Here is a 72,089-nt window from a genome sequence, read left to right as displayed (position 1 = left end):
GGCAATGCTATTACTCATAATCCTTTTCACACTGTGCCTACTATCCTGTTTTAAGAAAGTTACAACTCAATTCAGGCTGGAAAGATTTATAATTTTAGGCCAAGCTAAAGTTCAGAGTATAATCTCAAGCAAACAAATAAAACTACAAACATAATGGCCATATTACTATAACAATGTGAAAGTGTGGACATGCTATATCTACCTATAGCCTGACACCTTCATCCTGTGAGGGTACATATCTCCTCCCTGTCCACTACCATCTACCTGCCCTCTCCCCAGATTACACCCCCTGCCTCTCCCTCCACCTCACTCACATACACCCTCCTGATTATGTTTCCTACTCTCCATTCCCCCAACTTACACCCTCCTCTCATATATCTCTCCACTCCATCCCTCCATCTCATCCTCAGTCTCCACCTCACTCACATCCACTCTCAGAATCTTCCTACACCCTCCTCTCTCATGCACCTCTCCACTCCATCCCTCCATCTCATCCTCAGTCTCCACCTCACTCACATCCTCTCTCAGAATCTTCCTACACCCTCCTCTCTCATGCACCTCTCCACTCCATCCCTCCATCTCATCCTCAGTCTCCACCTCACTCACATCCACTCTCAGAATCTTCCTACACCCTCCTCTCTCATGCACCTCTCCACTCCATCCCTCCATCTCATCCTCAGTCTCCCCCTGCCACTTTCCCCACCTCCACCTCACTCTCACAAACCCCTACTTAGTCTCTCTCTCCATCCCCCCCACTTACACCTCCCTCTCATACCTCTATTCCATCCTTCCACCTCACTCTCATACTCCACCCCCAACTTACACCCTCCTCTCCTATATACCTCCACTCATCCCTCCATCTCATCCTCAGTCTCCCCCTCCCTCTTACCCCACATCCACCTTACTCACATACACTCCTAGTTAGTTTCCCTCTCCATCCCATTTCAATTTACAACATCCTCTACTCAATCCCTCAGTTTCCCTCTCCTCCCCCCTCCACCTCACACATTAGGGCCGATTCACACTACATGGTTCGTCTCCGTACGGCTTTCGTATGTTAATTATTTTATCGAAATCAATGGGTCTGTTCAAACTATATTTTCCGTTTATTGTTCATCTTTCGTGCGGCTTTCACACGTACGGATCGCCTACGTTTGGAAGAAATCTCTAACGAACGAAACGTATACGTATGGAAACGCTCCGTACCTCCACCAATCAGTGTGAACATCAATACGTATCAGTCACGGTGTGTTTACAGACAACAGAGGACAACTTTAGCCTGTCACTGCTTTTGGCCGTGAACAGTACTATAAGTAGTCATGAGTGACGAGAAGTTATTAGAACTGGTCAGAGGCTACGAGGAACTATATGACATGGGCAACAGAAAATACAACGATAACCATATGAAAGAAAAAATATGGAAATTAATAGGAGAGGGATTGGAAAAATTGGGTAAGATATTTAAATATTTCACTATTTTATTTTAACTGTGACAAATAGCATTTTATCCTTCATCCTATTCATTATCATTCATAGGGTATCTCTTAACACCCTATCCATTACCATTCACAGGTTCTCCCAACATCCTGTTCATAACCATTGGTAGGTTCTCTCTCAACCCTCTATACGCCCATGGAAGAAAACCAGTGGCACTTCAAGAATCATTTAAATTCCATGGAAGAGAACTAGTGGGACTTCAAGAATCTTTTAAATTTCTTTTACATGGAATGCACCTTGTGCAGCATTTCCTCCCTGTCTAGTTATGTCTACTAAAGAGCTTGCATTGTTCATGACATTCATGGTTGTAACATCAGTGGCATTGTCACCTAAGTAGTTGTGCAAAATTGAAAGTTGCAGCAAGCTGCTTTACACTAATTTCCGAGGCTTCTTGTCGGAGCCACAGCTGCACGCAGACTGACGAGATCATGGACATATAGTGTGAAGTGACATAGCAAATGAACCGTAACCCTACGAAGACGAACCGTATAGTGTGAATTGGCCGTTAGTCTCTCACTCCAGCCCTCCATCTCATCCTTGGTCTCCCCCCCTACCTCACTCACATACACTCCTAGTTAATTCTCTCCCACTGCACTCCATCCCTCAGCCTCCCATATCTAATTCATGAAGCATAGACAACCAAATGACATATGATTTCTTACTAAACTCGTGGAATGTTTCCATAACTTACCTACCAATAACAGATCTTTGAAAAAAAAAAAAAAAAAGTAATATGGCCACATATTTGTAAAAGCAATGAAGTAATATTTCTCGCCTTTTAAGACTTTGTTCCCTTAAAAAACCTTGGAATAGCACTTCTAAAAAATTACAAGGTTACTTATGAATTGGCTTCTACAGTTTATATAACCCTTGTTAATTTCTTGGTCATAAACAGACACACATCTTAACCAAGACTGGCTGAAGTTTAAATCTATTGCTCATGTTCTGGTGCAAGTAGGCAACTAATAAAGTACTGTATGTATAAAATCAGTACTGCTGCTCCTGGCCTACCAAGCCATTCAGACCCAGGCAACAGGTCTTTTAGTCCAACATGACAGATGAACACTACAGCAGGTAATTTTAAGGCAATGTTGTTCCCACAACAATTTAAATCATTATTTTATGCAGGGAAGAGGGAACCAAATGCTAGAAAACCTGAACGACTGTTCCCTCAAACAAAAAACTAAGGTAAGTGCCAAATTCAAGATCATTCATCTTGAGATGCTTGGACACAGCATTAAAAAGACTGGAGGGTCATAGGCAGTAGGAAGGGTGAAAAGCAGTTCCAGAGTTGACCTATTGCGTACATGAAGGTTAACTCCTGCATTTGATAGCTGGACAGAAAAGGGATGAGAGTTTGCTGCTAGACAGGTGCTACGCACCCGCCAGGGTGGTGGAAGGATGCAAGCAGACGTTTCGGAGGGGCAGTGACCATTGACACAGCAGTACAAATGAGATAAACATGCAACAGTTGTAGTCAGATGGAATAAAAATTGGCAACCTGCATCACTATGTGCCATTGATGCAATATGTCGAGAGGTTTCAAATAATTTTTGGCCTGCACCAGGAGCATGCATTTATTTATTTTTTAGCTGCAGTTCTTTGGTTGTGTGTTTAGTATTTTTAAACTTGAAGCAATATCTCACTCATTGGCAAAGCAACTGACGTTAGATTTAAAAAGCACAATTAATTTTACTACCTCTCAAATATCGGAAAGTATAAGACTGTCTTGTCAAAATCCAGCTGTTTTTCATTAGTCTTAAAAGGCGATAAACTCTACTCCACTACACAAAATATTGAAACATTTATAATAAAGAAGCATATACATTACAGATGCATTTATTGGAATAAAGAAAATATGGTCAGCACATATAAATATATAAGTAATGGATGTGGGATCATGAAGGGCCGCAATATATTAAAATCTACACGAGTGACGTTCTGCTGAAAAATCATATGGTCTGACTGACTGGCCAAGAGATGCTCCCACATCCACAAATACTGTACAGTGCATATACAGATGTCCTCGTTTAGCCACAGGTATGGCCTAAACTAACAGTATTCCCACCATACAACTGGTAATGGCAAAGTCTCCACCTTGACTAAGCTTTACCGAAACACTTATCAACATAAATATGGAGAGGGGTGGGAGAGGGGTTGCATTGTTTGATGGTCCTTAACTATGAGGTATGACAGTCTCCTTGGTTACTTCGTTTATTTTCCTATCGCTTACAAAGGCTTCAACATGCCTGCATAAGTTAGCCTTGGTCACCTAATGGCATCTCTCCATACTACTTGATCTCTGGCAGTCTCCCTGTCCAGTCCCTTATCCCTGAGGTCTCACTCTGACTTCATCCCAGGTCTTTTTTTTGGTCTGCCTCTCACAACTCGACCCTAAACAATCACAGCTCTCACCCTCCATCCTCTCCACATGTCCATACCATCTCAACCTACCCCTCCTCATCACTATATCAATACATTCAAGTCCCATTCTTCTTCTCAACTCTTCAACTGCAGTCCTAACACCCTTCCCAAGGCCTGTCATTCAAGGATGCACTACAAACAAATCTAATCATTGTCATTACTGTATGTTTAAGCGTATGAACATCCTCATCCTTCACTGCCCAGGTCTCACCACCATACAGCATTACACTCCTAACACGTGCCACATACAAAGATCCCTTAGCACTGAGGGAGAGCCCTCTCAATGTCAGGAGGCAACAGCTTCCTGAACTTCCTCCAGCCACTCCTTATCCTAGCCACACAGCTAACACCAGCTCCACCTCCAGCACACAGCATGTCCTCAAAATAAAAATAAAAAATGTCCTCTACACACTCAACAGCAAGACTAATCCTTTCATGCCTGAAATCTCCATATGCTCCCTCCCACACACTGCACACACCATGTCAGCATTTTTCACAGTCTACCTCTAACACCACATACACAGCCTCTCACCAACACTGAACAAGTTGTAATTCCTTCCCACACCCTAGTGGTAATCCACATATGGCCACACTCCCTCAGCTTTGACAGTACCACCACCAGCCCTAGATACCATCACCCTTGGTTACTAGTCGTATCAACCCTCCAATCACACAACACACTGCCATCAAGTGAGACAAAAGGGAACAGGGATCTGTCAGGTTTGATAACATGCTATAACAAATTTAACAGACAATGGAGAAAGTTGCCTTCATGAGGTGGCAGTCTCCTTGGTTATGGCTACTAGTCATATCAATGTGCTATACACTTTACAGGTACAGGAGGCTTGCTTTCATGTGTCTCCTTGGTTACTAGTCCTGCAGGTGGTAGGTGACTGATCATCCACTCACTTGATATACAGTGCAACCTCTTAAATTCGAAGTTCTTGTGTCCTTTTGATACTTTTGAAAAATTTGAACTTTTAATAAAGCATTTCTGTGGCTGTCTTAATTCTCATGGTTTAGACATGCTTTTGACACAAGCTTTGTTGTCTGGGCTAACTAGCTGGCTTCAGGCATCCTATTTTCCATTGTTAACACTACCATTTATCTCATCTCTTAACTCAAGGATCAGTACAATAATCGCTACAAACCATTAAGTGTTTCTTTCAAGTTTCCTTTCCTCATCTTGTGTATGTCCCCTTGTTCTAAAACACTTTGCAGTTCTATTCATATTTAACATCAATCAGTAAGTTGCAAGGGACAGTAATTATGCATTCATTTATTTACGTAAAAACTACAGTACTGAACATGAATATTTACATCTTTCAGCAACCACCATCCACTCCTTGATGTAGCACTGCCCACTATCTCCATTACTTTTGTTTCTGTCCTCCTCTCCCTATTTCTCACATCTTTCCTGTCAATCTTTATTACTCCTTCCTTTTCAGGTGGCTTTACATTGAGTAAATGCCTAATGGTTTCCTGTAAGCCAGGAAACCATTTACAATGCTGGGTGGTAACCATATAACCAACCCATACGTGATGCTACACTTAACATATTGTGCACTGATTACACAGTTTATTTTATGATATTTTATGATATGTACAATTACTGCCAGTCTGCATTACTATAATCTTGCAGAAATACTGCAATCTCAGTGATGAAATACTTAAGTGTGTGTGTGTGTGTGTGTGTGTGAAAAAAAAGGGATGATGGTGGTGGCGGTTTATATCTGCTCAAAAATTGATTGCACAGTGGTTTAACTGTGATGCAAATGATCTATTAGAATTACACTAAGCCTGCTGCCTACCAACAATCATGCTTCAGTCAAAAGTGAATAAAATCAGTTGACGTCTGACAAGTGCTGTTGCATGGTGGTGTGTGATAAAGGAATATTTACCATAATTCCACTCCAAAACTTAAAAACCTTATCACACTGCTTTGTAATGTCATACACTGTCAGGTTTAACACCACTGCTATCTTTGACAACACCTGCAATGAGTTATTTACTCTAGTTTCAGTTGGTACAGCACTGAACTGTCAAATTTGTCATACATGGTAGTTTTCATCACCAATCATTTCACAACACACACACTAAGTACTTGTGGCTACATTCTTATACTGCATCATTTTGGTTCCCAGCACTGCACTAATTGGTAAAGCCAGGACACCTGTTTGAAGCCATAATTATGGTCAAATTTGGATATGATCAAACTGACTCAAATAAGAAAGAGCTTACGCAAGAGGAGGAAAGGAAATTATTATTATGGGTGACCACACACTTTATGGTGAGGTCATCAGTACCAGATGGGTGTACCTAGGAATTTTTTTTTTTTTAATTGTCTCTGGTTATTTCTAAGTTTGGGAAATAAAAATGACATTTTTCATAAATTATGGCAATTCAACTTTAGAGGTTCGGAAACTTTTGAGGTTGCACTGTAGTACTAACTATTCTTCCCTCAACTTTATCATTCTGTTTGTCCTCACTCCCTACTTCTCCCTTTCCTTCCTGTCACTTTTTCTCTTCTTTCCACTTCATGTGGTTTTACACCAGGTGACAGGCCTAATGTTTCCTGCAGCCCAGGAAACCATTTACAATGTTGGGTGGTAACCATATCACCAAATAATGGGGTGATGTGGGGCCTGCTATGGTGCTCACGTTAACTGGATTATGCAAATGTAGCATCCATCCAGGAACCAAACCTCCACACTATTCAACGCACCTTGCCGTTGCAGGCCTCTGTCTGCCACAGGGGAACACTGGTTCACTAAATGAGGTGCCAAGGCTGTTGCTTGCCTGTGGGTGATGGGTCTGCTTGGCCAGGCAGACTGGGGTTGATCAACAACGTACTTCAATTCACAATGCCATCAAGCAAAACATGCCCCAATTCCCTCCCTTATCCTCCAAGGATGGTGGAGTACACGAGTCTCCTTGGTTACTAGTCTAATACCTCCCTATCATCCCATAAAGGAAATGGTGGACAACAGGATAAGGGCCAATGCAGCCAGCAGACCAACATGTTCCTGTTCAGATAAGCCTGGGCACAAAATACATCACTTCAGCACTACCATATAAACCAGCCAGGGAACACAATGACAATTACTGGGATTTAACGTACATGAAAACAGTACTTCTTCATGACTAGCATAAACGAGGACTTTCTGTACACACAACTACAGTTCTTTCACTTAAACTTGGCCAAGACATATCCTTTGACAGCTGACATAACTTAGTTCAGTAGCAAAGACACAATCACTGGCTCTACAACCTTTCCACAGCACTGCATGACTAAGATCACTAATTTTGATCTAATACAGTATAGCTAAACACGATTCAAAGATGGTAATTTTAGGTCGTTGAAACCTTTCCACAGCACTTCTTCGTGACTAGCAAGGTATTTTAAGGCCAAGTTAAAGTAAAATGATTGAGATGCATTTTAACACATTACCAATAGCATATTCCACTACCCAGCTGGCTTCTTTACCCAGTTGGCTTCATCTTGCCATCTTGATATCTTCATAGATCTTGTTGGACGCCATCTGTTTCCTGCAAATACAACAACACATTAGCTGTGCTTTTATCTACACCAACACCCACTAACCTACTCTACACCTGCACCCACTGACCTAATCACACACACACACACACACACACACCTAACCTTCAAACACCAGCCAACTGGATTACCTAAACTCAAGATCACAAGTTTAAATTCTGTACCTAAACAACAAGAGCCTATCTGCCCAGCCTGCAGTCAATATTTAAGTTTCTCTTTCAAACGCAGAATGTGAAACTTGTATTAAAATGCCTACTTATGGCCAAAACTGACAACTGTTTAATAATCAGCTGATGCAACAGCTGACCTATCAAATCAAATCAAAATTTCAAGCTGAGCAACTTTGTATTTCATAAGCCACTACAATGCTTCCTTAAAGTCAACCTGAAATGCACCCAATAGTCAGCTTAGGCAATGGCTGACATGATAAACCAACAAAAGTTCAGGCTGAGCAGCTTTGTATTTCATAAAATCACTCAAAGCTCTCCAAGAGCAGATATTTACACTTTCCTTGGAGAGAAAAAAAAGTACCACTTCTAGACCTGTTAGCTTTGCCACAGGTGAACAGACCTATTAATATTCCAAAGCACATCTGGCTGGACCACCTTAACCCACTACACCACCAGGCACCTACAGTAAACACAGCAGCACAGCCACCTGACACAAAGCATCAGCCATCACCACCTTAACCCACTACACCACCAGGCACCTACAGTTAACACAGCAGCACAACCACCTGACACATTCAAAGCATCAGACACCACCACCTTAACCCACTGAACGACTTAGACGATGGCCAGATTTAGAAAAATGGCAGAAACTGTAACCACTGCTAATACACCTAAAGGTAATTCACCATACTCCCTGAGTGCTTTATCCATCTATATCTATCTATCTATATCTACTGAAGTAATTCTGGAGACTATTTCAAAGTCGGCATTACATGAAGCTACTACAGTTCAAAAAAATCTTCCCAAACAAGAAATGAACAAAGTAAGGGAACCATTCAGTGCAAGATGCCTGGCCACTGCATTTAAGAGCATGTCACAGTAGGAAGCACCAATGAACCAGCACCAGGGAACCAGCACCAAGTCACACTGGCTACATGACACCAAGACTGGCATGGGAGCAGCTTTGGCCATGAAGACGCTTGGTGATGAAACAGTTTGGTGTTAATGCACAAGGAGGAAGGCAGGATAGGGAGGAAGGGAGGGTAGGGAGGATGGGGAGGAAGGGAGGATGGGGAGGAAGGGAGGATGGGGAGGAAGGGAGGATGGGGAGGAAGGGAGGATGGGGAGAAAGGGAGGATGGGGCAGTGTTAATGGCAGGGCCTGAAACTATCCATGGCATAATACCAAATGTCTAGCCTGATAGTAGGGGGGAAATGTAGGGTCAAAAGAATTATGGAACTATCAAGAAAAGATGGACCAGTAGAGAGGACAGGAAGGGGAGAGAAAGGAGATACAGTCATTGGTAAAAGGAAAAGAAGTCACAGGCAGGAGGAGAAAGACGCAGGCAGGAGGAGAAAGACGCAGGCAGGAGGAGAAAGACGCAGGCAGGAGGAGAAAGACGCAGGCAGGAGGAGAAAGATGCAGGCAGGAGGAGAAAGATGCAGGCAGGAGGAGAAAGACACAGGCAGGAGGAGAAAGACACAGGCAGGAGGAGAAAGACACAGGCAGGAGGAGAAAGACACAGGCAGGAGGAGAAAGACACAGGCAGGAGGAGAAAGACACAGGCAGGAGGAGAAAGACACAGGCAGGAGGAGAAAGCCACAGGCAGGAGGAGAAAGCCACAGGCAGGAGGAGAAAGCCACAGGCAGGAGGAGAAAGCCACAGGCAGGAGGAGAAAGACACAGGCAGGAGGAGAAAGACACAGGCAGGAGGAGAAAGCCACAGGCAGGAGAAGAAAGCCACAGGCAGGAGAAGAAAGCCACAGGCAGGAGAAGAAAGCCACAGGCAGGAGGAGAAAGACGCAGGCAGGAGGAGAAAGACGCAGGCAGGAGGAGAAAGACGCAGGCAGGAGGAGAAAGACGCAGGCAGGAGGAGAAAGACGCAGGCAGGAGGAGAAAGACGCAGGCAGGAGGAGAAAGACGCAGGCATTTTGTAAAAAAAAAAAAAAAAAAAAAAAAAAAAAAAGTCAGATTAATTCAAACTTACACAGTACTTCCATTTCCCTGACTCCCCCAACATCTCTTCCTTAGTGATATATTTTTGGTTTTATTCTTGCTACTACTAGGCAATTTTTACAACTCAGAGGCTGGTACTCTTGAAGCACCTTCCCCAACACCTCTTTCTTACTGATTTATTGTTTTATTCTTGCCACCACCAGGTATTTTAAAACTCAGGGAGGACTTACAGCTCTGATGGGGTTAATAAGGCTACATCTTCAGTTAAAAAAATACAGGATTAATAGATTCCGGAAATATTGCTATCGTATCGTTTATATAGACCCTGGAAATATTGCTATCATATCGTTTATATAGACTCTGGAAATACAGCTATCGTATCATTTATATAGACTCTGGAAATATTGCTATCGTATCGTTTATATAGACCCTGGAAATATTGCTATCATATCGTTTATATAGACTCTGGAAATACAGCTATCGTATCATTTATTTAGACTCTGGAAATATTGCTATCGTATCGTTTATAGACTCTGGAAATACAGCTATCGTATCGTTTATACAGACTCTGGAAATACAGCTATCGTATCGTTTATACAGACTCTGGAAATACAGCTATCGTATCGTTTCTATAGACTCTGGAAATACATCTATCGTATCGTTTATATAGACTCTGGAAATACAGCTATCGTATCGTTTATATAGACTCTGGAAATACTGCTATCGTATCGTTTATATAGACTCTGGAAATACAGCTATCGTATCGTTTATATAGACTCTGGAAATACAGCTATCGTATCGCTTATATAGACTCTGGAAATACAGCTATCGTATCGTTTATACAGACTCTGGAAATACAGCTATCGTATCATTTATATACACTCTGGAAATACAGCTATCGTATCGTTTATATAGACTATGGAAATACAGCTATCGTATCGTTTATATACTCTGGAAATACAGCTATCGTATCGTTTATATACACTCTGGAAATACAGCTATCGTATCATTTACATAGACTCTGGAAATATTGCTATCTTATCATTTATACAGACTCTGGAAATATTGCTATCGTATCATTTATAATACAGACTCTGAAAATATTGCTATCATATTGGTTATATAGACTAAAATATTATTATCGTGTATACAGCAGACTCTGGAAATATTGCTATCGTATCGTTTATATTCACTCTAGAAATATTGCTCTCGTATCATTTATATTGACTGGAATACAGCTATCGTATCGTTTATATAGACTCTGGAAATATTGCTATCGTATAGTTTATAGAGACTCTGGAAATACAGCTATCGTATCGTTTATATAGACTCTGGAAATACAGCTATCGTATCGTTTATATAGACTCTGGAAATACAGCTATCGTATCGTTTATATAGACTGGAAATATTACTCTCGTATCATTTATATAGACTCCGGAAATACTGCTATCATATCGTTTATAAAGGCTCCAACATGCTTGAATGCGTCGGTTTTCATAACTTAATAGCAGCTCTCCACACTGCTCAATCTCTGGCAGCCTCCCTATTCAGTCCTAGCCCTGAGGTCACACCCTATGGCCTCTTCCCAGGTCTTTTTCAGTCTGCCTCTCACCCCTACCCTCAACCTTGCCACTTATCACCTTCCGCACCCAACTGTTACTCTCCATTAAAAATAAAATCAAGGCATTTGAGAGAAGAACAAGTACCAATGGAACTTAGAAATCTGCATAAAAGACAAGGATTTACTATCACACCACTGATTTCCCTAGATAAACAGCTAAGGAAGAGGTGTTAGGGAGCTTCCTTTTGAATGCAGGGGTCTCCAACTGACTTAAAGTTTAATCTCTAAAATAAATCATTACAGAAGAGATGTCAGGGAGCTTCCTGTTGTGCATTAATTCACTCCTGCCACAGCCAATGGTTTCTCCTGCCACAGCCAATGGTTTTATCCAGCTCTGGGGATATTTTATTTACTGATGGGGTAATAATGGCTATCTGTCTTCTGTTGCAAGTCTCCAAAGACTTAAAACTATATTGAAAAGTTAAGAATGAAACCTAAGGCACAAGGGGTGGCAGTGATCATTTCCTGGGATATGGTTGTTAGCACTGCCAATTTAACTGCAGCACACTTACTGCAAATAATTCCACTTAGCAATATTGAGTTTTTAATGTTCTGCATGATTCTTGCAACTTTAGCTTCCTCAGCTATTTAAGCACAAGTTGCAGTGCATTTTGACTAACACCTACTGAGGCCAGTTCTGCAACCAACTGGCAATTAACAAAAGCAGCACCACCGCAAGATTTATAGAAAACTATACGTTATGTATGAAACACTCCACTGGCCCATCAATGGTTATTTCAACAGACTGGCACCTAAGTGAATATGTATAACATTTTTAAATGTACTCATCTTGTAGTATCCAGCCAAGTTGCTCCCCTTCATCACTGGTGGTGGTGGTGGTGGTGGTGGATGTCTACCACCAGACACCCACCACAGCAGGGGTGGCCTCCTCTGCCATCAAGCTGCCCTCGTCATACTGCCCTAAAGTACAAACATGCTTTACAACTCCACCCTTGAACTACAATGCCAGTGCTACCTCAACCATCAACACTAGTTAAATCTTAGGCTGAAGGACATACTGAAGGCTGTATCAAACCAGCCATTTCAAGGAGTCTATCAGTTAATATTCTTGCCAAACACATATGTACCTATCTCTCAGGAGGAGGATGGTGGACTGCAGAAGGGGAATTTTAGCATGAAGTCTCCTAGATTCATATCCAGATAAGCATGAATCCACAACTGAGTTAAGGGCTCTAGTAAGCAAGTTTCTCAGTGAAATATGTTAACACCCAAATATGCCTAGTAACCAATGTATTTATTCCTATACAGTATAATGCTACTTCCCTATTCAAGTTAGGCAAATGCAAACAGCAAACTAGCTAGGAACAATCTCCATTTTCCTTCATCCTGATCTTTTCCACCTAATGCTGGAGTGAGGAAGAGTGCAGAAAGGAAGGACAGGGAAAGAAATAATAGAGGAAGCACTTACATTTATACCTCAACATCTTTACCCGCCTAATGGAGCGGGAAAAGGGAACTTATTTCCTTCATTCATTCATTTATAAAAACTCCAAGATGCTTCCATATATCAGCCTTGATCACCTAATGGCAGTTCTCCATGCTGCTTGATCTCTAGCAGCTTCTCTGTCCAGCACTTTATCCCTGAGGACACTGACCTCATCCCAGGTCTTTCAGTCTGCCTCTCAACTTGACCCTCCATGCTCACACCTCTCACCTTCCACACCCAAATGTCATCCCCCATCCTCTCCACATGCACAAACCATCTCACTCTACCCCTCCTATTCACAACACCACTACACTCCAGTCTCATCCTTCCTCCCAAACCATCTCAGTCTACCCCTTTCACATCACAACACCAATACACTCCAGCCCCATCCTGCCTCCCAAAACCATCTCAATTTACCCCTTAACTCTACCCTCAACACTCACACCTCTCCCCCACTGCATCCAGTTGCCATTCTTCATTCTCTCCACATGCCCAATGCAGTGGACAGTAAATTTCTATGATTGCACCTATGTAGATATATACTTTACCAATGCCTTCACCCACACTGGATAAAACTTAGGTCATAACGTACCAACTGTTCCCTAATCTTTCTTGCATAGTCTACTGTATAGTCTGTTAACTGCTCTAACACCTGTATCTAAATGACTTGTTAATTATGCTAAAGAAGGGCTATGGCAGAGGTCGGCAACCTGCAGCTCAGAAGCCGCACGCAGCTCTTAGGACAATTTTGTGGCTCCAGGAGCTTCATAAATAACCATTTATTCTTTCAGAACAAAGGCATCATATTACACATGCAAGGCAACATTAGATTTTCCATTCAGCTTTGATAAGATCTATACTATAAGCAGATCAAACAATATCACCGTAATGTTTTGTTTAGATTTAGAATACTGCAGATTTCGGTTTATGAGAATTTTCTGTATTGCGGCTCCAAGAGTACTACATTTTTATGAAACAAAAGATCTATACTACAAGTAGATCAAACAGTATCACCGTAATGTTTTGTTTAGAATACTGCAGATTTCAGTTTCAGAATTTTTTGTATTGCGGCTCCAAGAGTACTACATTATGAAACTTTAAAACATATGGCTCTTGTAGCTTTAAGGGTTGCTGACCTCTGGGCTATGGGAAAGGTGTACAGGCAAGGTAATGTCAATCTGGCATTAAGCTGTATCCCTCCACAAAAGGACAAAAAGCTATACCAATTTATGGGCTAAAATCGGTGCTTCCATCTCACTTAGATTTCTTAACCAAGGAAAAAATAATCTTGCCACTTAGCTATACAGTAGTCTGTCCTTCACCTGATGGAACTGGCCCATTCTCACAAATTTAGTACCTAATTGATTACAGTTTCATTAATTTTATAGTTATGGAGGTAGGAATGAGTCTCCTTGGTTACTATATGTTTTCACTGGACATTACCACTCCCACATCAATACAGTGTGCTTGATGGAAATTCAGTTATATATCTATCTAATCTATCTATTGCCAGACATCTTAATCCTGTAAGGTGTGGCCACAAATATCCTCCACACTATCCTGTCCTCTGCCATCCCTCCAACTCACACCCCCCCTCTCATCTCCATCCCTCCAACTCTCACCCTCCCTCCACCATATCTACCCAAACTCCTCCCTCTTACACACATTCTCTTCCATATCTACTTGTATCTACTCTCCATCCCTCCAACTAACACCCCCTCCCATCTCTCCACTCCATCCCTCCATCTCATCCTTGGCTATAATGTAAGAATGAGTGTCCTTGCTCAATTCAACTCTCCATAGTTACTTGCCTACACTAACAGACAAACAGGAGTGACATAAAAGAAAAAGACAGAAAAGAGACAGATAAGACAGACAGACATGAGAGACAAACATGAGAAGTGACAGAGAGAGACAAGAGAGACAGACAAGAGACAGGAAAAACAGACGGGAGAAACAGAAGACAGTACTATACCCATCAACAGATTTCAACCTCTCCAAGCAGTCGTGGCCCCTCTGCTACTCAGTTCTCCAGGCAGTCTCCCTTCACTTCTCTTGAACCGCCATCACGCTGCCATCTCTCTGGAACCCTGCTTTTTTGTACTTCACTTACACCCACACAAACCCAAGGCCGCCACAGGAACACCACTGCAATGATTGTAGGAATATTAATACAAATTATTCACATTTAGAGTAGACAGTTATACAGTATATAGCACAACTTCTACCTTCTACTTGGCCTATATTTTGCCTTACGCAGTCCATCTCACACAGTTCAGTGGCAGAACAAAGTAATGCTATAGAGTACCCTTTCCACAGCACTTCTCCATGACTACCAACATTCTACTCATCTACAGTTACAATTCAAAATTCATGATGCTATGATATTTTAAACCAAAAAAGAAGGGCATAGCATCATATTCTAATAAAATTTTGTTACAGCCAGGTATTCAAAGTGAATGTTGTTTTTATACCTATAGCCACTTCTGAATCAGTCACTCCTGCAAATGAATACCAAGATGTGTTTGCATTTGACGAGCTGTAGTTATGAGTTAGGAATGAGTCTCCTTGGTTACTATTCCAATTTACAACTACTAAAATCTGACTGGTCACTCCCACACAAAATACGAAGATGTGGCTGCATCTGACGAGCTGTAATTATGAGTTAGGAATGAGTCTCCTTGGTTACTATTCCAATTTACAACTACTAAAATCTGACTGGTCACTCCCACACAAAATACGAAGATGTGGTTGCATCTGACGAGCTGTGGTTTTGAGTCAGGGATGAGTCTCCTTGGTTACTATTTCAATTTACAACTAAAATTTGATGCTAGTCCTGAACAAGTGCATTGAGTCTCCTTGGTTACTAGCTTGCTTTTACTCTACCTTGGCCTAAAATTGCCATCTCTCCATCCTGAATCCTGAATTGTCATCAGATAAACAATAGAACATGATGCTAGTCACAAAGAAGTGCTATGGGATGAATGTACAGCCATACCATTGCTTTTTTTCTGCCAATGCCCTATGTGAAATAATATACAAAGGAATGAACACCTGGGCAAAGCTATTGTGACAGTCTCCTTGGTTATTAGTCAAAACTGCCCTCCCAATCAGACTACACCTGGCCATCAATTAACTGAAAAGGGGCTAGGGATCTTTACAAAGCCTTGGTCATGAGTCAAGAATGAGTCTCCTTGGTTACTAGCCAGAATTACCCCCCAAATCTGACAGCTTTGCCATAAACTAACTGAAAATTATGAAGAGCCTCCTTGGTCATGAGTAAGGAATGAGTCTCCTTGGTTACTAGTCAAAATTACCATCAATCTGACTACTACTTGCCATCAGCTTATTGAAAAGGGGTGAGGGATCTTTACATAGTTCCTGTATGGAATACTAGCCTTAGTTAGGGAATGAGTCTCCCTGGTTACTAGTCAAAATTACCATTCCTATCTGCCTACACTTAGCCAAAAAGTAACTGAAATTAGGCTAAGGATCAATACGTAGGGCCTTGGTTGTGTCTCCTTGGTTAGTAGTCAAAATTACCCTCCCAATCTGACTACACTTGTCCATAAAGTAACTGAAATCAGGCTAGGGATCATTACACAGGGCCTTGGTCATGAGTCTCCTTGGTTACTAGTCAAAATTATCTTTCCAATCTAGCTACACCTGGCCAACCACTGACTGAAAAGGAGTTAGAGATCTGAATAGTTGCTGCATGGAATTTGAGCCTTGGTTAGGAAATGAGTCTCCTTGGTTACTAGTCAAAATATACATCAAAAGCATCATCTGACTACACCTGGCATTAACTGAAAAGGAGTTAGGAGTTAGGGATCTTTGGAATGTCGCATGAAATTTGAGTCTTAGGGAATGAGTCTCCTTGGTTACTAGTCAAAATTACCTTTCCAATCTGACAACACTTGGCCAAGAAGTAACTGAATAAAAGGGTCAGAAATACAGTATATAAAGAGCATTGGTCATGAGTCTCCTTGGTTAATAGTCAAAATTACTTTTCCAATCTCTACACTTGGCCATAAATTAACTGAAAAAAGGCATAAGTATCTTTATTCTAGCGTGGAATTTTAGCCTTAGTTAAAGAATGAGTCTCCTTGGTTACTAGCCCAAAATACCATCTCAATCTGACTACACAGCCATAAAGTAACTAAAAGGGAGTTAGGAATCTTTACAGAGTCTTTGTATGGAATTTTATGAACCTTAGTTATGGAATGATTTAATCTGACTACACCTGGCCAAAAAGTAACTGAAATGGGGTTAGGGATCTTTAAGAACAGCCTTGCTCATGAAGCTCCTTGGTTACTAGTCAAAATTACCCTTCCAATATGACTACACTTGGCCATAAAGTAACGGAAAAGGGGTTAGGGATCTTTACGAACAGCCTTGGTCATGAGTTTCCTTGGTTACTAGTCAAAATTACCTTTCCAATCTCTACACTTGGCCATAAAGTAACCGAAAAGGGGTTAGGGATCTTTACGAACAGCCTTGGTCATGAGTCTCCTTGGTTACTAGTCAAAATCACCCTCCCAATCTGACTACACCTGGCCATTAACAGAAAAGGGGTTAGAAATTTTACAGAGAGCCCTGGTCATGAGTATGGAATAAGTCTCCTTGGTTACTAGTCAAAATTACCCTCCCAATCAGGCTACACTTGGCCATAAACTGTGAAGGCTGGGGGTCTGTCACTAAAAACTCAAATTATTTTTATAAATTAGCTGGGAAAGTTATATACCTAACCCCTCCAGGTAGCATGCATAAAATAATAATAATAATAACAATAAAATTGAGGTTCTGGTATATTCACCTAGTAAATATCCAATTAAATGTCCCTCAAAGATGGTTGTGGTAGTTGTGGTAGGGGGTAGTTGTGGTTGTGGTAGCAGTCTCTCTACAGCTACATGGTCAATTACTGAACCCTCCAGATCTTTTTTTCTCTTCTTCTTCATTATCAGGCTGCCTTCTCTCCAACTCACACTCCTGAAAAAGAATATTCCTTATAAGCCATCACAAGAAAATCACAAAAAATATCAAAATATCCATACACAAACAAAACCACACACACAGATACCTCAAACTCCACATAGTAACCCCCAAATCTACACACACACACACAAAATCTCCACATACACCCCCAATCTAAACACACCCCCAAATCCATACACATAAACAATCCAAACTCCACACATACACCCCAATCTACACACACACCCAAAAAACTACACATACACACACCAAGTTCCACATACATACACCCAACCCCAGAGTTCACACCCAGCTCTATCATGATACTTTCTTACCCTTTCAATCATGAATATGCTTTAGAAACACTCAGGCCTGTTTATAATACACATTAAAATCAATATCATCACCACAGAAGCAATTAATGGAGAGAGAAAAGTAATTACTGGAAAAAGAAAGGAAAATTATCTTACCAAAATTACAGCCCCTTCCCCTGTGACTGCTGGAGCCTGAGTGACTGACCAAAAGCCGGCACATTCCATCCACCCCCACATTCCTTCCCTCCCTCCCTCCCCCCTACTAGTTTCCTCTTCCCCTCCACCACCACCTTCCTCCCTTCACAGCCCCTCTTTGCTCCACCTCTCTCTCTCTCTCTCTCTCTCCTTCCTTCCTTCCTTCCTGCTCCACCTTGTCTTCCTTCCACCTCTTCCTCCTCCCTGAAAAGCACTCTTCCTCCAATTCTCCTCCCTCCTGACATCCTCCCTTCCCTCCACCCCCACTAGTTCTCCCCCCCCCTCTTTCCTCCAACTCACTCTCTCCTTTGTCTTCCTTGTTCCTTCCATCTCTTCCTCCTCCCTGAAAAGCACTCTTCCTCCTGTCCCTCTCCCTCCTTACATCCTCCCTTCCCTCCACCCCCAATAGTTCCCCCCCCATCTTTCCTCCACCTCTCTCTCCTTTCTTTTTCTTTTTTTCTTTCCTTCCTCTCTCCTCCTCCTCTCTCCATCTCTTGTCATCAATCTTCCTTCCCTCTTCCTCCTCCTTGAAAAACACTTTTCCTACATCCCCCCTTACCTCCTCTCTCCCCTCCATCCCTCCTTACCTCCTCTCTCCCCTCCATCCCCCCCCTTTCCTCCCCCTCCTCTCTCATTAGACACACACACACACACACACACACATACAAAGTAAATAATAAAATACAGTCCATTACGGACAAGGGAATCACCTATACACAAGAACATAAGGAGAGGATAACTGCAGTAGGCCTGTTGGCCCATGCTAGGCAGCTCCTAGAAGAGTAACTGAACTACCAGAATGAGATAAGGATAGCAAAGAAGAAGGCTCTCCCCCGCCCTCCAAACCCTCCAGCCGAAGCCGGCAGTAAAAAGTCAGAAAGAACACCACGCCGTATAGAAGAACTGGCGAGGACATTTTACAGGAAAGTGTGAAAGGAGAGAAGGATATTTGTGAAGCACTAAAGAATTATACACTATATCAACCAACTCCAAGTCTCCATAAAGGCACCAGATACTAATAAATATACAGACATGATAATTACCGTAAAAATAAGCGAAGAAACACCATAAATAAATAATAATAAATGCAGTCATCGCTCACCTTCATCACCCCCAGCAGCTCCGTCTCATCTCCCACAATGCTCCTGTGACGTCACACTCCACCCGTAAAATTATATACTTTTCAATGGCAAATTTTATGCACAGAAGCTCTTGAATATATTATCAGCTGTTCAAATAATAATTATTGTGCAAACTTTGTAATGAAGGAAGTAGGAAAAGGTATACAAAGCCTCCCAGACCACGTAGATTCAGGTTCACCCGATGACGTAGCAATGTCTTCAGAAACGGAGGAATCGTCTTAATCTGGGCTGGGATCAGGAAGGCCTTATTACACAGTGTACACAGAAAAAAATAAATTGAAATTTCAAATGGGGAGCCAATAAGGGGCCAGTGGGAGGCACCCGGATCATAGTTAGGCGAAAGTCAGAAATGTGAGACTTTAAGGAGCAGTTCATCATAACGGCGGGTATTTTACAAAGAAAAATGGAAATACTGGAATCTGTTCCTTCAGCGACTGGCTGTTCGTTCACTTCGCCTGTATCTGTTGAGGCTCAGCCACACCTTTCCCCACGGTTTGCCTCCGCTATGACCGATCAGACGCAAGATATTGGATATTGTTATATGAGATGAATATACACTTTTACCTCTTCGTCGTTTTACAATGTACCCAGGATGTTTTAGTACCAATAAATGTCAGGACCAACTTGCCTAGCCCCGGGCTCCTACGCTTCTCATGGGGCAACGTAGGATTGGATGATGGATGAATAAAAATTAATGAGGACAGCTATGGGTGACGCCAGAATATAATTCAGAGTCAACAGCGAGGCAAAAAGAAGTTGACAAAGTATGCAACTTATAATTAATATCCAATGCCTGCGCTATTGAATGAACACAGTCCTTGACAGTTCCCCAAGAAAATTAATTATTAAAGTATCAATTAATTACTGTACTACTAAGTATATTTATATAATGACGGGGAATCAGTAGCCAGGTGGGTGATGTCCCGTTGCAGTAGTAGTCGTGATAATCGGACTCACGTACAGGCAACGATATGCCAGACATTGCAGTTCCATCGAAAGTCCAAAAAAGATATCTCTTCCTTAGAAATCAACAGAGAAACAGTGAAGAGTAAATATAGTTTGCGCCAAAAAAAAAAAAAATAAATAAATAAATACAAAAGTAAATGGGTAGATTTGAGTAAACTTGAGTAAGTTTCTTCCATTACGTCCGAGGAATAACAAACGTCGACGACGCAGAAGGAACTTTATCTAGTCAGAAGTTATTAAGAAACTTCAGGAATAGGATTCTGTTTCTTATAGTTAGACGTACTTTTACCCTGTCTACTGCTCCTAGAGAGGTAATGTGATGTAAATTCTGAAATAGTAAACACCAAGGAAGCTGTTCGGTAAATATCGATGGGATGAAAACCATATTATTCTCGTCCCTTAACGACGAAACCTAGGTTTTCCCTGATGGTTTTTGGCGTGGTTCATTCGATTATCTGCTTCATTTCACTTGGAAATGGCCATTTTTTTGTGTTTCTACCCTCCCTAAAACCCCTGATTCCCCATTATTGCAGGGGGATGGGGGGAGATCTTACTTCAAAATCTGGTCATTTCCGACGGAAATGAAGCTCAAAATCGAGTGAATCACATCAAAAACTATCAAAAAAGCCTAGGTTTCAAGGGTAAAAGCAGTATGGGCTGAAAACCAATATTTACCAAATACGAAGCGCAAACCTAACCTAACCAAACCTAACCTGTAACCTGTTTCCTCCTACTTTCTCTATACTTATTTCAAAGCCAAAGGTGGCTGTTGTGTACGGTATATACTGGTATATGCAATGACTTATATTGCTCTTGTGTTCCCGAACTCAGTTCTTCTGAATTCTCTACACTCTGGCTTCGGCTTTCCTGCCATTCTCTGATAAATATACCAGTATCTGTCCTGTTTACTCATCCCCTAATTCTACTATCAAAAATTCCTGTTTACTCATCCCCTAATTCTACTGTCAAAAATTCTTCGACCGTCTTACTTCTGTGGTGGAACACATTCTGTCCATTTCTCCTTTCTCTGAAATCTCCATTCTAGAAATCAATGTTCACCACCACCTTTGGCTCTCTTCTCCTTTCACTGATCCACCTGGTCAACAAGCCTACATCGTTTCTTTCCCTAATGACTTAGAGCAGCTTGTACAGTACCCTACCCATATCCCTGACCGCCTTCGAGAGAGCTACAGCATACATGACCTCTTCCTTACAACTAATCCTTCTGCATACACATAATCTTTCCTCCTCATTGGGCTCCTCTGATCACAACCTTATTACTTTAACCTGTCCTATCACTCTGGTACAGCCTGTGGACCCTCCAAGGAAACATCGACTGTGGCACTTTGGAGCTGCAGATTGGGAGGCCCTCAGGCAATACTTCTTTGATTTTCCATGGAATGATTATTGCATCTGTGGCCGAGAGCCATCTGAGTGTGCCTTGCACATTACGGAGGTTATTCTCTCGGGCATGGAAGTTTACATTCCCTTCTCATATCCTCTGACTAATGCAAGAAAGCCCTGGTTTAATATTGCATGTTCTAATGCTGTCTGCAACACCTGAATCAGTCTTTTTTTTGTGTTTCTGCCTGGAATTGTGATAAGTCTGTTCTTCGCTCTGCTAAAAATAATTCATCTGTACTAAATGCTCTCAACTCTCCAACTCGAATTCTTCCCGCTCCTTCTGGCATTTTGCCAAAAACCTTTCTAACAACTTTACCTCATCATCGTTCCCTCCTCTTTTCTACTCTGATGGTTCTGTAGCTATTTCTTTTACTGATAAAGCAGATCTCTTTGCTCAGACTTTCTCCTCCAATTCCACCTTAGATGATTCCGGTGCTGTTCCTCCATCACTTCCTCCCTCTGACCTCCTCATGGCTGACATTTAAATTTCTTCAGTTGATGTATTTTCTGCCATCACAGGCCTCAATACTAACAAGGCATATGGGCCTGAAGGAGTCCTTCCAGTTGTCCTCAAGAACTGTGCTCCTGTGCTTACACCCTGCTTAGGTAAACTCTTTTGCCTTTGTTTATCAACTTGTACCTTTCCTTCTTGCTGGAAGTTTGCTCTCATTTAGCCAGTCCCAAAGAAGGGTGACCATTTCCAACCCTCTAACTAACATGCATGTGCTTTAACATCCTGTGTCTCAAAAGTTTTCAAGTCAATTCTTAATAGAAAAATTTTAAAGCATCTTTCCTATCGTAACCTTCTCTCTGATCGTCAGTATGGGTTCCGTCAGGGACGCTCCACTGGCGATCTTCTCACCTACCTTTCAGATCCTGGTCATCCTGCTTTCGGGACTTTGACAAAAGCTTTGCCATTGCACTTGACAGCTCAAAGGCTTTCAATCGAGTCTGGCATAAATCTTTAATTTCCAAACTGCCCTCTTACAGTTTCTATCCTTCTATCTGTGCCTTCATCAATAGCTTCCTTTCTGGTTGTTCTATAGCCCCTGTTGTAGACGGCCATCGTTCTTCTCCTAGATCTATCAACAATGGTGTTCTCAGGGCTCTGTCCTATCACCAACTCTCTTCCTTTTATTTATCAGTGACCTAAGCTGTACATCTAACCCTATCCACTCGCACGCTGATGACTCCACCCTTCACCTTTCCATTTGGTTCCTGCAACGTCCATCTCAGCAGTTACTTCAGCAAACAAGGGATGAGGCTATGGCACACCTAATGTCTGACTTGGCTCGTATCTCTGACTGGGTTAAAAATCATCTTTTTGTTTTTAATGCATCAAAGACTCAGTTCTTACACCTATCAACCTGACAAAATCTTCCACAGGTGTACTCACTAATGTTTAATAATATTCAGCTTAATCCTGCATCGTCCTTGAACATGCTTGGGGTTTCATTCACACGGGACTTAGACTACGTGCTAAGGGGTCTTTGTATGCAGCATGTGTTAGGAATGTAATGCTGTATGGCAGTGAGACCTGGCCAGTGAAGGAGGAAGATATTCGCCGGCTCAGACGTACAGAAATGACAATGATTAGGTGGATGTGCAGTGCGTCCCTGCGTCCAAGGCCTGGAGGGGCTGGGTTTACAATGGAAGAGTTGAGAGGTAGGATGGGACTGGAGTGTATTGGTGTTGTGATGAGGAGAGGTAGATTGAGGTGGTTTGGACATGTGGAGAGGATGGGGGATGATAATTGGGTGAGGAAGGTGAGAAGTGTTAATATTGGGGGTGGGGTTATGAGGGGTAGACCAAGAAAGACATGGGACGAGGTCATTAAGTGTGACCTTAGGGTTAAGGGACTGAACAGGGAGGCTGCAATGGATCATGCAGCGTGGAGAGCCGCCATTAGGTGACCAAGGCCGACACATGCAAGCATGTTGGAGCCTTTAAAAACAAAAACGAAACGAAAACGAAAAACCCAGACTCATTCACCAAGCCTTGCAATTCCCCTTCGTCTTCACTCAACAATACAGCATCATCAGCAAATAGCAGTACAGGAAGTTTCCAAACACTGCCCTCACTCATTAGGGCTGCTCCAACATCCACTGCCCTATCTTGTATCTCTTATAACCCCATCCATATATAGACTGAACAGCCATGGGGACATGACACATCCCTGTTTCAGTCCAACATTCAGATAGAAAAATTCATTCAGTTCACTATCCACATGCACTGCAACCTTAGCACCACCATACATACTCCTCATGGCATTCAACAACTTCCCATTTACTCCATATAAAGTATTCTTAATATTTTGTACATTCCTTGTTTATCCACTCTGTCATAAGCTTTCTCCAGATCCATGAAGGTTGCACACAACTTCTTTCCCTTCTCTAGAAACATTTCCACTAAAGACCTAAGAGTGAATATCTGATCTACACAACCTTGTCCCTTCCTAAAAGCCCCATTCTTCTCCAACTAATTCCTCTGTTATTTCCCTAACTCTCTTATAAGTATCCTACCATATAATTTTCCTATTACACTCAGATGACAAATGCCCCTATGATTTCCACACACTTCTTTTTCCCTATTTCCTTTGTACATGGGAATAATTATTCCTGACTTCCAATCCTCTGGGGCTCTACCTTCCTCTCAGACCAATCTGCACATCGTCCATACCCGTTCTACTACTATCTCTCCCCCATGCTTCAGAATTTCACCACACACTCCATTAATTCCTGGAGCTTTCCCCTTTTTGACTTTCTGCATTGCTTCCACTACTTCCATGCAACTGATCTCTTCCTCCCTTCTCACCTTCCTCCTTCTCCCAGCCATTCCCCAGTCACTTAAACTCGCATTGCTTTCATTCTTAATGTTTAATAGTTCCTTAAAGTGGTCTCTCCATCTGCTCACTTTTTCTCCCTTCTCCACTAGCAGTCTACCATTTTTATCTTTCACTCCCCAACTAACTTTTTTATCTCCCTGTCTAACTCTTTTACTCCCCTACTAACTTTTTTTTATCTCCCCATCTAATACATCTTACCTCTTTCCCATTTTCTTACATTCCCTCCACTTTACACTCAAATTCCTTCCAAATTCCTTATCCACTCTCTTCTCTGTCTTACTAATCTTTTCACCTCTCTCTTCCACTCTACATATAACTCTCTTTTGTCTCTCAACTTCCCCCATGTCTCTGCCTCCCACCCACACACTATATGCTTTCTTCTTTTGCGCCACAGCGTGTCTCACCTCTTCATTCCACCATGCTGTTCCTTGCACCCCCTTTCATCATCTCTTTAACCCACACACCACCTCCCATGCTGCACAAATTTATTCTGTGAATATCTTGCACACTTCTTACACCTCTCCCATCTGCTCCAAATCATATTTACCCAATCGTTCCTCCACTTCCCTCTCATATTCTGTCTTCTTTTGATCCTCTTGCAACCTTTCTACCCTTGTATGGACTACTTCCTCTTGTCCCTCCCTCCTCCTATTCCTCCATTGCACCTGAACCTTGACTTTCAACACCACCAAGTGGTGATCAGAAGCTCCCCCCCCCCCCAATCTCTGTATGCTCCTACACCCGTTACATGCTTTCTCATTCAGTCATCCACACATACATATTCAGTCACTGCCCTACTGTTCATTCAGTTCACCACCCAACCTTCTCATCACTCACCACGTATAGCTGTGGACCATTTTGTGCCTAAAGAGAGTACTAGCTATCACCAACCCCCTCCCTGCACAAATGTTCACCTGAGCACTGCCATTCTCATCCACTTCTGTAGGCACACCCCACTCACCAACTACTGTACTCCACTCACCTTCACATTTCCTACTTTTCAATTCATATCTCCAATCAAACTCTCATTCCTTTCAAATTTTTCTATGCATTCTTCCACATTTGTCCAGAACTCGTCCTTCACTCTGATTGCACGATTTTGCGTTGGTGCACACACACACCCAATTGCCCACATTTGTAGTCCAACTTTCAATCTTACCCACACAATCCATGAGCCAATGGATCCATACTCTCTTCTACTGTATTCTCTTCCCATCTCTTGCACACAACAATACATGCTCGCTCTCTTCCCATCTCATTCTCATCTACTCCTGCGCATATACCCCATCCGTACTCCCACTCTCTCACACTCTCACCTCGCCATATGTGGGTTAACTGAATCAATTAACCCACATATGTCCACTTTTGCACCCTTAAGCACCTGGACAATATTCTCTCTTTCACCTCATCATTTGCACCCCTTACATTCCATGATGCAATCCATGCCATGTCCTTTGTTAGGTCCTTGGTCATCACATGTTGGTCAGTCCTGGTTTGAGACTTCTTGTTTGTATTTTTAGTTAGTTGTTTTCCAGAAAGGGGCACTAACCCTCTGCCAACCATCTTGCTGACAAGTAGGGAATACATGTTGGTTGGTTATAAGGTTACCACCCAGCGTATTATATGATTTCCTGGTTTACAGGAAATCATTTGGCTTTCTACTCAACGTATCTGTAGAGTTACCCTGAAATAGAGTACCACCACACTAAATAGGTGGATGATGGGATTTTTACAATAACCAAATTACAGCTTTGGATTATCTAGGATATAGTAGCCATAGCTTGTGTGCATGGTTGAAACTGCAGTACAGTATTACCATCTAACCTAACCTTGCTCAGGAGACATATGAGGTGAGTCATCCAAGTCTCATCAACATATGAGTAAGGATCTCTAAGCAATAGCACTGGCTCTGTATTTACTACTGCTTTTAAACTTTTGTTACTGTTGCCTCTCCTGACATTAAGAAGGTTCTCCGTGCGTGCTAAGGGAGCTTTGTATGCATGTGTTAGGAGTGTAATGCTGTATGGTAGTGAGACTTGGGCAGTAAAGGAATAGGATATTCGCAGGTTCGAACATACAGAAATGACAATGATTAGGTGGATGTGCTGTGTGTCCCTGAGTGCAAGGCCTGGGGGGGGCTAGGTTTACGATAGAAGAGTTGAGAGGTAGGATGGGATTGGAGTGTATTGGTGTTGTGATGAGGAGAGGTACATTGAGGTGGTTTGAGCAAGTGGAGGATGGGGGATGATAACTGGGTGCAGAAAGTGAGAAGCATTAATACTGTATTAGAGGTGGGATTGAGAGGGGTAGACCAAACAAGACCTGGGATGAGGTCATTAATTGTGACCTCAGGGTTAAGGGACTAAACAAGGAGGCTGCCAGAGATTGAGAAGCATGGAGAGCCACCATTAGGTGACCAAAGCTGACGCATGCAAGCATGTTGGAGCCTTCAAAAACGAAAAGCGAATGAATGTTAGTTTAATTATCATTTTTCACATATTGTTCCACTCTGCACATGAACTTTGTTGGGGATGTACCAATACTGTGCCCAAAGTAATTTCTCATTGAAATATAAATGGTGTTGGATGGCAGTTAGGTTAGCTTAGGTAAATTAGATTAGGTTAGGTTTGCAAGAATATTAGGTAGTGTAAGGTTAAAAATTTTAGAGTAGGTTAACTTCCCACATCTTGTCTGCCTGAAGTTTGAAACAATTTTCCATTATAACAGTAAAGCTGTGTGGTGATTAGTGGCGGTCAAACAGGGGCAGGTCGGAAAAAAAAAGGCTGGATGATGATCTTCCTATCTGTTGATGGTTGGCTTAGAAGAGCCTCATGTTAGTTAAGATGTTATTAAAGGCTATAGCTACTCCCTCCCGGTCAGAACATCTGCTGTATCTAAAATCAAGTAAAATTTCCAAGAGACAGCAAGAGTAAAATTTTCAAAAAATTATCCTTGGCTGAATGGATAAAAGTGATTTGATCAGTTTCTTGGAGCTCAAATTTTTTTGAGATATTAATGGTTTATATTGTATCAAAATGTTGGGAAAAAAATACATTTATGCAAATGAGGTTTTACAGTCTGGCAATAGATAGATAGATATCTCTACAATGCCAGTCATTCTTATGTTCTTTTGCCAGTACAGAGTTGTGTTAATGGATCAGATTATATAGGACAATGTATACCACTGTTTTACTTTCATACTGTGTATTGGTACTAATTGCAATGTTGTACGTTTTCAGGAAGCAGTTTACTTAAAAAATGGCAGAAGGCAGTAGTAATATGGACTGGCAGACTGCTCTAAGACGCCTGCACCAGAGGGCAAGTCATATATTACAATCAGGACAGTGGTCTGATTGTACATTTGTTGTTGGAAATGAAAACAACCAGCAGGTGGGAGTGATGGGAATGTGCCATTGTCATCTGTTATACTAACTTGTTTATACAGTTATAAGTGACTAAACCACACCTTTTATTTATTTACTGTAATTATATTTTTGGCCATGTGGAGAGGATGGAGGGTGAAAGACTGACGAAGAGAGTGTATATGAGTGAGGTGGAGGGAGGAAGAGGGAGGGGGAGGCCGAGGATGAGATGGAGGGATGGGGTGGAGAGGTATATGAGAGAGGGGGGTGTGAGTTTGGAGCAGGGCAGTGAAATGGCGGGGGACAGGGCGACTTGGAGGTGATTTGTTTGTGGCCACCCCAAACGGGATTGAGGCGTCTGGCAATAGATAGATAGATAGATATTTTTTATTTTTTATTTATTTTTTTTCCCTGGTGAGAGAGGGTAGTGTTTGGAAACTCCCTGTACTGTTGTTTGCAGATGATACTGTGTTGTTGAGTGAAGACAAAGGGGAGCTGCAAGGCTTGGTAGATGAGTGTGGGAGAGTGTGTAAGAAACGGAATCTATAGGTGAATGTAGGGAAGAGTAAAGTGATGGTCTTTGAGAGAGGTGAAGTCAGTGAATGTACAACGAGGTAGGATGGTGAGGAATTGGAAAATGTGAGTATGTTTAAGTACTTGGGTAGTGTGATGAGTAAGGATGGAGGTTTGGAGAGTGAAGTGCTTGAAAGGGTACAGCAGGGAAGAAAGGTTGCTGGTTCCTTGAAAGCAGTGATGAGAAACAGAGAAGTGAGCATGGAAGTGAAAAAGTTATTACATAACAGTATTGATACCAACTCCAATGTATGGAAGTGAAGCTTGGACGTTGTTGGAAGGACACAAGTCAAGAGTGAGAGCAGTGGAAATGAGTTATTTAAGAGGAGTCTGTGGAGTCACATGGAGAGACAGGCTGACAACTGAGGATATAAAGGAGCGTTGTGGTGTGGATGTGGATGTGATAGTAAGCGTCAGGAGGAATACACTGAGGTGGTTTGGCCATGTGGAAAGGATGGAGGGTGAATGACTGACGAAGAGAGTGTATGTGAGTGAGGTGGAGGAGGGGAGAGGGAGGGGGAGGCCGAGGATGAGATGGAGGGATGGGGTGGAGAGGTATATGAGAGAGGGGGGTGTGAGTTGGGAGCAGGGCAGTGAAATGGCGGGGGACAGGGTGACGTGGAGGCGATTTGTTTGTGGCCACCCCGAACGGGATTGAGGCATCTGGCAACAGATAGATAGATAGATAGATTTATATTTTTCACTGATTTGCCAGTACAGTGGTCCCTCAATAAATGCATGACTTAATTTTTTTTAATGTGGATGACTAATTTACTCTCGTTGCTACCAAACACTTGTACAGTATTATACTTAGGAAAGGAGTTTGAGGAGTTCGACTGGAACAGGGATGGTTTAGAGTCAGTGGGTCCAGTGTCTGGCCCTTGGCCTTTGATTGATGCTGCTCCTGTGAGCAGGGCAATAGGCAGGATGCACTTAGGGAAGGCAGCAGGTGTATCTGGGTTGACTGCTGAAATGTTGAAGGCCTCAGGAGATATAGGAGTGGGCTTAGTTACTGAGTTGATAAATCTGATTATATATCAGAGAGGAAAAGTGAGTAGATGGAGAGAACATATTAAGGACTGTTAAAAACAGAGAATGAAAAGAACTGTAGTAATCTGTCGATTATCCAGACGACCACTACCTGGACCATCCATTACCCGGATGCTGTGATCTGGCTGTTCCAAATCATTATTCATACATTTTTTCCCACAATGCAGACTAAATGCTTGCATCCTTTTGGAAATCATGGTCGTGCAAAAAATTTCCGCCCAGATGGGTGGAAATAGCCTGGTGGCACCTCTGTGTCTGGCTGGCTAGTTTACCCTACATCCACCAGAGACCTCCCTTGCTTGCTCTCAGTTCTTGCACAGCGATGTAAACAGTTGTTATAGTGGTACATGTGGTGGCCTTTGTGGTTGTTTCGTACCTGCTTCTGGCCCTGCTATTCCTTGCGTGCCACTTCCTAGGGTGTGTGATGGTGGCCCTTTCACCAGGGAAAAGGAAGAATGTAGTGCTGACTCCTTAGATGTGGGAGATCCTGGGTAAGATTGATGCTGGATGGTCAACTCATGTGTGCTGACATTGATTTTATTCTAGCTTACTGTACTGTACCATGATTTAATTCTATTTTAACATGATTTTATTCCATTTTACCATTATATTTTGTGTGCCCACTGCATTTTTAGGGCAGCTTGACCAGATAGCGTAGTATTAAACAACAGAAATGAGTTTTGTGTGATGTACTGTAGTGGCTCCTTACCATTGGCGTACCGAGGGGGGGGGGGGCATCCTTTTGCAAATATATATATATATATATATATATATATATATATATATATATATATATATAGTTATTTATTTATATTTATATATATATATATATATATATATATATATATATACATAATTTGTTATTAGTTTATTACAGTTGTAAAGTTGTTTGATCAAAATGTGAGCATTTGAATTTTAGTAGTACTGTATAAGGTTATTGGAGAGACTGAATCATACGCTAACTCAGTGGCACAGAGTACTTAAAAATGACTTTAGAATATACTATATTTATGTCATATACCCATTCCATACGGCCTCAAAATGATCATAAACTTGGCCAAAATGCAAAATTCCAGCTGTACGGGCTCACTGCGGTCGCCGAAGTCATGGGCTGCACAGTTAAAAAGATTATTAAAAAAAGAGGCCCCCCTTTCCAACTTTCTGGGTATGCCACTGCTTCTTACACTGGCTTTCAAAGCTAGGTTATGTACAAAGGGGGGCCAGGGGAGAAGTCCACTATCCAGACGGAGCCACTACCCTGACATGCCTTTGGCTCTGTCACGTCAAATAGTAGTGGGATTACTGTAATGTGAATATAAGAAGCCAAGGAATGGCTGGGAGAAGGAGGGAGGTGAAAAGGGAGGAAGAGATCAGTTGGATGGAGGTAGTGGAAGCAATGATGAAAGTCAAAATGGGGAAAACCCCAGGCATTGATGGAGTGTGTGGTGAAATGATGACGCTTGGGGGAGTGATGGTAGTAGAATGGATCTGGAAGATGTGTGGATTTGCCTGGGAGGAAGGTAGAGTCCCAGAGGATTCGAAGTCAGCTATAATTAATCCCACGTACAAAAGAAAAGGGGAAAAGAAGTGTGTGTGTGTGTGTGTGTGTGTGTGTCTTAGTTTCATTAGTACTGTAATTTGTTTTGATATACGGTATTAACATGCAGTTCTTTTCTGTGCTTGTACTGTACAGTACTGTATATTTCAGACACTACATGGACATCGCCTTATCTTAGCTATGTCGTCTCCTGTCTTTGAGGCCATGTTCTTCGGAGGTATGCCTGAGAAGAGTGACAAGCCTATAGAAATTCTTGATGTACAACCAGAAGCATTTAGATCTCTTTTACAGTGAGTGTTGAGTCACGTTTTTGAATACCATATTGTAGTCTTAGTTATTGTAGTGATGAATTTTCATTCCCTAATCCCTTGATAATGATGCTCTCTCTCTCTCTCTCTCTCTCTCTCTTTCTGAATATATAGATATATATATATAGAAGTATATATATGTATATATACATATATATATATATATATATATATGTATATATATATATATATATAGATATATATATCTTTCTCTCTCTCTCTCTTTCTCATCTCATCTCATCAGCCATTTGAGTGTCCACTGCAGGACCGGCCTATCCCTACTGACGTGGGGACGATACAGCCAATGTATCTCTACCAAGAGGCTTAGGCTATCTAGTAGAGATTGTATGTAGGGTGAGAAGTGCTTGTAAGTGTTATTGTTGTGTTGGAGTGGCTTTGGATGTGTGTGTAGTCTTTGAACCAAATGTAATCAGCCTGCGCAAGCCGACTGGGTGCAAGCATATTTTATAGTATGAGACACTGGTTCAGTCACAGCACCCCTTGTGTCGCCAATGCAGTAGGTGGCCAGAAGAACGCTTCAAAAGTTTATTACCCTGGCGGGGTGCGAACCCTCGTTCTTCAGTGTACGAAAACGCACATTTACCACTGTACCACAGAGGCTCCATATATGTCTCTCAAATAACAAAATTCTTCCACACACTCAAGAGACTCACCAGCAAGTTCAATCCTTTCCTGCCTGACAATCTCCACCTGCTCTCCCCGACACGCCATACACATAAAATCAGAATTATCTCGCAGTCTACCTCTGATACCATTACATCACTTGTACACCCATTTATCACTGTTGGCGGAAAATCAAAAGTTTCACCAAGAAGTGTTTGAGGATCTGAAAAGGTTCAAGACCAGTCCTGATTTTGGCAGCTTAATAATTAATGGTGATAATTCATGAGTTTGTGGTTATGATCCTAAAATGAAACTTCAGTCATCCTAGCGGAAGTCACCATCACCACCATTTTTGACACCCAACACTGTTATAAGGTATTGAGAAATGGCATGTTCCTGGGGTTGGTTAATATTTCTACATCATAGCTACACAATGCAGCACAGCTCTGCCTCCATGCTGCCACCTGTAACAGAAGTCTTAGAACTTTCTTATCATACCCCTCATATATATTCAGCTTTCATACCTCATCACTATGGTTTAACAGTTTTATGCAGCATATTTCATTTATGCTATTATTGCATGATTATCTTAAAACCAGAGCAAGACATCTTGGAATGAGGGGATTAATAGTAGCACTTTAATGTTGGCTTTCATCGGTTAAACATAGAAGACAAATTTAACCACCATCAGAAATGAAACGTGATATTTGTTGACAGCATTTAAAACCTTCATGGTAAACTAAAGGATTTCACAGTTGCATCTTCCTCCATCTCTTTCCAAAAAATACTGTTCTCACAGTTGTCCCTTTCTCTATCTCTTTACACAAAAATATGTACAGAAAAATATCTTGTCATGGAAACCCACCAGTGGCCATTAAAGTGTACTGTAGGCCAGAAGAAGCAGTAACAACCTATTCCATATAAAGGCTTTTCTAGTTTGATTAGCATCAGATATTTGGTGCATACAGTATACATGAGCAACTACCATCTTCTCAGTCACAATGTAATGACTACCATCATGTGACTTTGTACTGAGTGATAAGTTAGATGATTTCCTAGACTTCAGGAAATAATTCTCTTGGCTGAGTGATGAAATATAACAGATTGACACCTCATGGTCTTGTGGGTTAAGACACTCCAACTGGATGTGACCAGCAAGGATTCAGGTTGCTTACTCGTGCAGGACTGAATAATGCCTTTTTATTGTGACAGGCACCATGTTACGGTATTTAATTTGTATTAAGGGAAACCACTCCTAGTGCAGGAGGTTAGAAAGTGTCAGCTAACTTTTCAGAAAGGTGATAGCTTCCTGTCATTTTATTTTTGCTACCTCCAGGCAAATTTATTCAGGTAACATATCTGGTAAAAGGATTAAAGAACACATGTTGGTAGCATAAGCTGGACAGAATAGGAAATACAGATTCATGTAAGGTATGGCATGTGGAAGTCTAATGAATAAAGTGCAGTGTGTGTGATTGAGTTTGAAGGTTGCAAAGGCATGGAAGGCAGATGTGATGGTTGATATAAGTGGATGTATGAAAAAGTGAGGTAGCAGTTTAAAGATTAAGGAATACAAAAGAAGGATGAAGTATGTATGGAAATGTGCTTGATAAGTTTTGCACTCTCTTTAACTTATAGTCAAAAGAATGATATCTAACTCATAGACATTGTAAGAGTGATAATCATGTGAAGCACATTGTGTGGAAGACATGCTTCTGGGATGATGCTGGCATGTTCAAAGGCTTGAACAATGAGTGAATGGATGTATGACCAATCAACTGGCTGTGCTTGATAGTTTGACTTTTATTTTATATCAGTTCCTATTTCTGGATCCAGCTCACTACATGTATTAGTGGTGAACAGGGTTATGTGTATGATTATTGCAAACATTGATTTGTTTCATATTAGGAAAACGGATCCAGTAGTGAGTCTGCTGCCAGAGTACAAAAGTTTTTAAATAAAGTTACAGTACAAACATGTGCCTATTGAACACACAGTGTATGCTGCTTTTTTTGTTGCAGGTATATCTACACTGATGACATTAACCTGAGATCTTTTGACCAAGTGTGTGAGATATGCTATGCTGCTAAGAAGTATATGATTCCATCCCTTGTGGAGCAGTGCACCCAGTTTATATGGCGAGATCTTCATCCAGGGAATGTTTGCCGAGCATATGAATTTGCACACTTGTTTGAGGAGCCACGCCTCATTGATAAATGTTTACAGGTATAATGGTAATTCTGTGTTGATGTAGAATATCAGACTGTCATTAATGGAACTAGTACATTAGCAATAAACAGTACTGCAGTACAGTACATCCCCCTTGTACGCGCCTATAAATGCGGCAGAGGACGTCACATACTAGGAATTTGCGTACTGTGAATACATAAACTTTGGGGAAAAATTACATATGGGCAGCTCCCCCCTTCATGGGCAACCCTTGAGACGCCTCTCAAACCTAAGTATTGTACTATACAGGGAAACTATCTAAGACATATTATCTAAGATAAAGTAAACCTACAAGAGTATGGCTTTACTAAGTAAATCATTGGTGGTAGGTGGTGGCGACCATCATCCACTCACTTGATGTAGTACTGCCTACTTCTTCCTTAGCCTTTATCATTCTTTTTCTGTGCCTGCCCTCCTCTCTTCCTACCTATATCTCCCATCTTTCCTGTCACTTCTTATTGCTCTTCTTTCCTTTACAGGTGGCTTTACATTGAGTAACAAGCCAAATGGTTTCCTGTAAGCCAAGAAACCATTTACAACGCTGGGTGGTAACCATATAACCAACCCATACGTGCTCCCTGCGTGTCAGCAAGTGGGTTGGTGGAGGGTTAGTGCCCCTCCCCATAAAACTAATAAATCAAAGTGAAATGGCCACCCCTTATGCGATTATGGCGTCTGGCAGTAGATAGATAGATAGATAGACCTTTACCTGTTATCGCTTCTTGGGGGGGGCAATGTCGAGCACTCGGGGTAACCCCGGATTTGGGCCACTCTTCGCTGCCCGTCTCGCTTACAAGGAGTTCAATTTGTGTACTAATAAAAAATAAACTAAAAAAAAAAAAAAATAGGTCCTCGCGTACAAAGGGGATCGCGTACTCAGAACTCGTGTACTGTGGGGATGTGCCATATTAAGAATGGTACATTACCGGTATACTGCACTATAGCTGAGAGACATAATGTACACTGTATCTTTCAAAAACACAGACGTGTGGTGAACACACTAAAAGTAACAGTTTTGTAGGGTTGCTGTAAAATACACTGGACACAAACCAGATGTGAATAATTAATTCAGTCCACAGTGTGGTGTGTAAAGCTGTCTGAGACATCACATGTTTAACTTAGTTTTGAAGTACAACTTTAGGCCTCTGTGCTAAATGAGCCATTTGCTGCAAACCCCCCCTCTCCCCCCCCCCCTTTTTTTTTTTTATAAGACAGCAGTAGTGATGGCTGGCATGGTTAGGTGTACCACCGAAGTGGATGGAAAAGGTAGAGCCTTGTGGGATATCTGTGCTGGGAGAGGTTTAACTACTTTGGTACCAAGCCATCCCCAACTGTATACAAATGGTTCCCTGCCATACCAACTTTATCCAGTGTCCCCTACAATGTTGGGGATTGTGTTAACCCGCTGACTCCCGTTGATGTACATCCACACGTTTTGTCACTGTGACTCCTGTTGACATATATAAATGCGCAGCAATTGCAGGGTCCCTAATTTGCACAATTTTCATATTTCGTGCGTGATTTTTGGTACGTATACACGGGACACCTTCCTCTACAAGATGCCAGGCAGGGTCAATGCCTTAACCTGCATGACCTCCTCCCCCTCCCCCGCACGCCATTGTCTTGGCAATTCACCTGTTACCAGTGACCTGGCCAGTAAAGACATGTCGTGCCATGGTACGAAAGTCAAGGCCGGAGTGATTCCCCAATCGATGACAATGTGGAAGACAAAGTTTACGTAGCATTAGAGGAAGAAACAGTCAGAAATGATGATCAGGTAATGTTGCCAAAAAAGGTCAGGTATGTTGATGTTTTTGGTGAGTGAAACAATACTTATATTACCTATATTACTGCATGAAAACCAATATACTCTCGTACTGCATATAAATTCGTACCAAATAAATAAATAAATACCGTTTATGAGTGGTGTGGAATAGTTACCTTCCCATAGAACTCATTTTCTTTGGAGCCAGCCTGATAGAAAACACGGTAAGGTAAGGGGTACTTCTACCTGTATTCAGCATTTTAAACCTCAGGTGAACGATTTCTCTATGAATTTTCAATGTTTCACACCAAAAGCGGAGGTTTGAGCCAAAAAAAAATTTTTTCCAAAATTGGTCAGGACTTTGAGGGGGGGGGGGTCAGTGGTGGAAAATTGGTCAGGATGGGGCGGGTTAAAATCAACACTACGCTCTTATTTACTTTTATATCTACAGTCACATAAATCAGTTTTTCTATCTAGCCACATCAACCTTTGCCCATTTGTTACATCGATCATAACTGCACAGAATTGGCAACTTCCAGAAATACCTGTCATTTTGAGGGCTGTACTGTACAGTAAGGCACCAGGTTTCATGCCTAATAGGGACCATGAAAAGTGCTGCAAAAGTTGGGGCATTGACCTTATGGGAAATAAGATAATAGGGACTGGGCCCATCAGAAAACTCACCCCCCAAGTGTATTTCCTACTTTAAATATGTCCTTACATTGAAATGGTTTCCCGTACCCAGGAAACCATTTACTACGCTGAGTGATATTCACATAACCGGGGTTTTTGGCCAGGTTAAGTGTCCCCCAGATTCCTCTGTCTAAAATCACTTAATCATGGGAGACATTTCAAAGAGCCTCACAGGGCCCAATACCTGCAACCAAATGGGCAGATTCATATGGCCATGTGGAATGTGAGAAGTATGAAAAAGGAGAGCAAGAGGGTGGAAGTGGTGAATATGTTCAAGAGTGTGAGATATGCCATGATGGCAGTGTGTGAAACGAAGATGAAAAGATGTGAGGTGGAGGAGTGGGAGGGTGTGAAATGTGTAAGATCGGGAATGAATGGGCGAGGAAGATGCTGGGAAGGAGTTGCTTTGTTGATGAATGAGGTGTGGCAGAGTGGAATGAGAGACTACAAATTTGTCAGCTCGAGGTGTATGTATGTCAAGTTCAAGTTTGAGAAGGTGAAAGTGGCAGTGATTGTAGCATATGCACCATGTGAGGACAGGAGTGAGAGAAAGATAAAGACAGGTTTTGGGATGAGCTGGATGAAGTAGTGGGAGAAATACCCAGGAGCAATAAAGTGATCATAATGGGGGATATGAATGGAAGAGTAGGCACTGGTCCTGAGGATGACATAATGGGTTGTTATGGAGTACCAGGAGAAAATGATAATGGGAAGTGAGTAAAGGTACAGCAGGGAAGAAAGCTTGCTGGTTCCTTGAAAGCAGTGATAAGAAACAGGGAAGTGAGCATGGAAGTGAAAAAGTTACTACATGACAGTATTGTGATACCAACTCTAACCTATGGAAGTGAAGCTTGGATGTTGTTGGAAGGGCACAAGTCAAGAGTGAGAGCAGTGGAAATGAGTTATTTAAGAGGAGCCTGTGGAGTCACATAGAGAAACGGGCTTACAAATGAGGATATAAAGGAGCGTTGTGGTGTGGATGTAGATGTGATAGGAAGCATTAGGAGGAATACACTGAGTTGGTTTGGCCATGTGGAGAGGATGGCGGTGAAAGACTGACGAAGAGAGTGTACGTGAGTGAGGTGGAGGGGGGGAGAGGGAGGAGGAGGCCGAGGATGAGATGGAGGGATGGGGTGGAGAGGTATATGAGAGAGGGGGGTGTGAGCTGGGAGCAGGGCAGTAAAATGGTGGGGGACAGGGCGATGTGGAGGCGATTTGTTTGTGGCCACCCCGAACGGGTTTGAGGTGTCTGGCAATAGATAGATAGATAGACTAAAGGATATGTGTCAGGAGAGGAGGTTGTGCATTTGTAACTCAAAGATGCACATAAATATACATGGTATAGAGGGAATGGGGATCGTGTTGAAAGAAGCCTGATCGATTGCGTGCTTGTAGAAAGGTCGATGTTGGGAATGGTTGCTGATACGAGGGCCGTGAGAGGACGATGTGGAGGTCTGTCAGATCATATGATTGTGGTATGCAAGATCAGGCTGAGAGGAGTGAGGTGGATCAGGAGAGAGGAGTGGTCGGGGAGAAAGACTGAAAGTTGAGAAGCTGAGGATCAAAGAAATGGCAGCTGATTACAGGACCAAAGTAGAGGAGGAATTAGAATCTGTGAATTGGAATAAAATGGATCTGGACAGCCTGTGGAATGCATATAGGGATTGCTTAGTTAGGAATGCTAAAGCAGTGTGTGGTGTGGCAAGAGTGACAGCAAAGAAGAAAGGTATGGCATGGTGGGATGAGGAGGTTAAGAGGGCAGTGGAGGAAATGACGAAGAAGTGGCTAATGTAGTTACAGGAGAGGGGTTCAGTTGAAATAAGAACTGAATATATTGTGAGCATGAAGCATGTAAAGAGACTAGTGAAGAGGAAAAAGAAGGTAAATGATGATCTAGGAAGAGAAATTAATGCAAACTACTCTGAAAATGGAAGTTATTCAGGAAAGAGGTGCAGAAATGTAGAAGTGAAAGCAGAAAGAAATGTGATGGTGTGAAGGATGTACAGTAGGTGGTAGATTATTAACCTATGGGGATGAAGTAAGGACCAGATGGAAAGAATATTTTGAAAGCTTGATGAATGGGAATAGAGAGAGCAGAGCGGCTGTCAACATGATTGGTTTTGGGGGTGTGCAGAGAAGGAATGCAGTGCCAGGATACATGACACTCGCACAGGTGAATGGTGCTGTGAAGCGGCTGAAAAATGGGAAAGCAGCTGGGGTTGATGAGGTGTATGCAGAGATGTGTAAGTGTAGTGGAGAGAGTGGAATGAAGTGCTTGTTGGAGATAGGTAAGATGGCATGGATGAGTGAAACTGTGCTAGCAGAGTGGAAAAAGGCTGTGATTGTACCCCTGTACAAAAATAAAGGCGAGCAATGTGAGTGCAAGAATTATTGTGGCATAAGTTTATTGAGTGTGGTAAGGAGGGTATATGGAGGAATTATTGTAGAGAAAGTAAGAGAGATATTAGAAGTCCTCATGAGTGATGAACAGGGTGGCTGTAGGAGGGGCAGGGATCAAATATTTGCAATGAGAGAGAGAGCAGAGAAGGCTTGTGAGAAGGACCATAAGGTGTTTATGGCATTCATGGATCTGGAAAAAGCATACGACAAAGTGGACGGAGAAGGATTGTGGAAAGTTTTGCACATGTGCGGTGTGGATGGTGGGCTGCTGGGTGCCATCAAGAGTTTTTGTGGTGGTGGTGAAGCATGTGTAAGGGTTAATGGACATCTAAGTGAATGGTTCACAATTGGTGTGGGTGTGTGACAAGGTTGTGTGATGTCCCTATGGTTGTTCAGTGTATATATGGATGGGGTGATAAGAGAAGTAAAAACATGAGTAATGGAGAGTGGGATGGCGTTGGTAATGAACGGTGATGGATGGAATACCTCAAATTTGTTGTATGCTGATGATTTCTTGCAAGTACTGAACAAGAACTTGGTGGGCTGGTGCAGAGTTTTGCTGATGTCTGTAAGTGTCGTGCCTTGAGAGTAAATGTAGAAAGGAGTAAAGTGATGGATATTGAGAGAGAAGGTGACACCCAGTGCGATGTTACAGTGAATGGAGAGAGACTGGAATTGGTGATAGAGTTCAAGTACCTGGGTACAGTGGAAGAGAGAGGAAAATGTGCAAAAGAAATGGAATGTAGAGTGACACAAGGAAGATAGGTAGCTGGTGCAATGAAGGCCTTGATAAGAAATAGAGGCTGGAGTGTTGCAGCTATGCGAGGCTTACATGAAGGAGTGTTAGTACCTACTTTAACATATGGATGTGAGACTATGGTGTGGAATGAAAATAAAAAGTAAGAGCAGTGGAGATGGGACTGCTGAGGAATGTATGTGTTGTACAGAGGGTGGACAGGATATGAAATACAGTAATGTCATTTGTGAAAGGTGTGAAGCAAGGAAGTCGGTGGACATCAGAATCAAAGAGAGTGTACTGAGATGGTATGGTCATGTGTAGAGAATGGATAAGAATAGAGTGGTGAAAAAGGTATATCTGAGTGTATTTGAAGGAGAGAGGAGGTGAGGTAGGCCAAGGAGAAGGTAGAGAGGATAGGGTGGATGAGTGTGTGAGCAAGAGAGGTTTGGAAGTCAGTCAGGGTAGGGAACTGAAAAGAGATCGAGCTGGCTGGTTGAATGTTGTGAGAAGAAGTGCATGATCAGGGATTTGGCACCCCTTTTTAACGTGGCAATGTCCGGATTGACTCAGTTGGATACATTTATGTGAAGCTACAGATCACGGTGAATATTTTTGGCTTATCCGATAGAGCCAGGATTCCAGGGTCTTGAATGTTGAGTGAATGGAAGCCTGGCCCATTGGATTGGACAAATTTGGGCTGTCTGGACATTGCACTCACTCTGCCCTAGGGTGGGAAAGGAGGTCCGGATGACGATGATGATGATGATGTGATATTGGAATATGGGGGACACAACCCAGCTACTCCTCACCCTGCCCTAGGGTGGGAAAGGAGTTCTGGATGATGATGATGATGATGATCAGAGGTTTGTTGAGGCGCTCAACATTCACTCACTCAAAGTAGTGCTGCTTTCGGATGCTTGCCCTTTCCTCTCTTCCTTCTTTCCATCCTTGCTCTTCTGTCTTGCTTTCTTTCATTCTTTCCTCTTCCTTCCGCCTATGGGTGACTGTACACTGAGTGACAAGACAAATGGTTTTCTGTACACCAGGAAACCAGTTACTATGCTGGGTGGTAACCATATAACCAAATTATGGCACCTGGTGGTTTAGTGGGCAATTAACCCTTTGAGATTCCAATGACTATTTCGATCGTCATTTCAAATCCAACCTCAGAGATTCTGATGACGCTTTTGATCGTCATTTAGAGAAACTTTTGTAAAATATTTACCTACAATCACGTTTATGCATCATAACAAAGAGGCTCGAGCATGATGTCACGAAATGGTTGCTCTGTGCGTGGCGGTACTGCACAGCTGGTCTGACTCATGGCTTTGTTTCCTTATAACTTTATTCTTGGTGAATATTTTTCTACAGCAAGATATAAAATTTTTGGTTTTTGCCTAACTTCGACTCATCATTTTGACTTACCGGTAATTTTCTTTGTTTTCCTTTTATGAACATAATATGATAAAGTACAACTATTCAGCTTCAAAATAACACCACAACCAGCATCCTATCATAAAAAGTGTATTTACACTGACCGATCAGAGAAAGACTTCACAAAGCGAATATGCAGCCGAGACTAAAATAAAATTGTGCATCGCTTTCCTTTTGCATTACTGCACAAAGAAATGCAAAAATTACCATAATCTATATATCATTGCAAAGATAATTTATTGTATTTTTTCATGGTTTAAACCAAATTTACATATCTTTACTCATTATTTTTTGCCAAATATTTTTCTATGGCAAGGTACAAATTTTTCCCTTTTGCCTAACTTCAACTCGTCATTTTGACATTTTATTTTCTTTGTTCTCTCTTTTTGAACATACTATGATAAAGTAAAACTATTCAGCTTTAAAATGACACCAAAACCAACATTCTATCATGAAAAGTGTACTTACATGGAGCGATCAAAGTAAAATATCGGGCCGCGAAGATGTGGATCAGCATGAGTGGCTGACTCTAGCACAGAATTAAACTGCCCGGCCCAGAAACCTGATAGGGTTAAGGAACTCCAGTCAGACTGAGCCGGTGCAGGTTTATATCCAAGGGGTGTATGGGGTTTATTGCACACGTATTACCACTCAGGGATGGGTGGGGCTGGTCAATTTCATCTTAAATGTCAGGACCAACTTGCCTCCCGGGCTCCCACACTCTTCATGGGGAAACACTGGATTAAATGATGAATGAATTATTATTATAATGGTGAGGGTGCTCCCAATCCACTCACTCGATGTAGTGCTGCTTTCAGGTGCCTGCCCTTTCCTCTCTTGCTTCCTTCTTTCCTCATCTGAACTTACATCTTTCATTCTTTCCTCTTCCTTCTATCAGGGGGTATCTCTACACTGAGTGATAAGCCAAATGGTTTCTGCTCATGTAATGCCACTCAGGGATGAGTGAGGCTGATCACATTCATCTTATATGTCAGGACCAGCTTGCCTAGCCTCAGGCTTCTACGCTCTTCATGGGGCAACACTGGATTGCATGATGGATGGATGGATTACAGTATTATTATTATTATTATTATTATTATTATTATTATTATTATTATCCATCATCCAATCCTACGCTGCACCATGAGAAGCGCAGGAGCCTGGGGCTAGGCAAGTTTGTCCTGACATTTAAGATGAGAGTGACCAGCCTCACTCATCCCTGAGTGGTATTACATGAGCAATAAACCCCAACCACCCCTTGGATATAAACCTGCACCGGCTCAATCCGATTGGGGCGCTGTAATTACCCATTAAACCACCAGGCGCCAAAATTTGGTTATATGGTTACCACCCAAAGTAGAACATGTTTTTCTGGTGTACAGGAAATTATTTTTATTATTATTATTATTATTATTGTATCCATTTTTGCTTCTTCACCTATGGACAAAGGCATTGTCCCTGCTTGGTGGAAGTAAGTCATTTAGACACATTTTTGTATTTTATTTTTGTTGAAAGCGCCTCCTCATAATTGTATATTTTCAGATCATCCAGAAGGACACAGGCCAAGTTCTGAAAGATCCTTCTTTTGAGAGCATTGATGCTGTGACCCTTTGCAAAGTGCTACAACAAGACACTCTGAGTGGTGAGCTATTCATTGTTTTTGAAATACAGAACCGGTAGTGTCATAGCAGCAGCGGGATGTTCATTTTATATTGTGCTTGATACATCAAGGTTTGAATGGTAATAATTTTTCTTGTAAAAAATCTATTAACCCAGAATGATAACTATTTAGCAAGTACTATTTATGTCTGAACTTCTGCCACTGAAGGAAGGTCATGGAAAAAAAGACAGACTGAGGAACATTTTTGCAGAACTGACATGTCTATTTGAAAAACTAAGAGTACAAGCTGTCTTCTGTTAGTGAGGTGACATCATCATCATCATCATAACTTATATTTCTTTCAAACATATTGCTTACAGTAAACTCTCGGTTATCCGTCGTCACAATAACCGGCCCAGTGCAATATCCGGTGCTGTTTGCTCGGCTATAATAAAACAGTATCAGATGGAATTTGCCAATATCTGGTGCCAAAACAGGAAGCAGTCGGTGGTACTGTGCATTTTTCTCAGCAATGTGTATCATCTGGCTCAGACATGGGACCCAGTAGGCATGCAGGCAGACCCTGCAGCACAGCAACACACACCAGCCAATCACAGTGCACTGCGGAGCATCCTGCCCAACGTGCCAAGCCAACTATCGCCCTACTTCCCCCTGTGCCTCATTTGTTGCTGTAGTGCTGTGAAATATACCCTACTTCTGCATGATGGTTGAGTTTGTGGCTTTTGTAGCATTGCCAACACTAGGTGAGTATGATAATAATTATATTATGTATATACTGTATTACTGTACTACATGTACACTCATGAACACTAATTTCTGCTCAGGGGTGCCTCCTTCCTACCCTTGCATACCCAGGGAAGATAGGAGGGCGGTGGACAAAACGAACTCCACCCACCTCTATCCCAGCTCCCAATCCTCCCGCATACCCCTATCCCCCCATCTGTCATTCTTAATCCCTAAGCGCAAGCTGACGTGTATAGCCGTCACGATTCAGGGCATGGAGCGCCAACGGCTGACGGAATATACCGCAAGCACCTTCCCGCCACTCTTTGAACTCGTGACCATTTTCTATGACACCCTTAGAGTAGGTAGGACCCCCAGGTACCCCACGAATGTGCGGCTCAGTCTGTACACAGCACTGGTAGCGTGAGGAGCCATGTCTTTTTCTTCATCATCATCCGATTCCATACCACCACGCGTACGGCTGATGGCATCATCAACCTCCACGAACATTTTAGTGCTGGGGAAAGGGCTTAGTGATAGTGCCATCAGTTGTGCCTTGGATGAGACCATGTCTTCACGGACACTTAGTGAGAGCACATCCTCAGAGGAGAGAAGGAACTATCATGTTGAGAGCGACCTATCTCGCCCTCCGACACCTACCCACTCTCAGATGCCAGAGAAGGCACTCGAACGCCTGCAGGAGGAGGGCAGGGCCTTTGACAGTGACAAGTTCACTGAGGAGGAGGAGGTAGATGACCCAGCACACCAAACAGGTGAGCGTGGAGTTGGCAGTCATCTGTGGAATAAACTCCAACAAGCAGTTTCACCGTCATGCTCGCCACCTGCTCACTGACATCTCACTCTCGAACGTCCACCTTCACCTCAGCTGAGCACCTCAAGGGCGGAATCACCACAACCAGGCCCTTCAGGAGTGGAAGTTTCCACACGAGCCCCTCATGGTGTTATTCAGCACCAAGCGTCTCTCCAGGGATAGACCACGTCAGGTGAGTCATCACCCCTTTACTCCCCCACCTCCCACACCTCTCCCTCTCATTCCTTCTGACCCCCTGCCCATGGACGTGCACGTGGGTGTGTACGTGGGCATGCATGTACACAGAAAAAACGTCCTGCACATGGCAGATGGGCCGCTTTACCAGGTATGGGTAGAGTGAATACTTTTGTCTGGGAGGATGGAGCAGGATTTGAGCCGTCTGTGCCAGTGTTTGACGAGGAAGGAGCAGGTGAGCTGGAGGATGGGCTTCCCCCCATGCCCTGGACTATTAGCAGTACTGTATATTCAGGGCGATATTCATGACCTCAGTAATGCAGTACCTGGTGGAAGAAGTAAATTTCCACCAGGGAATGTATGTGCAATGGCTGGATGTGGCTGCCAGCAAAAGCACACACATGAGGGACTGGCAACTTGTGGAGGTGGGGGAGTTGTTTGTGTGCCTAGCCCTTACCATGTTGATGGCGCACGTAAGAAAACATGTGCTCTGTGACTATTGGATGATGGATGAACTCGTGGGCACATCTGTCATCGGTAAGTATATGACCCGTGACAGGTACTTGGCTATCCCAAGGTTCCTCCATTTAAGTAGAAATAATTGGCCTGCATTGAATGACAGGTTATGGAAAATTAGACCCATCCTAACAATGCTCAAGGAGTCATTTTCCAGGGTTTTTCATCTGTTTCAGAAAGTGGTAATTGACGTGTTGCTGGTGTTATTCAGGGGCAGGCTGGCATTTATTCAGTATGTGCCGTCCAAGCATCACTGCTTTGGCCTGAAATTCTTTTCCTTTGCAACCACAAGACTGGATTTGTGCTTGATGGGATAGTTTATTTAGCAACAGATGTTGATATACCTAGTGACGATCCTCACAATTTCTTGGCATCAGTCGCGAGTGCTGATGGAAAGGTATTTCAACAGGCACCACATTCTGTACACCAATAATTATTACACTGCCCTGGCGTGAACCAAGTATTTGCTTGAACACGATACTGGGTCCTGTGGAATTGTTAGGGCAAACAGAAAGAATTTCCCTGTATTTCCAGCAAATACTGAGAAAGGAGACCTTACCAAGAAATGTGGGCACATGTTACCCCTTCTCTCGCATGACAAGAGACAGGTTAACATGTTCTTAAGAGTAAATAAGGATGTGTTTGAGGAAACTGGAAAAACAGACCACAGGATCAGGGAACCCATGTTGAAGCCAAATGCTGTCAATGATTATAGTATCAACATGCGACTTGTTGATAAATTGGACACACATAATGGTGAGGTTGATTTCCTACGTGATTCTTGTAGGTGGTACAAGAAGGTGTTTTTACATCTTGATATCACTGTCCTGAACAGTTTTATACTGCTCAAGGAGCTCATCAGGAAACCTCTCTCTCTACAAGAGTTTGAGAGAGAGGTTGCACGCGAACTCCTTGAAGAATTTTCAACTGCACAGGTGCCAGGTACGGGACAGTGGCCACAACGGACAGGCTAAGTAGTGCAGAGTATTTCTGGCGGCACAGGCTGGTAGATATTGGCCATACCACAGCAAGTCGTTAGGCATACAGGCAGTGCCATGTCTTTAACATGACCAAACGCCATCCACCAGCACGAAAAGAGACAGCCTACCAGTGTGCAGAGTGCAAGGCACCCCTATGCCCTAAATGTTTTTGTGAGTATCACTCTGAGCATGATTACTGAGCAAGTGTATGGGAAAGTGTAAATAGTATAGAGGTATGGACGAGTGTGTGTTTTTTATAAATACTGTAAGTGAAATGTTTGTGATAGGTGGGGGTACTCAACAGCCACTCACTCATTGTAGTGCTGCTCTCGGGTGTCTGCCTTTTCCTCTCCTCCCTCCATTCCTTCCTTCCTCTTCTTTCTTTACTCCATTCTTTCCACATCCTTCTGGGTACAGGTGACTTTACACTCCCTCTTTTGTCTTTCTATCCTTCATTCTTTCCTCTTCCTTCTGCCTGTGGGTAACTCAACACTGAGTGACAAGCCGTATGGTTTCCTGTACACCAGGAAATCATTTACTATGCTGGGTGGTAATCATATAACCAAATTATGGCGCCTGGTGGTTTAGTGGGTAATTAAGGCACTCCAGTCAGATTGAACCATTGCTGGTTTATATCTAAGGCATGGTTGGGGTTTACTGCTCACATAATGCCACTCCGGGATGAGTGAGACTGGTCACTCTCATCTTAAATGTCAGGACCAACTTGCCTAGCCCCGGGCTCCTATGCTCCTTTTGGGGCAGCACAGGATTAGGTGATGGATGGATAACATCATGCTTTGGTGGCCTTCCCTCTTTGGTGTTGTCATGGTGTCTGAAGTTTATCTTTCTCCTTTTGTTCAATTATGGAGTTTGGGATAATGTAGATGCCCTTCTGTTCTCAGTGGTAGCCATATTTCTACTCTCTTGTGGCTGCCAGAGTTGAGGGCTTCTCATTTGTGGCTGAAGTCCTGCATCAAGTTGTTGGATGCTTGACATCGACTGAAGTCCTGCATCAAGTTGTTGGATGCATGACATCGACTGAAGTCCTGCATTAAGTTGTTGGATGCTTGACATCGACTATTCTTTCCCCTGATTTGAGACTTAGCAAGTGCTACTAGGTTTGGTCTGCCCAAGCTTGCCCATCCCTGCTCGAGGATTACCAACCAAGTGGATCTAGTATTCTAGTGCAAAGTTGCTGAGGCAGGCTAATGAGGATCCTGGTGAGTTATTTTGTTTTGGGGGATTGTCTTGTTATAGGTCACTGTTGTGTAATATATGTGCTGTATATCTTCTCAGTCATATTGATCTGAAATCATAATTTTGCCATCTGAATGAATGGTGCAGTCTTCTTCCCTTGCATTAATCCTCATAACTGACAAGTGAAGGTACTGGAAGATCTAAAAGAGTAATATTCGTTGTTTGCCTGTTATTCATTGGGGCAGATTCTTTCATCTTCACTGGAAGAATTTCACCATCAGGGATATGAATACTATATTCTTGTACTGTACTTTAACATGCCTAATATTGCCATCTCAGCATCCCAAATTCTAAACTATAACAGGAGATCGACACTAAAATATGATGGTAGTTATGATACAGTGCAGTGGAAAGGATGTATAGTTGTAGCGTTGTCTTTCTCATAGCTATGGGAAATAGCAACTAAATGATGAATATCACACCCAAGTTGAGAGTTATTGCTGTTAATTGACCTGAGTCTGTCTGGTTGAGCAGATCCATCAACTGCAGGCAAGTAGCTGCCCTTGTAAGGTTGCCCTGTGCAGTGAGCTGCTGATCTTTCATGGCTGACAGCACCTCACCACAGCAAGGCACTGGGAATAGCATGGAGGTATAGTTCCTTGGTGGATGCCGCATTTGTGTCTCCAGCGAGTTAACATGAGCATCATAGTAGGCTCCACTTCACCCCGTAAACTGGTTATATTGTTACCACCCAGCACTGTAAGTGTTTTTTTGGGGGTTACAGGAAACCATTAGGCTTGTCACAAAGTGTAGTGCCGCCTGAAGTGGAAAGAATAATTATAAATGGCTACAAGATGGAAAGGGAGAAGCAGGAAAAGACGCGGGCAGACACAGAGGGAAAATGAGAAGGGGGAAGGAAAAGTAGGCTGCATTACATCAAGTGAGTGGATGATGGCTACCACCACCTACCACTCTAAGTTAAGAGTGACAGTATAATAGCCTTTATGGAGCCTGAAGAAGACTATGGCAAGGTATATTGGGGTGGACAATATGGAGGGTAACAGGATGTATTGGTATGCATGATGTAGATTGTAAACTCATGAATGGCATAACAAGCTTTTGCTTGGATGCAGAATGATATAGGGGATGATGGAGAACTGAGTGCATAAATCAAATCTAGAACTGAATGCATAAAGCAGATCTTTAATGATGAATTACCGTATAGTAAAAATGAGTGCGACAAAACATCAGTTCTAAACTGGATTGGAGATTTTGAGATTATATATGCCTGATCATTCAGAGCAGATTGTATTTTCACTGCTGGTTCTGAGCACTGCTGTAAATGCATTTCTATCTATCTGTCTATTGCCAGACACCTTAATCCCGTAAGGGGTGGCCACAAACAGATCGTCTCCGTGTCACCCTGTACCCCGCCCTTTCATTGCCCTGCTCCCATCTCATACCCCCATCCCTCATATACCTCTCCACTCCATCCGTCCATCTCATCCTTGGCCTCCCCCTCCCCCTCCCCCCCTCCACCTCACTCACATATGCTCTCCTCATTAGTCTTTCACTCTCCATCCTCTCCACATGTCCAAACCACCTCAGTGTGTTTCTCCTAACGCTTCCTATCACATCCACACCACAACGCTCCTTCACTTCCTCATTTGTCAGTCTGTCTCTCCATGTGACTCCACATGCTCCTCTCAAATAACTCATTTCTACTGCTCTCACTCTTGACTTCTGTCCCTCCAACAAGGCCAAGTTTCACCTCCATACATTAGAGTTGGTATCACAGTACTGTCATGTAGCAACTTTTTCACTTCCATGCTCACTTCCCTGTTTCTTATCACCACTTTCAAGGAACCAGCAACCTTTCCTCCCTGTTGCACCCTTTCAAGCACTTCATCCTCTAAACTTCCATCCTTACTCACCACACTACCCAGGAAATGCACTCACATTTTCCATTTCCTCCTCATCCAGCCTCACTGTACATTCACTGATTTCACTCTTCTCGAAGACCATAACTTTACTCTTCCCTACATTCACCTTTAGATTCCGTTTCGTACACACTCTCACAAACTCATCCACCAAGCCTTGTAGTTCCCCTTCGTCTTCACATAACAACACAGTATCATCTGCAAACAACAGTACAGGTAGTTTCCAAACACTGCCCTCTCTAACTAGGGCCACTCCAACATCCACTGCCCTACCTTGTATCTCTTTTATAACCCCGTCCATGTACAGATTGAACAACCATGGAGACATGACACATTCTTGTTTCAATCAAACCTTCAAATAGAAAAATTCACTCACTTCACTATCCACTCACACTGCAGCCTTAGCACCCTCATACATACTCTTCATGGCCTTCAGCAACTTCCCATCTACTCCATATATTCTTAATACTTTCCACAATCCTTGTCTATCCACCCTGTAATATGCTTTCTCCAAATCCATGAAGGCTGCATACAACTTCTTTCCCTTCTCTAGAAACTTTTCCACTAAAGATCTAAGAATGACCTCTTCCCTTCCTAAAACCTCCCTGTTCTTCTCCAACTAATTCCCCTGTTATTTCCCTAACTCTGTCAATAAGTATCCTACCATATATTTTTCCTGTTACATTAAGAAGCAGTGGCTCAATCGGTAGAGAGGTGGCATGCGATCCTACCGGACCCAGCTTCAAATCTCTGCTGGGGTAGGGAACAGTTTAAGGATTTGAATTTCATCTAAAGCGGGCGTTACCGATCTACCAGAAGACCCGCAGACTTGTCGTAAAAATACCCCCGCTAATACCAATACACCAGTCCTGTATGAGATAGCCCTAGCATGTATTCAATATGGACGGTGGGTGTTAGCGCCGAAATGGTGACATGTAGAGGTGTATGATATGTAGGAGGACTACTGGGCCTTGGGAGCAGGCTGTGAAGCCTAAAGACAAATGCCCCTATGATTACCACACACTTCCTTTACCCCTTTTCCTTTGTACAGGGGAATAATCCTCTGGGACTCTACCTTCCTCCCAGGCCAATCTGCACATCTTCCACATCCATTCTACTACTCTCAGTCCCCCATGCTTCAGCATTTCACCACACACTCGATCAATTCCAGGGGCTTTCCCCATTTTAACTTTCTTCATTGCTTCCACAACTTCCATCCTACTGATGTCTTCCTCTCTTCTCACATCCTTCCTTCTCCTAGCCATTCCCCAGTCACTTATACTTGCATTACTTTCATTCTCTATGTTCAACAATTTCTTAAAGTGTTCTCTCCATCTGCTAACATTTTCTCCCTTCTCCACTAGTAATCTACCATTTTTATCTTTCACTCCCCAGCTAACTTCTTTGGCACCCTGTCTAACTTTCTTCACCTCTTTCCAGAACATTTTCTTACATTCCCTCCACTTTACATCAAGTTCCTTCCAAATTCCTCATCCACTCTCTTCTTACTCTCTCTTACTAATCTTTTCACCTCTCTTGTCCTCCCAACATATAACTCTCTCTTCTGTCTCTCAACTTCTTCCACGCTTCTGTTTCTCATCCACTCACTATATGCTTTCTTCTTTTGTCCCACAGCCTCTCTCACCTCTTCAGTCCACCATGCTGTTCCCTGCACCCCCTTTTGTCTTCTCATCGCTGCACACACCACCTTGCATGCTACACAGATTTCTTCAGTAAATATCTTGCATACACCTTCCACATCCCCCATCTGCTCCAATTTATATTTACTCAATCGCTTCTCCACTTCCTTCTTATATTCTGCCTGTTTTCCATCCTCTTGTAACTTTTCCACTCTCCTTGTATGTACTACTTCCTCCTGTCCCTCCCATCTTCTGTTTCTCCATTTTATTTAGACTTTAATTCTGACCACCACCAAGTGGTGATCCAAAAGTCCACTTCCCCAACCTCTATATACTCCTGCATCCATTTCAATACAGTATTATGCACATAAAGTATTTGATGACAGTGGGTGAGGCAGCAGTTTGGGAGGCGTGTGTGCGCTGGGCAAGGCAGGAGTGTACCAGACAGTCTCTGGCTGTGATACCCTCCAACCAGCGTAGTGTTCTTGCAGACTTTATTGGTTTTATCAGGTAAGACTTCTTTCTTCATGTAGTCTTTGGCTTGTGTAGGTTTGTTTTGCACAGTGTGTTATGCTTTCCTTTATAAGCTAAATTTTTGAATAATTTCTAATTGATCAAGATTCTGTTGAGTCACAGACAAACAAACAGATTAGGAAGTTAGAGTGCAGTGCACTGTTGATGTGGATGAGCTGGAAAGTGTTAAGAGAAGTACAGTAGCTTCAGATGATTTGGTCCTCTGGAGAGAATTGAAAATGAGAGGCCAGACTAGCAGGGTGTACGTGAATGAGCTGGAGGCAAGAATGGGAGGGGGAGACCAAGAATGAGATGCAGGGCAGGAGTGGAGAGGTGAATGAGTGAGACTGGTGTGAGTTTGATGGAGGGTATCGTAATGGTAGAGAACAGAGCAACATGGAGGCAGTTTGTTTGTGGCCACCCCTTATGGGATTAAGCTACTAACTATAGGTGATAGATGGATTTTTGTATCTGGGTTGCAAGACAGCTCTTGAGTTTTGAGGTTGGATATTTACACATAGCTTGGATATTTACACATCAAAAGTTATATTGGTGATCAGATGCTGAGTGGCCATAGTGTGTTGTTTTTATCAACATAATTGTTAATTCCACTGTCAGAAATACAGTACTGTATGACAGAAAGGAGACAACACAGTTCTAACTGTTGAATGAGTCCTTAGTTCATTATCATCAGCTCATATCCATTAAATGTGTTCCAGATATCATTGTTAATCTGTTGATGTGCTTAGATAATCATTAAGCACTGCACAGTAGTTTGAATTCTTTGCAAGAGTTTAATACCAAGTGGTTTCCATTGGATCTAGCACTGCATGATTGCCCTGTTAACTCCCCTTCAGTCTGATGATGCATTTTGTTAGATATATTTTTGAAATCCAGGTTGTAGATGGATGGCTACCATCTGCCCTAGGTGCGATACCATCAAGAGTGAAATTTGGCTGCTAGCTTGGTAATTAACAACAGACATCACTTTCAGCCAGGAAATTCAGCCACGAGTTGAGACTCTCACATTGTTATAAATCATATTAAGCATCGTGGGTGTATTTTTCCAACAGTTTCCTGGAACTGTCAAAAATTAATGGACTGACTTTGCAGTTGGTTTAGATTCCAGTTCATAGAAAATATCGGCTGTAATATGATCAGCCTCTCAGTATGGAGATTCCTGAGAAGGGAGTATGGTATCACTTTCATGTTTATATACAGGTATCTTCAGTTTTATTAACTGCAGGAGACTTTAAAAACTGGAGTGGTCAAATATACCCTCCATTAACCCCTTCACCACAAGGCATCTCCCACAAGTTGAATGAAATTGTTGTTGTTATTGTAGAGTAACCTGGTCTGTCAGGTTGAGAAGACACATCAACCACAGGCAAGCATCCACCCCTGCAGGGCCATCCCATGCAGTGAACCAATGTTCCCGTGCAGCAGACAGCGCCTCACCATAGTGAAACGCAGGGAAAGGTGTGGAGGTTTGGTTCCTGGATGGAAGCCGCAGATGAGTCTCTCCGCTAAGAAGGGGCGCCATAATAGGCTCCACATCACCTCATTATTTAGTTATATGGCTACCATCCAGCATTGTCAGTGGTTCCTGGGTTACAGGAAACAATTAGGTTTGTCACTAGCATTGAGCCACCTGAAGTGGAAACAACAGTAATTAAAAGGGACAGAAACAATGAGTAAATATGAAGAAAGGAGGTCAGACAGAAAATGAATGATGAAGGTGAAGGAAGAAGTAGGCAGCACGGCATCAAGTGAGTGGACAATGGTCGCCACTTGAAATTTTTTAGTAGTAACATTAATAGAGTAGAAAATACATCATGGGCTTGAAGGGGTTAATAACCTATAGTGATAAGTTAGAATTCAATTATAATTGGCCAAACACAGTCAGATGTCCAGTTTTCCTTGTTGATGTTCATAGTGGCTGTATTTCTCTCACTGATAAAGATAGCCAAGTTTTATTTCAGTGAGTAAATGAAAGGATTATAGCAGTGAAAATACTGTTTGGTAAAGTCATGATTTCAGTCACATTGGCAAATGCACAACAGGCTGGCTTGGAGGATGTAGAAAAAGATAGATTCTGGTATGACTTTATATGTGTGGTTGGGGAATGATGAGATTGTAGTTTTGGTTGGGGATTTATATGGCCATGTGGGTGAGGCAGCTTAAGAATATGAAGGGGTACATGGGGGATGGCATATGGTATGAGGAATGCAGAAGAGCAATTAAATATGACTATGCAACATGCATTTTAGGAAAAGAGAGAGTAGGCTGATTACAGTATATGATTCTGGGGATAATGGAAGCCAGATTGACTATTTCCTGGTCAGGAGGGCTGGTGGGAGGTTGGTGAGGGATGTTCAAATTACAGGGAGCTAAGAGTGTGTGCAGCAACACAATTATTGGTATGTGACATTGTAATGAAGGAGCAGGTGGTAAAGAAAAAGACCTACTATATGCATCCAGGAGGAAAGCATGGAGGCTGAAAACCAAGCAGTAAAAGATGCCTTTTATAGCAAGATTAGTACAGTTGTGGTTGAAGAGGAAGCTGTTGACAGATGTATTAACATGGTATATAAAAAATTAGTAATTTAAAAATGGGGAATAGGAATCGCTAAAAAAAAAAAAAAAAAGTAAAAAAACAAGGAAGGATCGCTGGAGAGCATGCAAAACCAGCAAGGATTCAAGTAATGTTGCATTTTCAATTCCACACACACACATGTGTGTGTGTATGTGTGTGTGTGTAAAATTGAAAATGCAACATTACAACCTTAGTCACCCCTTTTCCCTTCCTAAATCCCCCTTGTTCTTCTCCAACTAGCTCCTCTGTCATATGCCTAACCCTATCAATAAGTATTCTGCCATATATTTTACCAGTCACACTAAGAAGGCAAATACCCCTATAGTTATCACATACTTCTCTCTCCCCTTTTCCTTTGTATAAAGGATCAATTATACCTGATCCAGTCCTCTGAAACCCTTCCCTCTTCCCAAGCCAATCTACACAACTTCCATATCCACTCCACAACAATCTCACCCCCATACCTAAGCATTTCACCACACACTCCATCAATTCCTGGGGCCTTTCCCAACTTAATCTTCTTCATCGCTTCCACTACTTCTTCCCTACTGATCTCCTCCTCCCTCCTCTCATCTCTTCTTCTCCCAGCCATTCCCCAACCACTTATACTCACACTGCTCTCACTCTCTACATTCAACAAATCCCCAAAGTGCTCCTTCCATCTCCTCAATTTCTCTTTCTCCACCAGCAATCTATTATTCCTATCTTTCACTCCCCTACTATTTCCCCTTTCATACTGCCTTACTTTCTTTACCTGCTTCCAAAACAATTTCTTACTTTCCCTCCATTTCACACTCAGATTCCTCCCAAACTCTTCATCCACTTTCTTCTTACTCTCCTTCACCAGTCTCTTAACCTCCCTTCTCCTGCTCACATATACCCCTCTCTTCTCTCTCTCATCTTCTTCCCTACCTCTACTCGCTAACCATTCACTATTTGCCTTCTTCTTTTGTTCCACAGCTCGTTTCACCTCATCATTCCACCACGCTTGCAAAAAATAATGGATGACTGTACAGTACAGTACACTGTTTAGGGGTGTGGCATCCACACGTGGCAGATGGTGCCTTCTTTGGTTCGGACTAGGGTCCTTCCCACAGCAAGGTGCTTGGAAAAATTAGGTTTGGCTCCTGGGTGGACACTGCAACCGCTTCACCCAGGGAGCACAGTATTACTGTGTTGGCACCTCATTAGCACCTCTACCACAAGGAAGCAGAGCCAGGGCCAGGCTGAGACTCTTGTGTAATCAGAGCCAGGTCCAGGCTGAGACTTGTGTTAGTCATAATGAAACATCTTGAATTTCTTGTTTCCCAACAGATCCCAGTAACTATTGGGGAGTAATTAGCTGGTTTGTGCACTTGGTTAAGTTCCATTCCAGAGAAAACATCAGCTGTACTATTCAGTCTCATTATGAGATAAACCAATGCCATCATTTTTATTTTAAAAATACTCTAGGCAATGTAGTGTAGTAGTCAGTCTGTTATTTTTATGACTAACATTTCATGCACAGTGGTTTTTATATTGTTTCATTATATTTATACTCTCTCCATGCTAACTTGACCTAAAACTGCCATCTGTCTGTCCTCATTGGTAAGTGGTAATATGAGAAACAGTAGAGTATGGTGCTAGTCATATAGAAGTGCTATAGAAAGGATGAAGAGTTGTAGTATTCTTCTCTCCTACTGTTGAGCTTAGGCTGCAAGAAAATGAAAATCTCCCAGTTCATGTGGACAGTTTGTTTAATTATTATTTGTACTTTGAGACAGTACACCATCCACTTACTAGATGTAGTGTTGCTTTGGGTGTCTGCCCTTTTCTCTCTTCCTTCCTTCCTCTTTTGTCATTCTTTCCTCCATTCTTTCCTCTTCTTTCTGTCTGCGGGTGACTCTACACTGAGTTACAAGCCAAATGGTTTCCTGTACACCAGGAAGCCATTTACTACACTAGGTGGTAACCATATAACCAATTAAGGTGCCTGGTAGTTTATTGGGTAATTAAGGTGCTCCACTCAGTCTGAGCCGGTGCAGGTTTATATCCAAGGGATGGTTGGGATTTATTGCTCATGTAATGCCACTCAGGGATGAGTGAAGCTGGTCACTCCAATCATAAATGTTGGAACCAACTTGCCTAGCCCCGGGCTCCTACGCTCCCCATGGAGCAACACAAGATTAGATGATGGATGGATGAGACATTACAACCTATTTGTCTTTTTCAGGTTTTTAACCTTGAGCCCAACTGAGTTTGCGAACGGTCCTGCAGTATCGGGCCTTCTAACACAGGAGGAAAGCTACACTCTTTTGATGAACATTTCTGCACCTGGAGTGACAACAGTTCCAGAACCATTTTCTCACAGCCGTGAGAAAAGACTGAAAGAGCCTACACCTCCTGCCAATCTATCACTAGATATGAGAGGCTCCAGTCGCCCCAGAGAAAGCCCTCATATTCGCTGTGAATGTGCTGGAGAGGTTGTGGCAGATGTGCTGTTAAATGAACAGTTGGTTGACTGTTCTCTCACATTTACAGTGGATAAAAATGTCTGTATTTATGGTATGGAAGTACCTACACAGCTGAACCCTGAGAGTATTGAGCAACAGGGAAGTATGCAAGGATCACATCCTACATACTCTGAGTTAATATATGCCTTTTTACAAGACTCTGATGGTGCCCGGCTTACTTACACTCATTTTACTGCACGTGTTGCATGGAATACTTCTGTTCAGGTAATATTTAATAGACCTGTGTATATTTCAGCTAACAAAACATACAAGATTGTTGTTGTGTTAAATAAGGTTGGAAGGTATCCTCTCTTTGTTACGTCTCAGTTTGTGACTATCAGTGACATCCTCTTTACATTTGGAACTCGGAGATCTACCCATGGACTGGGGCTTCTCAAAGCAATTGTATTTGGTTGCACAACTCATGAGCAGGATAGATATGGCTTTGTTGTTCAGTGATTTATCAGTGTTGGAAGTTGCTGTTTATGGACACACTATATATTCCCAGAAATGTACAGTAAAAATATTTTGTCCCCTTCCATCTAGCCAAGTCAGTTATTAAAGTTCTATACTGTATTACATTTGAAATCTTCAGGTAAAAATGAATGAGAGACAGTAATCTACATTTCAGTGTTAGGATTGAAATTTTATAGAATTTCTTTGCAACCCATTGTAGGACAGGACCTGATGATATTTTACTGTTCATTGCCAAACAATTCTATTTAGGTGAAGACTTCTGCCCAACAGAGGGTTAGAAACAAGTTTGGTTAACCCTGTGTATGGGCAAGACATTGCTTATGGTATGAATTTTATCTTCAGTTTTATTCTTGATGCAACCAGGTGATTTTAGAGATTTTATTCTTGTGATTTTAATCAGCAGCTCAACATTGGTCAGATGTAAATCAGACTGCTGTATATGTATAAAAATTATCATGTTTCATGTAATATATTAAATACTGAATATAACTTAAAATGCATATGGTAGGCCAACACAGGCAAGCATGTTGGAGCCTTTATAATTGATAAGATATAAACAGTGTTATATTTTGCTGGGATCTCTGGAAGACTATCATTGGCACTGTTGTGTTTGTTTTGCTTATCCTTAGTTCACCAGTCTTGTTTTAAAGTTTTAATTTTCCATACTGAAATTTGGGTCAATGATATTTTAGGACTGTGCAGTGCTCCCTCGTCCAAGCTCTAGTCGTTTCACTGGTCCAAGCCCTAGTCCCTGTATCAGCCCTAGCCCTGACTCCAGCCCCAGCCTTCACCCATCTTAGCTATGGCCCCAACCTAGTTCTGATCTTCATCCCAGCCCTTTTCCTGGCCCCAGCCCCAGTCCAAGCCCTAGCCCTAACATCAGTTCCAGTCCAATCCCCAGTACCAGCCCAAGCCCTAGCCCTAGGATTAGTTCCAGTCCTTGTTCTAGTATTAGCCCCAATCCAACCCCAGCCCTAGTCCCAACCTCAGCCCTAACCCTTGCCCTATCCCAGTCCTATCTCTGGCTCCTGCCCTAGTCCAACCCTATCCCTGGCCCCAAGCCTAGCCCTAACTCCAATTCTAACCCTAGCCCCAGCCCTAGCCTTAACCCTAGCCCTATTCCTAGCTCAGCCCTATTTCTGGGCCCAGCCCTAGTCCAGCCCTAGCCCCCCCAGACCCTCCATAATATTAATCACCTAAGCCACTATACCTAACTTTGAAGACCCAAACCTAAACCAACCTGTAAAAGACCCCCACCAAGCATCACACCTACTTCGCCAAGAAATATTTTTGGCACCAGTGTCATAAAAAATAAAAAAAATAAAAAATACACAAAATGAAACTATAAAATTATAATTCAACACCGAAGGAAAAGAAATGAAATCGTCAGTGTGGAGCAACAAACTATCGATAATTTCCATATATGACTGGGAGACGGAAAGGAGGGATATGAGAAGGGAGGAAGAGATCAGTAGGATGGAAGATAGGTAGATTGGCCTGGGAGGAAGGTAGAGTCCCAGAGGATTAGAAGTCAGATATAATTATTCCCCTGTACAAAGTGTGTGGTAATCATAGGGCCATCTGTCTTTTTAGTGTACTAGGAAAGGCCTATGGTAGGATACTTATTGACAGGGAAATAACAGGAAATATAGGAGAAGGACAGGGGGGTTTAAGGAGGGGAAGAAGTTTTGTAGATCAGATATTCATCCTAAGGTGTTTAATGGAAAAATTTCTTGAGATGGGAAAGATGTTGTATTCAGCCTTCATGGATTTGATGAAAGCATATGACAGAGTGGCTAGACAAGGAATGTGGATAATATTAAAAATACATGGAGCAAATGGGAATCTGCTGCATGCTGTGAAGAGTATGCATGAGGGCACTAGGGCTGCAGTGTGTGTGGATGATGAAGTGAGTGAATTTTTGTATCTGAATGTTGGACTGAAACAGGAATGTACCATGTCTCCATGGCTGTTCAATTTGTATATAGATGGTTATAAATGACATACAAGGTAGTGCAGTGGATGGTCGAGTGGCCCTAATGAGAGAGAAGCAGTGTCTGGAAACTTCCTGTTATGTTTGCAGATGATACTGTATTGTTAGGTGAAGAGAAAAGGAAACTGCAAGGCTTGGTGAATATGTACTGTAGTGATGCTTTGGGTGTCTACCATTTCCTCTCTTCCATCCTTCCTCTTCTGTCTTTCTTTCCTTCACTCTTTCCTCTTTCTTCTGCCTGTGGGTGACTTTACACTCCCTCTTCTTTCTTTCTTTTCTTCATTCTTTCCTCTTCCTTCTGCCTGTGGGTAACTGTACACTGGGTGACAAGCCAAATGGTTTCCTATACACCAGGAAACCATTCTACTATCCTGGGTGGTAACCATATAACCAAATTATGGGGTCTGGTGGTTTATTGGGTAATTAAGGTGCTCCAATCAGATCGAGCCTGTGTAGGTTTATATCCAAGGGATGGTTGAGGTTTATTGCTCACGTCATGCCACTCAGGGATGAGTGAGGCTCGTCACTCTCATCTTAAATGTCATGACCAACTTGCCTATATAGCCCTGGGTTACTACGCTTCTCATGGGGCGACAGGATTGGATGATGGATGGTGTATCAGATACAGCCAGGATTCCGAGGGGCTTGAATGATGGATGAATGGAAGTGTGGTCCACTGGACTGGACAGACTTGGGCTGTCTGGTTGTTGCTACTCCTCAACCTGGCCTAGGGTGGGAAAGGAGGTCTGGATAATGATGATGATGATGTATGAAATGGAATGTAAAGGTGAATGTAAGGAAGAGTTCAGTAATTCTGTGATCTTCGAGAGAAATGAAGCCACTGAACGTACAGTGAAGCTGGATGGTAAGGAAATGGGAAATGTGAGTGCATTTATGTATCTGGGTAGTGCAATAAGTAAGGATGAAAGGGTACAACAGGGAAGAAAGATTGCCGGTTCCCTACAGATGAGAGGAGGCAGCAACAGACCTGTTGGTCCTTTTGTGGCTGTTTGGTTCATGGCAAGCAGTGACAAGAAATACGGAAGTGAGCATTGAAGTAGAAGAGTCATTGCATGGCAGTATTGTATTCCCCACCCTAATGTATGGAAAGGAAGCTTGGACCATGTTGGAAGATCACAAGTCCACAGTGAGAGCAGTGGCAATAAGTTATCTGAGAGGAGCATGTGGAGTTATTTGGAGAGACAAACTGATGAATGAGGACGTGAAGAAGCATTGTGGTGTGGATACGGATGTGATAGAAATACACTGAGGTGGATTGGCCATGTGGAGACGATGGAGTGAGAGACTACCTAGGAGAGTATGTGCGTGAGATGGAGGGGGGAGGGAGGTGGAAATTGAGGATGAGATGGAGGGATGGAGTAGTGAGGTATATGAGAGTGGATATATGTTGGAGGGAGGGCATCGAAATGCCAGAGGGGAAGCTGACATGGAGGCAATCTGTTTGTGGCCACCCTAGCGGGCCTGAGGCGTCTGGCCATTGATAGGTATAAAATGTTTATTATCCTTTCAGTACAAACTCTGCACTTTGAGGAATTTAAAGTTGCAGAGTAAGATATCATTTTTTTTTTTTTTTAGGTTCTCTATTTACCTTTCAGTACAAGCCCCAACATTCTGGGGAACACTGTCGCTGAAGGCGATGCAGGGAAGGGTGAGTGAGAGCAAAAGGGTTACATTACACATATATGGCATAAAAGGTATACTAGTAATTAGCAGTTCAAGCGCAGTAATGAACAAAGAGATACAAATACACACGTGGTACAAAGTTGTTGTAGTAACTATCATTACAAGTTTAGGAATGAGCAATAGGATACAAGGACACACATACGTATGCTGAGAAAGGCACATACGCACACATACAGTACATATGCGTATATTATACATTTATGTGTACATTCACGCACATGTATCCATAGACATACTGCATGTACAGGATTGGTACGCATGTATAAAGATATGGGTATATGTACAGATGTGCATATATATACATATGCTACGTGCTCATATACGGTATATGGTATCCATATATACATATACAGGGATACATATACATGTACACTCTAAATGGGTACATATACTGTACATTGTCACATACACTGGTAGACGGATAAACAGAAATGATACTCATTACAAAGTTGCTCCTACTGTATACGTGTATGGACAAGACACACACACACACACACACACACACACACCGCTCGCTGGTGCAGTGGTAACGTTCTCGCTTGCCATCTGGTAGACGGGAGTTCGCGCCTCGCTCAGGTTGCGAAAAGTTTCACTGACGAAGTGGGTGGTTACTGTCCCCCTTGAGCAAGGGGACGGGTGTGTGCGTGTGTGAAGGTCACAGCCTTGCCCTTAGATCGGACTATATGAGCTCTCAGCTCCCTTCCGGGAGGGTAAAAGCTGACGATCACGACCATCAAGTGATCCTGACTGACCCGGTGAATTACACACACACACATACACACACACACACACACACACACGCACGCGCACGCACGCACGCGCGCAGCCGCACATATATGTACTGTATACCAAAATGTACGAGCACTGTCCTAGCGCCAGAACATTACAATTAAAAGAAGTCGGGGTGAATGGTGAGAATGTCCTCGAGTACATGACGTGTGATGAAGTGGGTACACAAAGCAGAAAACAATAATCCAGGGGGTCTAAAGGGGACAATAACTGGGCAGTTAACGATGTGATGCGATTATGCTTCATCCATGGGATTGTGACAGAGTTTACATGGCCTGCTGGTGGCCGGTTGGCCGATGAGCTCCCCTGGGGAGCGATACCCCGGGGCAAATGAGGGCGACAGCCACATCACAGCGGAGGGTGAGGGTGGGGTGCTTGCTATAAGTGTGTCTCACGCCACGGTAGGTGTCATAGTGCTGGATAGTGACACTAGTGGGATGTTCAACATCGGTACGCAGGGCTAGGTCCTCCCTGAACTCCTCGAGAAGGATTCTCCAGACAATTGTCTTGGACACGGAGGCAGACAGCAGGTAGGGGGAGGCTACGGGCAGCAAGAGCTGGGCGATCTGCCTGGTCATGGCGGATGTGGCCAACATGGGCTGGGATCCAAATGAAAGAAACCCTGAGACCAAGAGCATGAGCCTGATGAAGGCGGGAGTAGAGGGAGGCGAAGAGGGGGGAGGGGGTTGCAAATTAGGGCAAGGGGAGCTTGGGATCGCTGAAGATGAGACTTGTTAGGTGTTGAGAAAGGAGGAAGTCAAGGGCAGAGTGTACACCAGAGAGTTCATACTAGGTACTGTTGGCCCAGTTGGGAAGGCACTGGGAGGTGAAGACGGGGAAGCAGAATTAGTAAAGGCAATGCAAGCAGCTCCCGCCCGGCCGTTAACGAGGACAGAACCGTCAGTGTAGATGTGCATAAGATGGGAAGGGTATGTGCGGGCTACGGAGTTAAGGGTTGCTGTGAAGAGATTGGTAAGCGGTCAGAAGCAGTGGTAGAAGGTGTGTAGTGCACAGTAGTTGTACGTGTCCAGGGAAGGGGGCAAAGGGTCAGCAGGGATAGGAGTGACAAGATCAGCACGGATACTGGCGGGAGCTCGGCCAGAAAGCTGGAGATGACAATTGAATGCCAAGTGAGTTCGTTTGAGCCGGAATGCCAGGCCTGGCACGTGAGTGTGCTGAATCCGGTCGAGGTGAGTAGTATCTGAGAGAATATCAACCAGCTGGGAGGAAAAGGATGGAGCAGGAGACGGAAATGTGGTTAGATGTTGTGTGGCAAACTCCATGCATATGAATGCGATCGGTAATGGGACACAGATTGAGATCACAGGGAGCATGATAATCAAGAAGGGTGCGAATATATAACTGGCAATATGATCGACCAATGGGTATGCTAACCCTATGTGAGTCACAAGTAAGCATGCCAAGGAGTTTAGGCCTGCGGTGGAGGCGGGTGCGGAGAGTGAAGACATACTGGGAGGAGTTAAAAAGGGAAGTGAGAGGAATTCCGAGATACGTATAATCTCTTACTACCTCAAGATGAGAGATGAGGAGGGTTATGACTGTGCAAGCAAGCCTATGAGTGAGGGATCGAGGAAACGGTTTTTGGTTTTGGCAGTGCTGATAATCAACCCACAAGCAGATGCAGCCAGGCCGAACTTAACTAGGAGACGTTGAACAGTGACGGGGAAAGAAGGGTGAATGCAGAAATCATCAGCATAGGTTAGGATCAAAGAGGAGCCAGGGATAGGACCTAAAAGACTGAGGAGTCTATTCATGAGAAGGTTGAAGAGAAAGGCGCTAAGGACACCATACTGAGGTGTGCCAAGATTGAAAGGTTGGTAATCACTGACCGCCCCACAAAACAGGACCTGAGAGTTACGATGGGGCAGGTAGCTTTCCTGCCAGCAGAACAGGCGTCCAGAGACACCCAGGTGGGCAGGTTTGTCAAGGATGGCGTCACGGTTTGCGACGTCGAATGCAGCTTTGAGGTCACTGAAGGCTCTACAAGAGGAGGATGTGAGGTGAGTGAGTAATTCGGCAAGGCAATGTTGTGTGCTTCGGCCTGGGAGGAAACCAAAATGATGGGAAGAGATCTGGTCCTGAATAAACCAAAATGATGGGAAGAGATCTGGTCCTGAATAAACCAAAATGATGGGAAGAGATCTGGTCCTGAATAAACCAAAATGATGGGAAGAGATCTGGTCCTGAATAAACCAAAATGATGGGAAGAGATCTGGTCCTGAATAAACCAAAATGATGGGAAGAGATCTGGTCCTGAATAAACCAAAATGATGGGAAGAGATCTGGTCCTGAAGAAGATCGTGACGCCTTGCTAAAAGAATTCTCTCGCGGACTTTGCATATGCAGGAAGTAAGGGAAATGGGATGGAAATCAGGGGAATTAGGCTTCGGGATGGGGATGATGGTGCCACGGGTCCATTCTGCAGGGAGACTGCCTTCAAAGAGACTCAGGCTGAACAGTGTAAGCAAGAGATTGCCAGGGACTTGAGCGATGAGTCTGAGTGTGGAATAGGTGATCCCGTCATCACCCGGGGCAGTTGCCGTGCGCTGCAACAGCGCAAGGTGCAACTCATCACTGGTAATGGGGTGATCATTGAGGGGAAAGGGCGTGGAGCTAGCCTCTGCAATGCATGCTAGTCTGTTACCACTAGCAGCCGAGAGGAGACCCTTGACGGGAGGAGAGTGGGATGTCAGTTGAGATTGGGTGGACCATTTTATCACCTAGGTTGTTAGCATATTCCACAGGATTGTGGTGGAGAGGAGGGGAAGGGGACTCACGTGACTGAGCAACTCTGTTGACAAGTTGCCATGCCCTAGATAGATGAGTGTGTGTGTTAATATGCTGGAGAAAGTCATGCCAATACTCCTGGCGAACACTGTGTTTGAGGTCGCTGGAGGACCTGGCTGGAGTGAGATAGGAGTGGATGTTTTCAGGTGTGTGGTCAGCGCGGGAGACAACCGCAGCTGTCACATAGACGGCGCTCCCGTACCCACTCCCCATCCGACGGGTAGAGGATTTCGAGTGGTTGACTTGCAGCACGTAATGATCATAAGAGGTCTGTACTGCGGTAATTAAGGAGGTGTAAAGTTCAGTCGATGAGGTGAACGAATGATTGGCACACCAGGTAGTTAGCATGTCCTTGAAAGTGGGTTGCAGCGGAACAGAGATATTAATCTTTTTCCTGACATGGCAGTGCTGAAAGTGTAGGATGGGAATGGAATATGTGGCAAGGATGGCACTGTGGTCGGAGATATGAGTATGGACAATGTCAAGAGTGACATCATGTTGTGCCACGTTGCTGCCTAGGGCGAGATCGAGATGCCCTCCCCCCACATAAGTGGAGTGAGGAGTGGAGAAAGGATGCAGATGATGGTTTCTGGCAAAGTCATGGAGACGATGACCGGCAGGAGAAACATGGGAACCGCCAAATGACGGATGAGAAGCATTAAAATCGCCCAGGTAAAAGGTAGGTGAGGAGCGGCGAGCAGGGGAAGTGGTAGGGTCACCCCCAGTTGGACTGAGATAAACGTTACATACAGTATATACAAAGGGGCACCGTTGACACTGAGGTGAAATAAGTGAAAGAGAGAGAAGTGAGAAAAGGCTGGTGATTTGGCAACGAAAGTGTGAGGAATAGAGTAACGAATTTATGTAACCAGGCCTTGACTAGAACGGGTATGATAACAGTGGTATCTCCGGAGCCTGGGTGGGGGTATAGGTCGACGAGAGAGAGGGAAAGCTTCCTGAAGGCAGATAACGACAGGGTGATGAGACGAAGAATAATGAGAAAGTTCAGCCAGCCGGCGGCGGACGCTCCGTATGTTCCACGATAACATTTTACATTGTCTGGGTGTGGGAGCCATTAGGACAAGGGGGGAGACGGAGTGGGTTGGGGAACGGACGGTTGGGGAAATGGGGGAAAGGGAGAGGATGGTGAGTGGGGAGGTAGTAGAGAGGGGGGGTCCCATATGTGCGGTTGCCGTGAGAGGGGGAGGGGAGGTGGCAGAGGCGAGAGTGTGTGGGGAAAAGGAAAGGGTGAGGGAACACAAACAGAGGAGTCTTGTGTGAGGGGGTGAGGTTGGGACACAGGTGGAGGGACAAGGTTGGGTGGTGGTGAGACGTGAGGGAGGGAAGGAACAGGGATAGCAGCAGGGGAGGGGGGGGGGAGTAGTTACATGGGAGTTGGTTGGTAGGAGCTGTGAGGTAGGCAGAGAAGGAATATTAAGGTGAGAGAGTACATGCAGAAGAAGACTGCGTAGTTCATCGTAATGTCGTTGCAAACGTCGCATTTGATAGTCTGATCGGTAGGGCAGGGGGTGAGGGAGGGAGCAGTGAGCAGCTTGTTGTGGGGCACGGGGAGAAGCAAGAACTGAAGGGGAGAGAGGAGGGGGACATGATGTAGAACCAGCGGAGGGAGGGTGCATCGGCTGAAGATCTGGAGCAGGGGTGGCGGTGGGGGCAGGGGCAGGGCGGGCTGGGTGAAGACGTGGGCAGTCCAGGTGCCACGCAGTAACGCCCTTACGCCCACACCGGGGGCACCGGAACTGCGGTGAATATAGGAGGCGTGAGTGGGCAGCCATGGGGTCAGTGGGGGCTGGCGGCGCGAGTTGTAGGGACAGTTCCGAGAACTCAGGTGAGTGGGGGTCTGGTGCACAGGGAAGGGGAGAGTGTACGGTGGCGGAGTGCCTGGCAGGGCATGTTGTGGTTGAATGGAGGCCATTGCACAGACTGCACCGTTTTGCAGACCGGCAGTGGCGTGGGGTGTGGTCGGACTCAACAGCGATGACACAAAGGCCGTGAGGGTGTGGCTTTGATGAAGAAACGGTGGAAGGAATAGATCATAGCGAAATTTGGGAGTGGGGGGGGGGTCCTCTCCCTCCTAGACAACAAGGGCACGGTTGATGGGTTCGCCTAAAGAGTTGTACAGGCGACGTGCCCGCTTGACACCTGGTGTGTTGTAAAGGACTGCAACAGAACAGTCACTTGCCAGGCGTCTAAGTACTCTGGTACAGTAGTTTTCGCGGGCGATGAAAAGCATCATGAACTACAGATCTGACGGCAAAGAGCCCCTCAGTTGTTAGGGTTTGGATGAAATCGGGATAATTCCCGTAGACGTATATGTTAGGAGGTGCAGGAGACATAAGGTGAACAGCTTCAAGATGTCCAGTGATGAGGTGGTGGGCGGATGCACGCTGGCGCCAGGCAACACGAACAGAAGGTGTGCAAGTGGAGGGGAATGCCAGACGAACATATCAGTCGCGTGTTATGACAAAAGGAAGCTGGAGCCGGGGAGGGGGGTATAGGTCCACAGGAGGGGAGCTGGTGGTGAGGTCAGAGGCAGAGTTATCAGGGCTGGAGGGGTGTGAATTTATGGCGGGGGGGTCGTTCTGGGTGGTTGGCACTCGGCGCCGGGGTGCAGGGGTCAATAACCTTCAGTTCAGCACGCTCCCCTGATGGGAAACATGAGGCACAAGCACTATCATCATCATCACCACAAGCACCATCGAGCTTGATGCGTTGAACTGTTCAAGAAATAGGTTCGTTGGATGTAGCAGGATCACCAACAGCCAGGGCTGAAGTGTGGGGGGCATCGGTGTCCGTGGGGGAGTGTGTGCGGCGGCGTACAGCAGAGGGGACAGCGCTTGTTGAGGCAGCAGTTTGTGTTGTGGGACCAGGGGGGCAGGGCTGGGACCATGCTTTATTTTGGTTTTGCGCTTGCCCCTACTTATAACCCTGATGCTGCGGGGTATGAATGATACTAATACCGACACTGCACAAAGAGGAGAGAGGAGAACCCAGTATGCCACACTGATGTCCGGAGTGGGGAGCACACATACTGCAACGCCTTGACATACTGTACGCAACCCGGGCTAGGCTAAGACTGATCACTGAAGACGTATCAGTCAATGCGTTAGTTTAGAATACCATATTCATTTTCTATGTTTAATACATTTAAGACAACAGAAATTATTTGGGGTAAACAATGTCGTTGTTGACAACATATTTCTTATCCTACTGAAAATGAACAACCATCTATACCTCCATGAATGCAATGTAATAAAGATGGTAAATCTACCGTACAGTGTAGTCTGTAATATTTGTCCATTATACGGATATTCATTAAGAGGAAATGCAGGATACTGTATTCCCTGCGATGCAATAGGCCTACATGCAGAAATTTAGGCTTTACTTTTGCGTTTCTTAAACAGGGCCTTCCTGGAGGGGAGATGGGGAAGGGAAGTGAATGGAGCACCTGTCCTTATGGGGCTCCCAATAATGCAAGAACAATACGAAAAGATAGGAAAATAACAGTATACCAGTTGCCCTGTGCTATACAGCTCCTATTCAAGGGCACTGCTACACTATATACCATTTCACCGAGTCTGGCACCACAGTGATGTCCTCAACACCTGGAGCACTGATAAAGGTCCTCAGTCCTGGATATACCTTTGTGTAATGCCTTTATATTGGTTCTCAAGGTAAAATAAATAGAGGTTCACCTGGTGCAGAGGATTTACATTAACACTACAGGCGTTGAGGACATCAATGATTGCTTGGTGAAATGGAGTATAGTTGAATACAAGAATGGCAACATGCGAGATTATGGGCAACATATACAGATTGGAACAAACATATACTCACACACACACACACACACACACACACACACACACACACACACACACACAAAGGGAGGGGGGCTTAGGAAATTGGGGAGTCTTTCCATCAATATCCGGGAAAAAATGAAAAACAGTCACTTATAAATTGTAATGGAAGTTAAACGTACCCACCCCTCCCAGGTGCGACGAAGTACCGAATCGGCGGTCATTTACCGAATCGGCATTTCTATTTTTTTTTTTCATCACCATACAGGTTCATACACAACTAATTATCTGATATACGTAAAACAAGTGCTCAATATAACCAAAAAAAAAAAAAAAAAAAAAAAATCGGGTTTCAAAGCTAAGATGTGGAACTAATGTTAGCAGATATTATCCTTTCCTTGGCGATTTATTGCACACTGCACTTTCAGCATTCGACTATTTATATCGTTTCAGCATCAACACCACTTGTGCCAATACCATACAAGACGATAATGAGGTGTAAAGTGTGGAATAAATCGTTGGGAAAAGGGCGCTGCGAAAACACCCAAGGCACTCAGAACAATTATTACATCCACAGTGTAAATTAACCTCATCAGCGCGATGGCTTCTGTTTCAGTCTTGCCACCACTACTTTTTTTCCTTTCCTCGTTGAGAAAACCTGTTTAAGTGAAGGGATTAATGGACGTAGTTTCGAATCCATTCAGCTTGAGAGGTCTTTCCAAAGCTGAATAAAATCGTCGGCAGGTAACCAGAATAAAATAAAAAGGTCGTTCTCTGAATCAGTCAAAATCATTGGTGAGTTGTGATTATCTGAGCTGGTGAAACATTTTGATTAGGTATAGCTGCTACAGTGGTTTCTCGGCACATTAACTTCACTTCCATTACGTACTTTACAGTGTAATCTGGTTCTGGTGAGAGACGCCTTCTCGCTGTGGCAATGATATGACCTGGCAACTCCTCTGTCTGGTTATGCAAACATCCCTGAATCCCCTCTCTCTCTCCCGAAAGGAGGATGGTGGACTGCAGGAAAAGGACAGCTTCCATGTGCAGTCCACTGGGTTCATCTCCTTCTGTCCCTGAAACTGCTGCTACAGTATAATCTATTACTGTTGGCAGCATAGGATTTTATTTAGTTTTAGAGAGATTTCTGGAACATGATGTTATAAACAGTCTCCCTTAACCGCTAAGCTACTAGAGGCTTGCCCTAAATTGAACATAATCTTTTGGTGGTAGCTACATATATATATATATATATATATATATATATATATATATATATATATATATATATATATATATATATATATATAAAATGGACTGGACAGGTCAACTACCTAAGATGTTTTGTCTGGGGTGTTCATGCATGACGTAGTACAACAAGTGGAAATTTGTCAATGGCCTCCTGGTGGAAACGTGGTAATTTGACTCTGGCTCTGGTTTCGTTATTGCCTGGTTTGTATTGGTGGTATTGTTATAAAACTGATACAACAGATAATCTCAAGAACAGCGCGACGTGTGGGCTCCTTTCCTAATAGAGGTGAAGTATAACTTATCAGTAAAATTAACTTTATATTAATTTTTCAGTGGTTCATAGACAAACGGCCACCCTTTTTGGGATCATGGCGTCTGGCTATGGATAGAGACAGAATTTCGATATGGCTGCGTAGAACGTCATATTAGCGCTTAATCGCCTAGCAAAAGGAATATGTATCGTTTGAGGGTATTTTTTGAAGCTTGTAAGGGGGAACCCAAGAGACATACGACTACTAGCTAATGGGCCAAGGGCGGTGTGTTAAGTGCTATCCCTGTTAAATCCCATTAGCAGCAAACTTTGGTAGTAAAGAGTCAATTTCGACATTTCCCCAACGCTAAAAACTGTTTCCATCAATAGCGTTAACAGCTAGGATCAACGTCAGAACAGTTAGACCTGTCAACTTTATTTTTAAGTACTTCACTGTCGCACTATTCTCGTTCTCACGTCAATGGATCACCCCACAATATTAGCCACTTCAGCCCGATGACATTTAATAAGCTATCACCATACGATTTTACTCAACACAGAAGACAAGAGGGTTGGATGAAGGCTATACCCAAGCCCTACAGGTTGATAACTGCCTATGAACAAAAGTGCATGAAGAGAGCAAGAATAAAATAAAATTTGCGTCCTCAGATTGGAGAGGATAATGTGGATTAACCCCCTCCCTCCCTGGTACCCCCAAAGCATTTGTCAGTACTCGCACCGAACCCCTTTACGGGGGAAAATATATACGCTAGAGAAAGGTAGTTAAAATTTGGGTAGAGCAAAACTTATGAATAAACATATGGAAAATAAATGCAAAATTTAATGAGTAGTAGATAAAATGGTGGAGAGAGAGAGAGAGAGAGAGAGAGAGAGAGAGAGCGTCGGACGGACTTACTTCCACTTCCTACAATAATATTCTCTCTCTCTCCCCCCCCCTCTCTCTCTCTCTCTCTCTCTTCGCCATCTTCATCCTCACCCTTACCAGCCACCTTTGACTTTCCCCATCGTACTCCAGGTATGACCCGCGCTCACACGCAAGGTTGATTAATCTAGTATATTGGGAGGGGGGAGGGACAACTTTTGAAACTAAGGAGTAAACCTACTTAATTTTGGAAAGAAGAGGGAGCCACCGCCGAGAATTGGGCTGATAGGTAAAAATTCAAATTTGGTAGCACCAGGACATGAAAAGTATCACAATTCATTAATTGTACCCATATATGGCACCACCGCATCATCACACCGGAGCTCGTTTTAAAAGCTCACCTTAATTGCTACGTAGGACCAACTTACATTTTCTTAGTATTTTCTGCAGCTACGTTATTCCTTTTTTTTTCTTTTTATAACCACGTTTTTAATGTACAGAGTATATATTAAGGGTAACAGTAGGTTTAGCTTTGCAGTTCTTCTGGACTGAGGAGGGGATAATTACACAGGGCATCCCCCGACGCAAGTGCAGGGGATTACGTAATCCCCCATCCCCCCCCAGGATTTACGCTCATGGTAAAGAAGGGAGAGGTCTCACAGTGAAGTTTACGACGATACGGACTACAACCATTCATGCATCGTAGAGTCAGCCCTTTTATTTCCATTCGGTGACAATTTTTACCACATTCTAACAACACCAGACGATTTTATTCAGCTTAGGGGAGACTTTGGAATTAAACTGGTTACATAAAACAGTAATGAACTTCTTCACTATTTGAGGTTATTTCAAAGTTGTGAAAAAAGTGCATGGTGGTTGCTTGATTAAAAAGGAAAAAGTTTTCGTTATGTAGGGGGTTAACCATGTTGTGAATAACGTAAGACCCGCCGTGGCAGGAATGTGGTTAAAGGGATAAACAAACGCTAGTGTACTGACTCGTCTCCCGTCACCCCACCACCACCACCACACCACCCTACACCACTCCACCCCAGTGTAATGGAGGACCATATGACAGGCGAATGAGTGAGATGTAACGAGCTTATAGTAGTTGTTTTAGCAAGATACCGTTAGTGAGTCTTGCCTCGGGGTTGCCAGATACCGTTCTACCATGCTACACTACTCTAGACCACTCCGAATCACTCCCTCTCCACCGTAGCCTACTGCAGGACCGTTTGAAAGGCGAATGAGTATGGACTGTAACAAGCTTATTTCAGTTGTTTTAGCAAGATCCCGTTAGCGAGTCTTGCCTGTGGACTGCCAGATACCGCCGCCTGTTACTGAGGTCGACGCCCGATTTCCTCCCTCCCTCCCGCTCCTCCTGTCTCCCTTTCTCCCTCTTCCTTCATACCTCCAGTCCTCGCCCAGCATCTCCTGGAGACCTAGACCCTCCCGGGCACAGGATAAGCCCCAAAGACTGCATAATATCATCCTCACCTGTGCCTTCATTAACCATTTCAGCTGCTAATGTGTTGCTAGTCTGGGAGGTGAGCCAAAGTATCGTTCGCGAAGCTATGTGGGTCGTTGACTGACATACTGGGTTTCTGGGAAACCTCCAAGATGGAAATTCCCCTCACTCATCGCCAG

The 72,089-nt window shown here is 43.3% G+C and overlaps 1 protein-coding gene across 2 annotated transcripts; it reads left to right on the top strand.

Moving 5' to 3' along the window:
- The first annotated feature begins 20,456 nt into the window (after nucleotides 1-20,456).
- On the top strand, nucleotides 20,457-58,194 carry LOC145401186 (BTB/POZ domain-containing protein 2). Of its 2 annotated transcripts, none has more exons than XM_080273490.1 (7): nucleotides 20,457-20,575; nucleotides 27,753-27,903; nucleotides 31,207-31,346; nucleotides 34,010-34,214; nucleotides 42,791-42,890; nucleotides 51,258-51,381; nucleotides 56,193-58,194. In XM_080273490.1, the coding sequence occupies exons 2-7, from the start codon at nucleotides 27,772-27,774 to the stop codon at nucleotides 56,929-56,931; spliced, it is 1,440 nt and encodes a 479-aa protein (XP_080129616.1). In that variant the 5' UTR covers nucleotides 20,457-20,575; nucleotides 27,753-27,771; the 3' UTR covers nucleotides 56,932-58,194. The 2 variants fall into 2 exon arrangements, with proteins under 2 accessions (XP_080129616.1, XP_080129617.1); XM_080273491.1 differs by having other exon boundaries at nucleotides 20,507-20,575; nucleotides 27,757-27,903.
- The last annotated feature ends 13,895 nt before the right edge of the window (nucleotides 58,195-72,089 follow it).

The sequence above is a fragment of the Coenobita brevimanus genome, chromosome 55 (assembly GCF_032717465.1).
Source record: "Coenobita brevimanus isolate Jiangsu-jjx chromosome 55, ASM3271746v2, whole genome shotgun sequence".
NCBI classification, from domain to species: domain Eukaryota; kingdom Metazoa; phylum Arthropoda; class Malacostraca; order Decapoda; family Coenobitidae; genus Coenobita; species Coenobita brevimanus.
This window is presented reverse-complemented; position numbering and strand designations above follow the sequence as displayed.

What these genes read in the sequence shown, in the direction of transcription:
- LOC145401186 (XM_080273490.1), top strand. Translation starts at nt 27,772, where the DNA reads ATGGCAGAAGGCAGTAGTAATATGGACTGGCAGACTGCTCTAAGACGC. An exon ending in GAAATGAAAACAACCAGCAG is followed by an intron (nt 27,904 to 31,206) that starts GTGGGAGTGATG and finishes TGTATATTTCAG; the next exon opens with ACACTACATGGACATCGCCT. An exon ending in ACAACAAGACACTCTGAGTG is followed by an intron (nt 42,891 to 51,257) that starts GTGAGCTATTCA and finishes ATTTGATGACAG; the next exon opens with TGGGTGAGGCAGCAGTTTGG.